Here is a 72089-nt window from a genome sequence, read left to right as displayed (position 1 = left end):
TGTTGTGGCTTGAACTTCGGGGACGAAGTTCTTTTTAAGGAGGGAAGACTATAATACTACGGTTTTATGAGTCTCTGGGTACTCTATCGAATGGGCCTTACTCTGTCGAGTAAGGGTGTGTTGCGTTTTAAAAATAGTTTCTGACCTGTTGGGTACTCGATCGAGTAACCTTGATACTCGATCGAGTAGGGGGCACTCGATCGAGTACCTCAGCTACTCGATCGAGTAGCCGGTTTACGGGGGGATGATTTGTCGGGTTTTGTTAATAATGCGATTTGGTATATAATTAATTTCGTCACTTACTTTAAACACTTCTATAAACCTAATCACTTTTAAAGAGAAAACAAACTACGTTCTTCGCATCAATCGCATTGTTAACAAATCCCGGAGCATGGAAGGTCGGATTTCACCTTTCTTTGTACTTTTGTAATCCTTGCGTCGAGGGTAAGATCTACATACTGTTTTTATAGTATTCCGTTAAAGTTAGTTAAACCCTAATATTGGGATTTGGGGGTTTTGTTGTGTTTCGTGATTGGTAGTGATTATATGTTTGTATGTTAGGAGGAGGATTCGTAGAAGAAGCCTTTTGATATCAGCTGTGAGATCGTCTGACTGTGTTGCTTTCCAGGTAGGGTTTCCCTACTCAGTATTAGTCCCATAATGTGTTGTTGGTGTTTTGTGGTTGTTGAATATTATTATACTCGTATTGTGATGATTGCTGGATTTGGTTGATTGATAGTAGTTGTGATTGTTTGTATCTGTCTGTGTTCTTCAAGGCGCGTCCCTGGCTAAGTGGAGTCACTTGCGGGAGTGGCTTCACGCCCATTATTCGCCTTCTGTGGAACCCGCCACAGAAGGGATGTGCACATTAAGGAATTTGGGTTTATCGCTCGACGGAGATGAGCGGGGATTTGGTGGGTACGGCTGCGGTCCCCCACTGGCGGCGTGGAGTGACCTGTTGCGATGGGCACTCTGGCAGGGCTACACACTTTAGTGTGTTGTCAGGATTGTGGAGTTGGGATTGGAGTTCGGAGTTTATCTGTACTGATTGAGTTGTTTGTTTACTATGTTGTTGGTTTATATAAATTGTGTGATTAGTACTGACCCCGTTTATTGTTTTAAAAACTATGGTGATCCATTCGGGGATGGTGAGCAATTATTGAGCAGGTATGAGTCGAGTTACATGGGATAGCTGGGATGTGCCACCGTCTGATGATAGAGTCTTCCGCTGTAGCATGATTAGTTTATCACACATTTCTTTTAGTTGTTGGTTTTGAGAACTTGTAACCGTATTTTGATATTTGGTTTTGGATTGTAACCTTTCACTAAAGTTATACTATTTAAATGTTGTTTCGTTATTGTCTTATGATTATCATTGCCTCGGGCAACCAAGATGGTAGCATCTTTATACCTGAGTGGTCCTAGTAAGGCACTTGGAGTATGGGGGTGTTACACTCACGGAAAGGGTGTCTGCTACCTTGACATTCCGGAACCTCCATGAGATGGCTTATGTGCAGGGCACCGGGACCGGAGCAGCTCAGCCCATGTGGTGGAGAGGCGTTGGGGATGACATTGGAGTCTTCCAATCTTTTGGCGTGGAGAGGTCCACTTGGGGAGAGCCTCAGTCATATCCCTACGGTTGCTTAGCCCCATGGCGTATGGGAGCAGATGCGGGTGTTGGTGGCGTCGCAGGTCAGGATGCTGCTGGAGCGGGCACGTCAGGTGGTGTTGGTGGTGACGAGGTGATGGATGATCAGGATGTGGAGTGATGATATTCCTTTTCTTTTTTTATATATATATATCGTTTCATGGATTTGTAGTTGATAGTACTTATTTGGTTGATACTTTATTAGACTTTGGTGTGTATGTTGGCCATAAGGCCGTATTTTGAGTACCTTTTTCGACTGTTTATGCAGGATTTTGGGTCGGGAGAGTGTCCCGACTTGTGTTTATATGATTGTTTGGTCTTGTAGTTGCGTTTTAGGGGATTTTCGACCTGTGGTTACTCGATCGAGTGCCACCCACTCGATCGAGTAACTGCAGGGGTGACATTGGGGAGTGTTCTGATCTTAGCTTACTCGATCGAGTAGCTGATGAACTCGATCGAGTAAGCCCAGCTCGATTGAGCGCCTTACCAACTCGATCGAGTAGCACTGTCACAGCTACTTTTCGTTTTAAAACTTCATTGAATCATCATATCTTTAAATGTTGTTATATCATTTTTTGTTGGGGGTGTTTTATATCATTGTTTAGCCTCAACGATGGTTATATTATGGCGTGTGGTCATGCAATGTATACAATTTTCAACGCTATGTATATAAATTAGAACGATAAATCAACTTGCTTCCGGTAATGTAATGTCCAATGATTGTAATTTTCGTTGCACTTGGTATGGTCAGATAAGGGGGTAATTGTTGCCATATCTGATAATTGTTGGGGGATGCTCGGTGGTGTTGTTCAATTTACTAATGGTTGCATATATATATATATATATATATATATATATATATATATATATATATATATATATATATATATATATATATATATATATATATATATATATATATATATATACATATATATATATATATATATATTTGAGATCCAGTGAGAACAACCAACATAATGAGAACCTTGAGAATTCTACCTTACGAAACTTTTTAAAACAAAATGATGACATATTTGGATTCGGCATAGAACTCTATGGCTAGATAACATATTTTTTTGGTAGAAAAAAGTATAAACTAGTGACGGAAATCGAGCATATATATATTTTATTAATTTTTCATGCATCTACTACCTATTTTCATGTATCTAACAATTTTCATGCACCTAGAACTCGTTTTTATGCACCTAAATCCTGTTATTTTACTACACCGAGTAATCATTTTCATGCATGTAATAATTTACATGCACCTAGTAATCATTTTCGTGCATCTATAGCTATTTTAGCATACCTAATTATATTTTTGTGCATTAAGTTTATATTTTGTTAATAAATCAATAAATTTTGTTTTCCTATACTAAAAATGTGTTTGAATAAACTAAACTAAGGTTAAATGATCCACCAAAACTTCCGGAACAAGATTTAATGACGATTTATTAAGGGTTCTCATGGTTCTCATTATGTTAATGGTTCTCATTATATATCCGGTGAGAACGATCATTCGGTGAGAACGGTGAGAACGCATATTACTTCCTTCGATTACACACATGCCCCATAATCAAATTTAAACCCCAAGCTCTAATGTAAAGTTCCCTGCTTCACACATCCACCTTCTTTCACATACTGTCACCTGAGCTAGCGGCCAGAGCTCCGACAAGCTACCACCCTCTGTGTGCTCGTTTGACAGCCGCCCCTACCGGAGCTCCAACAAGCCAATCTGCCGTATAACTTCAACAAATTTGTCTCGTCAGCGTGATGCTGCCAACGGCGACGGAGTGATTATGCTCCAAATATAAACAATCGAAGACTAACGATTAACGATGTCCATCGCCGTTGATACTGACCTCATTTTCTCCCTCGTTCACCTCCCTCACTTCACACTTTTCACCAATAAAGATCACCAATCAACGCTGAATAACCGACCTTCACACGAAAAGCCGACGGCGACAAGTACTTCACCATCCTGAAATTCGGAAATGACTCATCGATATTTTTTTTCATTCTCACTCTCTCACTGCCTTCTCCTTTTCCGAAAACCAGTTAGTTTCTAGTGTCCTCCAATGGTCTTAACATAGATACACAAAATCAGTCAATAGGTACATCAAAACTGATCTCAGGTGCATCAATAATTAACTCAGGTACCACAAATTGCGCCGACAACCAGAGAGACTGACGAATCATGTGGTTCTCCGGTAAGTCCAGATCTGCACTTAATTATCACACCAATTTTCTAACAACAAATGGAAAACACAATCTCTGACTGTAGGTTGTTGAAGGGTGGGCTGTCTCGAAGTAAGCTGTCTCGAAGTAAGCTGTCTCAACATCGGTATGAGAAAGAAGCCCTTATTACATTACCATAGTAGACCCCCAGACGAAGAAAGAAGTCAGTAGATTCTTCCGCGTCACCCGCGAATCGAGTGCGACCGGGCCAGTGATGGATTCGGAGGTTACTGTCTACGGCGAGTTCCTCGTCTCTCTCCCTTTTTCGTCTTCACTCCTACCAGGTGAGGAGAGTGGGGATAAGAATTGATGGGAGGACTTTTAGGGATTGAGTGTGAAGAATTAAAGGGCCCTCGATGCACTGGTGATGTTGCCATGGTGCGTGGAGTCACCGGTAATGTGGTGGGCTCGTCGGTAGTGAAGGTAGGGGTGGGACCACTAGCAATGAGGGGGGTGGTGGTGGTGAGCGGGTGAGGTATGAGAAAGGATGGGCGATAGAAGTGTGTTCAGTGATGTCGGATCTCTTGATTTAATTGAAGACCCTTAAATTATTTTTATTTTTATGGTCAATGGTCGTTCTCACCGGATCCTAACTCTCTCTCTCTCTCTCTCTCTCTCTCTCTCTCTCTCTCTCTATATATATATATATATATATATATATATATATATATATATATATATATATATATATATATATATATATATATAGGAATGAGATCATGTGAGGATACACTATCTTTTTGAGGATTGAGGATTTCATTACAATATCGAGGTTCTTCAATACAATATCACAAAGGTTATTCGATAAAATATCGGAAAAAAACACTGTGCAAAAAAAAAATTATAATTTTTTTAAAAAAAAAAAAAAAGATTTTTTTGGCAAAGGTCAAATTTTCCGTGAAATTGTATTGAAAAACCTGTGATATTGTATTCATTAATCCTCAATCCTCAAATATTTAGGAGTTCTCACCGGATCCCGACTATATATATATATATATATATATATATATATATATATATATATATATATATATATATATATATATATCATGTTGGTCATGTTTGCGTAACGTCAAGAAAGTGTCGTGGCTGTCATGAGTCGAACATGCATATTGGTTATTTTGTACAACTTTCAGTGATATCTATATAATTTTGTATACTATATCAAGCCGGCTTAGATAAGTAATGTACAATGAATATAATTTTATTGCATAATTGGTATGATTGTATAGCAAAGTAATTGGTGACATGACTGCTAGTTGGTAATGGGGTGTCTTGTGGTGTGATACACGCTTCCAGTGGTTTATATTTATGCGAATCAAATTGTGTAATGTCAAGAAGTGTATTGGGTCATTAGGAGTTAAGGTTTACTTTGTGGTTCGTAAATAATATCAATATGGTATAATATGTATCGGTTTGAGGGACAGGAAAGTTGTTTGATGGTGAACTTCGGAGACGAAGTTCCTTTTAAGAGGGGAAGAGTAATGTCGCAAAGGAGAAAATGACGTAATTATAACAATTTTAAAGTATTTTCATACTATTTTAAAGTATATGAATGATTGCTTGGATAGTTTTATTGTGGTTATTGTGCAATTGAGTAAGAGTTTATAATTGTTTAATAGAATAGCACGCCGTTATACTTCATTTTCAGTAATTATTCGTTTCAGTAATTATTCGTTAGGTTGTCATGAGAATTGGGTGTTATTAGCGGTAGTAGAGTTGCTATCAGTAGGGTCACGTTGTGTGGTTGAAATGATAGAGTGGAATGAGTAATGTATTGTTGTGAATCGATAATAGGATCGTTGTTTTGTGTGTTTTGTAATTGGTAATCGTTGGCATGTGGTGGATGGAAGTATAATCTGATTAGTTGTGTTGGCATACATTTAAGTAGTATCACGGAATGAGTACAAGTAATGGTCGAGTGGATTGTTCATGTTGTTTCAATGCGCAATGTGTGCTTGGTGTGTCAGTAGAAGTTGATGATTCGACGGGAGTCGTGTTATGTGCTATATACTAAGGTAGGTGATGATGATGATTATGTCCGACGAGCATCGTAGTGGCATGATGTTCTTAAAAGATAATGTTGACCTGTGTCGGGTAAGCGGTGGTGTTCACCTTGGTTCCCTTATCTTGTGTCGCGAGGGAAAATGAGTCGAACTTCGGGGACGAAGTTATTTTTAAGGGGGGAAGACTGTAATACCCGTCCTTTTAGGGACCCGTTAACCAGCCTTAGACACCTAGCTTGACTTTCGGAAACCTTACGAGTGATGACTAGTGAAGAAGTGAGCTTTGGCTTGTGTGTTACTCGATCTAGCTGAGGCTACTCGATCGAGTTGCTTGGGAGCTCGATCGAGTAGGGGTCACTCGATCAAGTAAGTCAGTTACTCGATTGAGTAACGGGTTTGCAGTGGGGAATTATAAATCGTGTTTCGTGAAACCTCAAATCATTTCCGCTTCTCTTCCCTAAACCTAGATGCCGTCACTCTCTTTTCCTTTCACCATAGTTCCTTCCTTGAGGTTATTGAGGATGCTTATGCCATGGGGATGGGTTGCTTGAGTCGGGTAGCGGTCTTGACGCCGGATTGCTATGCATAGGTATGGTATCGTCGTTATCATCGTCGTGTTTCAGCTAGGGTTGTAGTGATAGTGATAGATGGTTGTACTGTTTGTATAGGTGTATTGCTTGGTTGATTGGTGTCATGTGATCGGACGCGAAATCGCTGCGGTGCACTAAAGGTAGGTTCGCCTACTCAGTACTGTTGGTTTTCTAGAGTGTCTTTTGATGTGGTTTGGTTGATTGTGGTGATTAGCTGGTGTTGTGTTGTTTTGTTTATCGTTATTGTGGTACAGCTGGTTGTGGTTGTCTGTCTCTGGTTCTCGAGGTGCGTCCTCGGCTGAGTGGAGTCACTTGCGGGAGTGGCTTCACGCCCGTAGTTCACCATCCGTGGAACCCGCCACGGGAGGAGATGTACAGATTAGTGGACATGGGTTTATCGCTCAATTTGATGTGTGGGGCTTAGGTGGGAACGGTTGCGGTCCCCCACTGGTAGGGCTGGTCCAGTGGACAGTCGGTGACGGTGATTGGTTGGAGGAGTTGTGGTGTGTGTGTGTGGTGTTGTGCTTGCGTTGTGTCTATGGTTGTTGTCTGTTTCCTCAGTTGCTGACCTTGTGTGGTTTTGTCTGTTGTTTGTTTCTGTTGTGTCTGCCGTGATCCACTATGGTGAGAAGTCAGTCTTAGCAGGTTTTGTCTGGATGATAGCTGGGTGCTTGGAGGGACGAGTCTATCACGAGTCACGACATAAGTAGTTCACATAGTAGATAGTGATTTTGAGTTGTACCTTTTGTATATCATTAGTTTTGTTAACCACTTGTAATATAACTTAATTGTTCTATTATCGACATTTGATTATTACTGTCCTCGGACAACCGAGATGGTGACGCCCTTATATGCTGGGGAAGGTCTTGTTAAGGCTTCTGAGTATAAGGGAGTGTCATAGTAAAGAATCTTCAAGTGACAGTGCCATTTACTGAATTGGTAACTCAAGTGTCGGCTTATGCTATATTTTTAAGAGAGATTTTGTCAAAGAAGAGGTCTTTTGATGAAGTGGAGACTGTCGCATTCACTCATGAATGCTACGCCGCATTGCAAGTCAATTCTCCACCTAAGCTTAAGGATCCAGGGAGTTTTTCTATTCCTTGTACTATAGACCCTTTAACTATTGACAATGCTTTATGTATTTTAGGAGCGAGTGTTAGTGTCGTGCCGTATAAAATTTGCAATCAGTTAACCATGACTAAGCTTAAATGCACTAACATGACTATTCAACTGGCTGACAGGTCTATTAAGCATCCTATGGGTATCTTAGAGGATGTGCCAGTTAAGATAGGGAAATTTTTCATTCCAGTCGACTTTGTAATGATAGATATAGCTGAAGATTCTCGTGTTCCTATTATTCTAGGACGACCATTCTTGCATACAGTAGGAGCGGTTATAGATGTTAGACATGGGAGTGTTACATTCAATATTGGAGAAGATACTATCACTTTTGGTCTTGACAAAGCATCATGTCCTCCTGATTTAAAAGCTTCTTGTCATATGATTAATGTTGTTGATCCTACTTTTGATGATTGTCTTACTTTATGTTTTGACAGGAATCCACCTGACGCCCCTGTTGTTGCGTCATATCCATGGAGCAAGGAAGTTGATGAAATAGAGAGGTTGATTTATGGACATGATCCTCCTCCTGTGATGATTTATAGCTGTGATGAGAGTGTTGACATAGAAGCTGAGTTGGATGCTTTAGAAGCTGAGATTTTCAGAGAGGAGCCAGTCAAAGTTTTTAATGGAGCTCCAATGACGGATGAAGTGCCCTATCTTTTACCAAGTGAAGATGACATGAAGAACAATGAACATTGCTCTTATTTGATTTTAGACTTTGAGTTTGATGAGCAAGAACTTTATTCGTCATATATTTTATTCTCTTTGACTATTTATTGGTGCTACTTATGCTTGTGTGTAGCACATACATGCGCTACTTTTTTATTTACTATTACGAGCTTTAACTTATATTGATTATGATTTGTGTGCGCATTTATTTTAAATGCAGAATCCTCACTCGGCAGTTGATTCCTCGATCGAGTGTCATGGGGCTCGATCGAGTAACCTTGTTCGTTGGGTTTATTTCGTAGCCACACAATGATAGGAATTGTGCGGTTGATTATTTTCCCCTATTTTTGCAGCTGGTTTGGGGGAATTTCTACGCTCTTACCCGGTATTCTCTTCCCTTGTACCATCTTTTATTGTAATATCTTAAGTATTTTTCATTTCTCTTGTTAGTTGTGTCCTCTAGGTTGCTGAAAATTTGTGTGTGATTGCTATGTTGTAGGCGTCACAATGAGGACATTGTAACATTTAGGTTTGGGGGAAGAGTCTTTAATCATGTTGTGTGCTTTATTTATCGTTGTGTGCTTTTATATCTCAAAAATCCATAAAAAATAAAAAAATTCAAAATACAAAAACATGTTTTTCCTTTGTTTTAGGTCGAGTCCTGGTGAATTTAATAACAATGATGTTAAATTTGATTGTTTTTGCATTTGAATCCCATATAGTTGTCCATGTACATTGTTTTGACCCGTTATCCATGAGAACAAAGCTCATAATTCAAGTCTTAAACGTATTGACATGCCTTATATTGATTATATTTGACACAATTATGTTGGTAAACTTCTTAAATTCTGAGGTCTATAGAGCTTCCAAGGCCAGGAACATCAATAAACTGGTCTCATTTGCCAATTAGGCTTGAGTGTGGTTTCTCCTTGTGGAATATGTAATATCAAACTGCATAAGTGTGACATTGGTTTATTGATACTTTTATTGCTTTCATTTGACTAAGTACATGTGGGTAGGCGGTTCTTATCGTTCAAATAGCCATACATTACCTGGTTTTTTTAGCTCGTTTAAACCTTATAGCCAATCTTAAACTATATCTTATGAGCTACAATCTAGACTTTGCCAACCCTTATCGGGACAGTCGTAGTTGCTTGCTTATCATGTCTATTTTACTACTATGGTTGGGATTAGGACTAGTATTGTCAATTGTGGGTGTGTAGATACCCAGTATCTACACCTCCCAAAAACCACCCGATGATGATCGGACTATAACGTGTTTTTTATATGCGTGTGTGGATTGGCTATACATGAGACGGTTTAATGCACTACTCGAATATGAAAAATGATTTCAAAAGTTTTCTAACTTCATTTGCATTAAAATAACACTATTTAGAGTTAAAATCGTCTTCGGACCCAAAACCGACTCAAAAACCGATCGTAAACACAAGCCTTATACATTTTGTTTGGTACCGTCTCCGTGTATTCGACCGACCCATTCGACCAACTCAACATTAATCAACATGTTTTAATTAACATATTTTCAACTCATTTTCAAAACAAAATCCTTTTTTAAGGCACTCTTTTAAACTTCTTTGATCGTGAGTAGTCGCTACGAGAAAACCGTCTCTAAAGTCGTCTATTTCGCAAACATCAATACACGTAAGTTTGAGGGCGTAAACAACTCACTTATTTCATGTCTCTACTGTTTTTATGACTTTATAAGCACGAACGATGCACAACACGATTAAAATATAGGTTAGACGAGCCAAAACCGAGTTTTGGCCTGAGACAGAAGCCCCTTGTTATGCACAGAGGCTCGCACCTCACTGGGGTGTTCAGGTCAGACTCAACCGTGTTTGTCCTCGTCTTTCCTCTTTATTTCATTTCTTATTTGTTATCGGTTTTTACCGTTTCAAATGTTTCAAATCATTTTTATGACAAACTTTTTAACCATAAATCATAATCACCCTTGGTTCCATATACCATGACGGTTAAATCCGTGACTCGGTGATATTAGTTGGTTAATTATATTTTAAAGGAATTTATTTCCTTTCATTTACCAATTTAATTCATTTTTATGTTAAACATATTTTGACCATTACAAAAATCATCCTTGGTTCTTTATACCATGACGGTTTATTCCGTGACTCGATGATATTATTGGTTAATTACAAATTAATGTGTATTTTAACACCCTTTTATTTGATTTACCATTTTTCTCATTTGTTTACATTTGTGAATATATTAGTCATAATTCATAATCATTCTTGGTTCTTTATACCATGTCGGTTTAATCCGAGTACGATGACAAACTTGACTAATTACAAAGAATTGAACTTAACATAATTAGTTCAAATCAAACATTTCCTTTTACACATTTTACTATGTTTTTCAAACTTGCAAATCCGACAACGAATATTACTAACATAATAGTTATTATTTCGAGTCATGCAAACCATACTTGCAAATCATTAATCACAAAAAATGGTTTTAAATAACCTTTTAAACAACCAGGAGACGCTCCTTGGGTCGACTCATGGCTCGCGCCCCAAGAGACCGTCTGTTTCATATTTTAAAACCAGGGCAGAGCCCCTTCCCTTGCCAATAGGCTCGCTCCCCAATAGGGCTGCCTGGCACTACTGTGTTCCGTTTTTATCACTTGTCTAAGACGGTCCTGACTACGGCTAACCCGTATACATGACGGATCAGATTGACAAGTTTACGTGTTTTTACACTTTGTCATTCGACACCCTTTTTCAAACAATGGATCGTGTTAAGCATCATACTCCGAATTATGTAAATGGATGTTTAATTTCCGTCTCACATGCAAATCGATCTAAATCCAACTTTGACGCCAATTTCTTGGTACATGCATAAAAAACCGACTTTGGAAATATTCACATGTTAGGTTAAGACTTTTGGATGTGCATTCATGCATTTACACCGTTTTATCAACTCTTCCACTTAAACAACCACGATCGATCAGTAGAGGCCGCTACCGCAGGCGGGATTGGGTGTCTGATTAAAGGGCTTCCCAATACGTACCCTCGCCCTTTACTCAAAACCTTTGGATAGTGGATGGCCTTATCCAGAGCGTACGAGAGTCATTTTAGGCATAGAATGCTAAAAGGGGAACGAGTCCTTATCTTTAGTACCTATGTCAAGCACCGCTTTTGCCTTGATTGACCTAGGTGTAAAGTGGATTCGAACGGTTTCCAAGCATCCCACAAATGCTTGGTGGCGACTCCGAACATCTCTGCATCGTTTTGAGACCTTTACCGAGACGAAACCGACCGATCTAAAGCGATCCGGTCGAAAGCATTTTTACGCCACCGAGCGTGGCTTTCTAGACCGCTGCATGTCCACAGATTGGCTTGGCGTGTAGGTGGCTCGTGAGTCACGGTCCGGTAGGCGGCATTTCGCCCGCAGACCGGCCTGTGGCCCATGTCCACATTTTGGCGACTCCGTTGGGGAGAACTAGGACACTTCTGTCTTTGTGATCCTTAGAGGTGAAACTCGAACGAAGTCGTGGTTAAAGTGCATTATTTGATATTATGGTCATAAGTCGGGTTCCTTGTCCGGGCCCATAACCTAACCTTCATCGACCAATTGGCTCGTCCCGTCGGCGTGAGTTTTCTCATCCCCGCGTTTCGAATCGCGATTGAGTCAAGCATGTCGTTGACGTTACACATTTCTGTTTCGTCAAAGAGCTTTCATCACCTTCGAGCACGAGGCTAGAGCACCCTCCTTACACATTTTGTTTGGATTGGTATCCCTCTCGAAAATCGGGGTTTGATTGCTTGGTGTGTAACCCACCCTTTTAAGCCAAAACCCGTGTCAGCATTATGCATAATATAATGAAACTGCGAGTGCTTATGTGTTATGTGATCATAAGTCCTTCCATGTCATTTCAAACTTTCAAAAACCCCTTTAATGGCCATTTCAAACCTCGATCTTTCGTCGACCGTTACAAACCTTTTTATGTCGTCGTAATGACGATTTTCAAACCCGGTTCTTCACAACCGTTTCAAAAGCATCTTTTTTTGTCGCCGTAATGACGACTTCATACCTTAGTTTTTTTTCACAACCGTTTCAAATCACCTTCTTATGCCGTTATAATGGCTATTTCAAACCTCGGTCTTTCGCCGACCGTTGCCCACCTTTTATGCCGTCGTAATGACGATTTTTAAACCCGGTTTTCTATAGCCATTTCAACACGCCTTTCTAGGCCGTCGTAATGACGATTTTCAAATCCGGTTTTTATAACCATTTCAAATCACCTTTTTATGCCGTTATAATGGCCATTTCAAAACCCGGTTTTTATAACCATTTCAATTACACCTTTTTATGTCGTCGTAATGACGATTTTCAAACCTTGGTTTTCACAAACCATTTCAAAATACCCTTTTACGTCATCATAATGGCCATTTTAAATCTCGGTCTTCCACCGACCGTTGCACCCTTTTATGCCGTCGTAATGACGAATTCTACCCTTGAATTTTCAAAATTCGAAATCAGCTTTCAAACTAAAACGTTTTCCAAACCGTTGTAATGACGATTTCAACTCGTGCAACTTTTCAACTTTCAAATCTCGTTTTCGAAATCAAATTTGGCTTTTCTAAGCCGTCGTAATGACGATTTCAATTCTCACACTTTTCGATTTGCATACCGTCTTTCAAAGGTTAAAACGATTTTCTAACCCGTCGTAATGACGAATTCAGTCCTCCTAATTTCAAATTTCAAACTTCAAACCATTTGGAAACAAATTTAACCGTTTTCAAATTTTCAATCCAATTTCAATTCTTTGAAAACAAATTTAACCGTTTTTACATTTCAAATTCAAAATCAATTCTTTGAAAACAAATTTAACCGTTTTCAAATTTTCAATCCAATTTCAATTGTTTGAAAGCAAATCTAACCATTTTCAAATTTCAAATTCAAAATCAATTCTTTGAAAACAAATTTAACTGTTTTCAAATTTTCAAATCCAATTTTAAATCATTTGAAAACAAATTTAACCGTTTTCAAATTTCAATTCGAAATCAAATCTTTGAAAGCAAATCTAACCGTTTTCAAATTTCAATTCAAAATCAAATCTTTGAAAGCAAATCTAACCGTTTTCAAATTTCAAATTCAAAATCAATTCTTTGAAAACAAATTTAACCGTTTTCAAATTTTCAATCCAATTTTAATTCTTTGAAAACAAATTTAACCGTTTTCAAATTTCAATTCGAAATCAAATCTTTGAAAACAAATTTAACCGTTTCCGAATTTCAAATTCAAAATCAAATCATTCGAAAACAAATTTAACCATTCTCAAATTTTCAAATCCAATTCAAATCCTTTGAAAACAAATTTAACCGTTTTCATGGCCATTGTGATGACGATTCCAAATTCTTCAATTCTCGATTTTCAAATTCATGTTTCGGAATTCCAAAAACCGTCTTTGGAAACAACACATTGTTTTCAGAGCCGCCACAATCTCAACTTAAACCGTCTTTTGAAAACAAACCTAAGACAACCCTTTAAACTGACCAACCTTCTAAAGATCCCTACTCTTCGGAAGCCGTCCATAAAACGACAAATGAATCTTTTTGAAAATTTCTATTTTCGAAAATTTCAGTCCACCATTCTATTTCAGCCTCGAGTCGATTAGAGTCATGTCGATTTCAAGTCGCGTTGTCTAGATAACGTCTAGTCTCCGCCAAAGTTAGTACCTACTTTCTGGTCTAGGTCGTGTCGCCTAATTGTCGAGACATCTGCAATGGCGTTAGCAGAGTCAAAACCTCCCGGGTATTAAACCCGTCTTTCCCCTACATTATGGGTCAAAGGTCAAGTTTGTGTACATGTCTCGTCCAACGGCGGCACGCCAGCAACAAACATCCAAACTCAATTAGAAGTCGTCTGCATAGGCTTCACTATACCAAAGTCGACACTCGAGTCTAAATTCAAAGTCATACACCAAGAGTTCAAACACAAGAGGTCATTCACGATCATTAATGAACTCATAACCCAGTCACACTGTCGCGTCTTCACGACATAACGGCCTTTTTTACATATGTGTCACACTTGCCTTTGTTTCTGCAATTCCTTGCCAAGACAAGTTATAACGCCATTCGTTATGTCAATAGGAATCCCTTGGGTGCCATCAATCGTCAACCAGGAACTCAAGAAACCAATCAATCTGCATCCGCCATGACTTCCGCCGAAACCAACATGGTCCTTCGACTCCTAGCTACCATGGAAAACTTGAGCACTCGTCTCTCCCAGGTTGAGGACAAAATGATAACCGGAAATTTCCCCTCTTATGATATTGAGCAAAGGGTTAAGCTCCATGAAAGCCGACTACTTTCCAACAACAAAAATATCCCTCCGGAAAACCTTATTGGACACAGTCAGGAACTTTCCTTGGATTGCTCTCATCTCATCCCTCCCGGCGATGAGAAAATTCGTGCAATTGGACTACAAAGTGATATACCCACGCTCTCCGTCTCCATCAACAACATATTCTCAAAGCTGCAAGTGGCTATCGATTACTTGAACACTCAGGTAGCTAATTTGGAGAAAAGGTTTGGTAATGCCAAAAATGAACCTGGCCACCAGGGAGAAGACCAACACCCAATTCCCAAACAACCAAATGCTGAAAACGAGGAACCGTCTGATGGTTCCCAAACCCAAGAACCCACCAACAAAGAACATGAAATTGCCTCACCAAATACCCTTCAAAATATCAAACAACATCCCCAAAACTTCCCATTGACAACAACCAAATCCTACTTCCGCCTAGGATTGACAAAAACAAAACTCACAAAAACATCCCAAAAAACATCAATGTTGGAATCAGGGGAAAACATCAAAGGGTATTCACAGATCTGGGAATAACATATGGCACCGCTCTGAGGATACTTTCTTCAGAAGGATTACTACAACCTATTGGTCCCACTCCGGATCCAAAACCCGAAAACATAACCCAATTTTGGAATGGCTATGCATATTGTCGATATCACAGAGGCAAGGGGCATAAAATTGAAGCGTGCTACGAGCTCAAGCATGCCATACAAGATGGAATTGAGGATGGCAAGTTTTCCACCTTACTCTTAACCATCCGGACAAAAGAAACCGGCGGCCTTATAGGAAGTTCATCGATTTGGGTGATCGAAAAGATGAGTATTCTCCCAATCATTTGGTAAAAAGGAGAATGGTATATTCAACGCCATCCTATCAGCAAGGAGATGAGGCTTTAGTTAAACATGTCATTAACTGCCTTTAGCCAAATTATGCATCCCGTTTGAAGGGTTGTAACATCAAAAGGGTCGAGGACCTATCAACAGAAATTTCTCGCATCGATGAAATCATTAAAGGAGGTTCAACATCTGCGACCCCTCCCGAAAATCAAGCCTTTCGCATCACCGAAATAAAATTTGTGGAGCCTTCCCCAGAAAGAGCCACGCACCCGCAAAGACAATTTTCGGACTTAGGCATGCCTTATGCCATCGCTTTAAGAGTGCTTATCTCTGAAGGAATAATCCAACTGATTGGCCCCACTCCAGATCCTACACCCAAGAAGAGAGGCCGATTTTGGGACAGTTCCCAATATTGCCTATATCATAGGGGTAATGGGCACGACGTAGAGATGTGCTGGAAGCTCAAACATATCATCCAAAACATGCTCGATCGTGGCAAGTTGTCTTTATCAACCCTAAATCATTTAATGGAAATGAATGGCCCTCATGAGCGTCTTACTCCTTAAAAATAGGACAACCTTCTAGGATCTCATCCTTCGGGCGTCCCAAACAACGAGAGTGAAGTGCTCAAGTGGGTCAACGCTTAAGACCAGACATTCAAGCTGTTGGATGCTGTGAAGGAGACCTTTGAGGGGGAAAGTGATGATTAGAAGTCCGTATCTACGATTGAGTCTGAGTCCGAGTCCGAGTCTTAGGCTTTCTCATATATATCCTAGCGTTTGTCCTTTTTATTCGTATGTGACAACTGGGGGCTGTCCCCATGAGTCACATGTATTCATCGAGTCTGTGCTAACATCTTATTTATCTAAATAAAAGCACAATTTTCAACTATCATATATTCTCCCCTTTACCATTTCCCGTTGACAACTAGAATTGATTTGAGAATTGATTTAAAACAAACGATATGTTCCAATTCGATGTGAGTACACTCGAGTGATGTTCCGTACTGAGTAAGCAGAGGACTCGAAACTCCGTTTCCATTCTCTTTACCTATTCCATGTCTGGCAATAGAAACCTTTCATTAGCACCCGATCTAGAACGAGCTCTCAATCAAAGGTATCCTACGACAAACCTAGATAACAAACCAGAACATCTCCTTGTTCATGGTTAATGACGGAAGGCAAGCCCATTCCCCACAAAAACATCCCAAGACCAAGAATCAACTTCTCACCAACGGGTACATCCCTGTCTGCACCTCTACCTTCCTCGAACGAAGGACGGTTAAAAACCAATACCCAAAGCGAAAGGCCGAAATCAAAGGCCTAAGCCAAAAGCCATTCGGCCAATAGCCATTCATCCAAAGCCAAAGCGAAAGGCCAAAATCAAAGGCCCAAGCCAATAGTCATTCACCCGAAGCCAAAGCTCAAGGCCAAAATCAAAGGCCCAAGCCAATAGCCATTCACCCAAAGTCAAAGCAAAAGGCCAAAATCAAAGGCCCAAGCCAATAGCCATTCACCCAAAGTCAAAGCAAAAGGCCAAAGTCAAAGGCCCAAGCCAATATTCATTCACCCAAAGCCAAAGTTCAAGGCCAAAGCAAAAACCAAAGCCGAAATCAATTCGCTCAAAGCGAAAAAATCAAAGCCAAAGGCTACTCACCCAACCTCACGGCCAAAATCCAAGCCAAAATCAAAACAAAACAAGATTGAAACCCTTTTCCCAAAAAAGCCAAAATCCAAAGAAAGCATCCAACACACAAAATCCTGGACAAGTGAGTCCAAAATACCAAGTCCAGGACCAACAAGTCCAAAGCCCAGAACCAACGAGTCTAACACACCAAATCCCGGACCAACAAGTACAAAACACAAAAATACCGAAACCTAATGTCAAAGAGCTAAAACAAGAGCTCAAGACTCGTCAATTAACAACAAACCCAACACTGCTTTACCCCTAAGTCCTTCTAGAGACCGTTACAGAGAGACCTATCTAGGATCCTAGGTATTCCCCTCAAGATCATAACCAACATCGCTTCACCCTTAAGTCCTTCTAGAGACTATTATAAGGAGACTTATCTAGGCTTCTGAGGATTCCCCTCAAGCTCATAATATCACACCTTAACCTTTAAGGTCCAGACATAGGAATCTGATCCCACATTATTTACCAACCATTTCGTGCTCAGGCCACATCAAGCTGGAGACCCCATTCCGCACCACATTACAAGCCGTAACCCACCGGCCTAAACACCACAAAATACCAACTCCAGATTTTTATCTGTCAAACAAACCGTTTTTTACCAAGCTTCACATTCCAAAATACCGAAGCCATATTCACCTTGACTCAGATTCGGAGTCTTAAAAAAAACATTGCTTTCATAGGGTCCACTTTTTAGTGTGCTCACACAACAAAAAACATTTTCACAAGCTATGCCTCTTCGATTCATGATCAAGAGGTATTTCTCTCCAATCAACTTTCGAGTCACCAAACGGAATTCACCGTCGTGACCCTCAACTGCAGATTTTTATCTGTCAAACAAACCTATTGTTATCAAGCTCCACATTCCCTAATGTCGAAGCCAATTTCACCCTGACCCAGATACGGAGTCCTCGAATGCTTTGCTACCGAGAACGGGGTACACCCAATCTACCCTTAGGGTCCACTTTTTAGTATGCTCACATGATAAGGAACATTTTCACAAATTACACCTCTTTGATTCATGATCAAGGAGGAATTATCTCAAATCAATTTCTCGAGTCACCAAATGGAGTTTATCGTTGTGACCCTCACACTTTAAGGTCCTAACCAATCGCTTAGGCACACATTCAGTCGAGTCACCAAACGAAATTTACCGTCGTGACCCTCACAAATTAAGGTCCTAATAACTCGCTTAGGCACACACATTCAGAACTACGATTTGGTTTGATTTCACTCCACTTGAATACGTAGGCAGTCCTTCAAGGATACAACCATACACCTCAAAATCACTTCAAGGTCCTAAAATATCGCTTAGGCACACATTCAGAACTACGATCTAGTTTGATTTCACTCCACGTGAATACGTAGCCAGTCCTTCAAGGATACAACCATACACCTCAAAATCACTTTAAGGTCCTAACAACTCGCTTAGGCACACATTCAGAACTATGATCTGGTTTGATTTCACATCATGTGAATACGTAGGCAGTCCTTCAAGGACACAACCATACATCTCAAAATCAATTATCAACACGTATTCAGAACTACGATCTGGTTTGATTTCGCAAACACGCGAATACGTAGGCAGTCCTATTACAAGGGCGCAACCACACCCCCACAAACATTCAATTTTCACACCTTCAATTTGCAACCCATTGCACACACACGCAGAACTACGATCTGGTTTGATTTCGCAAACACGCGAATACGTAGGCAGTCCTATTATAAGGGCACAACCGCATACTCATTTCACAACATCTCCAATTTTTAATCCTCAGTAACCAGCTCAGAACTACGATCTGGTTTGATTTCGCAAACACGCGAATACGTAGGCAGTCCTATTACAAGGGCACAACCGCATATCCATTTCAATCTCAACCATCAACATCAATCCTCAAAAGTAGCCCACCCAGCTGCAAAATTTAATCTTATACCTCTTTACTGGGGACTTCTTTCTTAAGACGTCGCCCATTCCTGGTTTTATCAAATTCCCACCTTCTCATCAAATTCCCACCTTCTCACTCTAGGGCTTCTCTTTCAAGACGCCACCCGTCCTTTATCCTCGAACATCTTTTGAATCTCAACTACAGTCCAAAGTAAAACCGCCCATAGTCTAGTGCTCGGTTCGGACGATGACAAGGTCTTGGTTCCGCTCTCCGAATCATTATACCTCGAGAAGGGATCTCAAATAAACAAATGGTGGCAAGGATGTCTGGAGAAGATAATAAATTCATGTTCCCCAGCCGAGCGGACTTTCTACCTCAGGGATTTGATACACGTTATCACCCTTTCTTGGCTAAGGAGTTGCACACACATAAGCAAAGTCTGTCAGAGTCACCCCCGTTCTGTGTCGATGCTAAGTCTAAATCACGTTCACGACCGCCTGTCTGTCAGTCTGGCAGTATGCGTCCGTGTGAGTCAATGTCACAACGGTCACGTGTCTTTAATCCATCAAATTTCGAGTCTGCCACCAGCAAGACTCAACATCAAATCTCACAAATTTTCAAAGCTCCTATCTCCCCTCGTGTGAGATATTACATGCTAGTTGCTTATATGCTAATTGATCACATGCTTATATGCTTATGTGCTTATGTGCTTGCACCCTAAGTGATTGTCTATGTGACTGCGTATTTGTGTGGTCACTAACCATGCAGATATTCTTGAGAAGAAAAGTGCACTTCAGCTGAGTACTGGGTTCTTCCCAACAAACGCTGACCCGTCAAGTCCAAAGGCTTCAACCGCATCGATCACATGGCATACGCTACCTCCCAAAGAGAAGCAACTCATATCCCCGACGAGTTCTGAGAAGTTTCTAACTCCCCAGCGAGTGCCGATTTTCAAATGAAAGTCCCACAGATCTTTCAAAGATCCCCACAACATCATTTATGATCCTAACGCAGCGCTCTCCCTAAATGGTTTTCCAGAGAGCCTTGCTTACATGATTCATCCCCACGGAGCTCGTTTAGGGCACCCATCAAGTTGGAGTTCGTTGCTCCCTAGCCGAACCCATCAACGTTAACTTGGTTGGAAGTCATTACCGGACGATATCTAGAAATAAGCCCGATGTTCCAGCCTATTTACCGAAGTCGATTATTCGACCATTCATGGCTGGCGAGCCTAAACGCACCTTCAACATAGCTGGAGAGCCTTTGCACGCACACAAGAAGAAACTCAAGGACGTATCCTGAAGATGCCTCAGGTATGACTCCTTCCTATGGCTTGCGAGCCTCAAAACGCACCACCTTCAACACTGGTTGGTGAGCCTTTGCCCGCAATAATTCAAGGACATATTGATACCTGTCGAAGTGAGTACCAAAAATAATATTTATAATTTTCCAAACTACAACTAGCAAGCGGTAGTAAGGGTCGATCCGCAGGGAGGTAGGGAGATAATAATTGTTTCTAATTTTAGTCTAAGGGTAACAGTTGTTGGGGGTTGGATTGATTAAAAGCTAAACTAAATGCGAATAAAAATAAATAAGACAATAAAAATAAGCAATAACAAATAAATATGTGAACAAATAATGAAAAGGAGCTAGGATGATCGGGTCACTATAGCTACGATGGCACATAAGTCTAGGTAGGTCTCGAAATACGGTCGCGAAGGATGGGGAAAACAAGTCCTCTCGGTCCATGTTAAATAGTAGCTACCTCTCGGCCTATGCTACTAATCCCTAAGTCTCATTAATACTAACTCTCGTTCTTGATTAATGATTCCTAATGCAAACTAAATCACGTTATCTCTCGATCTTAGCAATTTAGTCGTTTTAATTCGTTAATTGTTGTCCATTCCTATCTCTCGATCTACGGGATGGTCAAGTTTAAGCATCTATCAAGTCTCCTCTCGGTCTCATTGAAAGATAAAGCACTTAACGAAACAAACAAAGCAAAACCAGACGCGAAGTCAGTCGATCGACCAGCTACCCCAGTCGATCGACCAACCGGCTCAGTCGACCGACTAGATAAGCCAGTCGATCGACCAAGCCCTAATGCGAGGTCACCTATTCTAATGCCATCTACGCCATAGATCCCCTACATCTTAGCAAGGTATTTAGCTACTCATGTCTATGATGATAATAACAATAAGACTAAGGCATAAAAATACTGAATTCATGATTGAGACAATTGAACAAACAAATAACATAAATTAGTAACACGGCTTTGGGAGTCCTAACTAGCAAATCTAACTATAGAGAAATTAAAGCAATAAACTGAAATTTGGAACAGAAGATACCGTATGAAATTGCAGCGAATAAAGATCCCAAAAACCGAATGCGAAACTAACTTGTATGGAAGGAAATAATTATAAACTAAGAACCCTAGAATTTGATGATGAAAACTGATAAAAACCGAATGAAAACTGAATGTATAAAAACTGGATGCCTAATGCTCAATGTCAGGTTACGTTATATAGAAATATAACGTAACATTATTCCTAAACCTAACACATCTTGGGCTTCGGGTTTCTCGTTCTATAAGTTTAATTCACGCATCAGCTCGTAAGTTGGTCGATCGACCACTTAGGCCAGTCGATCGACCAAAGGTGCTGTACAGAATTGCATTCTGACGATTCCTGCAGCGCGCACCGATCTTAAAACAGCTGCCATTTCTTCGTTACTTGGTCAAATCAGGCGTTCTACGCGGCGTTGGAAAGCTAAGAGGATAAACTTTCACCTCCAATTGGAATAACTCGATTATCTGCTAAAGAACTCGAGATATAGCCATCTGAACGAGGCTGCAATATCGAGAAGTGCTTCTTTGCTTGTTAAACTCGTACGCACCCTTGCTTTTGCTATCTTTAGGCCTTGAAACGCGCACCAAGCTCATTCCTCGAGTCAATACTCCATGTCAAATGCAACGCTAAGTACTTAGGGACGGATTCGGCTTATTTTCCGCTGAAATCTTCATATTCCTACAAAATCACAAGAAAAGGAAGAAATACACGAAACAAGGGAAATAGTAGCATAAACTACTCAATTGAGCTCCGAAATGCGTGTAAAATAGGGTGTAAAACATCATATAAATGACACGCATCACATATCCCGAAGATGCCTCAGGTATGACTCATTCCTATGGCTAGCGAGCCTTACAACGCGCAGCAGCTGGCGAGCCTTTGTCCGCAGATAAAATACAGATCGAGGACGTATCCCGAAGATGCCTCGGGTATGACTCCTCCACACAGCTGGCAAGCCTTTGTCCGCAAACAAGACATCACTCAAGGACATATCCCGAAGATGCCTCAGGTATGACTCCTTTTTTATGGCTGGCGAGCCTTTATACGTAGTCTAATGGACTTTAAACAACCCGAACCGGAAGTCGACAGACTCTAAACTATTCCTGACGGCAGGTCCTTGACTCAAATCCCCGAGTCGCCTCGACGTCGCCCTTCCCGACGGCAGGTCCTTGGCTCAAACCCTTTTGAGTCGCCTCGACGTCGCAAAGGTCTTCAGGTTGTAATCTTCGATTGACCTGGAGATCATACTTTGACTTTCGCCCTGTCCAAGCCTCAGTCAAAGTGGGGGCTCTGTAGATACCTAGTATCTGCACCTCCCAAAAACCACCCGATGATGATCGGACTATAACGTGTTTTTGATATGTGTGCATGGATTGGTTATATATGAGACGGTTTAATGCACTACTGGAATATGAAAAATGATTTCAAAAGTTTTCTAACTTCATTTGCATTAAAATAACACTATTTAGAGTTAAAATCGTCTTCGGACCCAAAACCGACTCAGAAACCCGCAACTCGAGTCAACCCGAGTCAACCCAAATCTCGAATGTCAAAAATAATGCCATGAATGTATTTATCATGTCATTTTCATTAAAATGACCCTATTTAAAGTCAAAACTGACACCGGGCCAAAAACCGATTCGAAATTCAAATCCCGACTCACACGGGTCAAACCCGAGTCAAGCACACAAAATACCTACCCCAAATATCACCTAAGAGGAAGCTTACACGGCTAAGCAACCATCCATGACCAAAAATCACAACCAACAAAATATTGGTTAGAACAAAAGCAAAATCCAAATTTGCGAAAGGGACAATACAGCCACTTGTATCTCAAGGTAGCTCGCGCCTCTTTAGGGTGTCTGCTTAGCCTCTAAGCAAACTCAACCGACCTACCACCTCACATTTCTCTATAAATACCAACCTTCAAACCCCATAATTCTTACGCGAGTGTCCGCCCCCTCACCTCTCTCTTAAACTTCTAGAATCGACTTCCTAAGTCACAAAATCGACACGTGTTTACGACCTACCGATCATAAACACAAGCCTTACACATTTTGTTTGGTACCGTCGCCGTGTATTCGACCGACCCATTCGACCAACTCAACATTAATCAACATGTTTTAATTAACATATTTTCAACTCATTTTCAAAACAAAATCCTGTTTTAAGGCACTCTTTTAAACTTCTTTGATCGTGAGTAGTCGCTACGAAAAAACCGTATCTAAAATCGTCTATTTCGCAAACATAAATACACGTAAGTTTGAGGGTGTAAACAACTCACTTAATTCATGTCTCTACTATTTTTATGACTTTATAAGCACGAACGATGCACAACACGTTTCAAATATAGGTTAGACGAGCCAAAACCGAGTTTTGGCCTGAGACAGAAGCCCTGTGCATAATGAGACAGAAGCCCTTTGCTATGCACAGAGGCTCGCGCCTCAATGGGGTGTCCAGGTCAGACTCAACCGTGTTTGTCCTCGTCTTTCCTCTTTATTTCATTTCCTATTTGTAATCGGTTTTTACCGTTTCAAATGTTTCAAATCATTTTTATGACAAACTTTTTAACCATAAATCATAATCACCCTTGGTTCCATATACCATGACGGTTAAATCCATGACTCGGTGATATTAATTGGTTAATTATATTTTAAAGGAATTTATTTCCTTTCATTTACCATTTTAATTCATTTTTATGTTAAACATATTTTGACCATTACAAAAATCATCCTTGGTTCTTTATACCATGACGGTTTATACCGTGACTCGATGATATTATTGGTTAATTACAAATTAATGGGTATTTTAACACCCTTTTATTTGATTTACCATTTTTCTCATTTGTTTACATTTGTAAATATATTAGTCATAATTCATAATCATTCTTTGTTCTTTATACCATATCGGTTTAATCCGAGTACGATGACAAATTTGACTAATTACAAAGAATTGAACTTAATTTAATTAGTTCAAATCAAATATTTTTCTTTTACACATTTTACTATGTTTTTCAAACTTGCAAATCCGACAACGAATACTACTAACATAATAGTAATTATTCCGAGTCATGCAAACCATACTTGCAAATCATTAATCACAAAAAACGGTTTTAAACAACCAGGAGACGCTCCTTGGGTCGACTCATGGCTCGCGCCCCAAGAGACCGTTTGTTTTCATATTTTAAAACCAGGGCAGAGCCCATTCCCTCTCCAATAGGCTCGCGCCCCAATGGGGCTGCCTGGCACTATTTTGTTCCATTTTTATCACTTGTCTAAGACGGTCCCGACTACGGTTAACCCGTATACATAACGGATCAGATTGACAAGTTTACATGTTTTTACACTTTGTCATTCGACACCCTTTTTCAAACAATGGATCTTGTTAGGCATCATAATCCGAATTTGGTAAATGGATGTTTAATTTCCGTCTCACATGCAAATCGATCTAAATCCAACTTTGACACCAATTTCTTGGTACATGCATAAACAACCGACTTAGGAAATATTCACATGTTAGGTTAAGACTTTTGGATGTGCATTCATGCATTTACACCGTTTTATCAACTCTTGCACTTAAACAACCACGATCGATCAGTAAAGGCCACTACCGCGGGCGGGATTGGGTGTCTGATTAAAGAGCTTCCCAATACGTACCCTCACCCCTTACTCAGAACCTTTGGATAGTGGATGGCCTTATCCAGGGCGTACGAGAGTCATTTTAGGCATAAAATGCTAAAAGGGCGACGAGTCCTTGTCTTTAGTACCTATGTCAAGCACCGCTTTTTGCCTTGATTCACCTAGGTATAAAGTGATTCGAACGGGTTCCAAGCATCCCAAAAATGCTTGGTGGCGACTCCGAACATCTCTGAATCGTTTCGAGACCTTTACCGAGACGAAATCGACCGATCTAAAGCGATCCGGTCGAAAGCATTTTTACGCCACCGAGCGTGGCTTTCTAGACCGCTGCATGTCCACATATTGGCTTGGCGTGCAGGTGGCCCGTGACTACGGACTGGCAGGCGGCATCGTGCCCGCAGCATGTGGCCCATGTCCACAGGGTGTAGTAGAATTATTTAGCAATTCTGTTGTATTCTTGTATTGGAAAAAGAAAAAAATATGAAGCAAAAGAAAAAAAAAGAAAAAAAAAAGAAAGGAAAAATCGAAAAAAAAAAAAGAATTGAAAGAAGAAAAGAAAAGAAAATAGATTGCTTCATTTTGTTTTGTCAAGGATCGGAAGGATGGTAGTTAGAGTCTAATGCATATTTGGAGAGTAGTTTGTTAGCTTTCATGTGTTGCAAAGTTGAGATCATTTCTCTAAGTTGGGTTCATTTGTTATTTTAAGATTTGGTTTTGGTTTTGGTTAGCGCTGCAACTATCGTCTTAGCTCCACATATCCATAATGTGCTCTTGCACAAACCAATTATATCCCTTTAACCCATTTGCCACCGTTATTGTCCTTGATACATGTACTTTTGTCTACATTTTGTGATTGCATATTAGTTGGGGAAATCTTTATCACATTAGATTGCATGCATGTTTCATAAGTCGAGTGAGTGTTTCTACTTCTTTCTATCTTTACATATAACTCACCCTTACATACTTATGAGTGCATGAGTGAAATCCACGAGAATCTGACTGATTTGTCTTGCAAGATCGAAAGGTATTTGACATTTGTCTATAGTATGGTGACTTGACACTTGAGCTACATTTTCTATTTCCCGGACCTTTGAATTTGTTTTATTGGTACACTTTGGCCATTGCTTTGTTACAGATATGGATAGCTTGGGATTTGAATGTGCATCAACATTAGCTCTGAGTTATTTATTCGCCATTTGTATGATTGCCTTTTGTATTGTGTGTTGCTTTGCTTGAGGACAAGCAAAGAGATGGTTTGGGGGAGTTTTATGAGTCATAATTATATACATATTTATGCCTCCCCTTAATTGCTTTTGATACGGTTTTCGTGCTAATTTATATTAATTACATGCCTTTATGTTAGAACGTTGATACTTCCGCTATTTGATGTTTAATGCAGGAATAATGCATTTGAAGAGCAAAGGAATGAGGACATCGCGGAGTAGGCATGGAGGAATACACGGAGCATGGCACGGGAATCTAGAATAATAAAGGAAGAGAAATAAAGAAGACAACACGAAGAAAGTGGACATTAAGCAGGTGCCTCGATCGAGTACCATGAGGATTAATCGAGGAACTATGGTGCTCGATCGAGTGTTATTGAGGATTGATTGAGGAACCAGTTTAATCAATTAGAATATACAAAGTCGAGAGTTGGGTTCCTAAAAGTTGGTGCCTCGATCGAGTGCACATAGGCTCGATCGAGGAACCTATATTTTCCAGTATTTTCCGCAAATTTCCTTAAGTTGGTTATGATTTACTATAAATACCTAAACTCGTATCCTAGGTTATTTACGCTTTAATTTCCGTAGGTTTAGTATAACTTCTCTAAAAACTCTTAGAATACTTTAGATTATTGGTTTACATTAATTTAGCATTCAGATCTTTAATCTTTCCTCATTAATCACTAAGGTACTAATCGTTCTTCATAATTTATTGTTCAAGTTGTATGCTTTTAATTCATTATTGTTATTCCATGTCTTCAATTATGTTTACATTCATCTTTATTGTTGTTAATCAATTCATGTGAGTAGCTAATTTATCATCTAGAGTGAAAGGGGATCTAGGTGGTTAGAAAAGGGATTATTATGAATTGAATGTAAATTGCTTTCTATTGTTGTTCAATTATTGTTCTACTTCTAATTAGTTGATTACTTATCAGATTTAATTAATTAGCCTCGCATAAACTAGGATTTTCACCGATCGGGTTAAGACTAGTATAGGCTACGATAATTGAATTAGACAGACTTAATAATAGCGATCGCATGTTAAGTTAGATCTAAAAAGACATATTAGAATCGACCGATCATATGACTTTCAACAATATAAATTGCTCAATCAATGAATTAAATCCTACCCTTTGATGACTGTCTAGTGAACCCGAATCCCTAAGCTCTTTAATATTAATTTTTACAACCTTTACTTTATTTGCTCTTAGTTGTTAGAAAATATTCAAAAACCCCATAAAATTTGGTTTCTTTAAGACAAACTTAGATATAAACAAACTAGATAAATTAACTAGCCTCCCTGTGGATTCGACCCTGACTTACCGCTAGCTATCTTGTTAGTAGTAGTTTAGGATTTATTTTGACTAAGGCAAACGACTAAAAATAACCTTATCACTCATCCATTTACACATTTTTTTTTTTTTGGTAAAATATAAGAATTCTATTAATAATAATGAGCTATTACACACTAATTTATCAACAAAACAACAATTTAGAAGAGTGCACATTGCACCTCTACACAACAATTCTGAAACATACTACTCAACTACTTATGGAATTCCAAATCAACTTCTTTCTAGACTTGTTCTTACTCCCAATACGAGCCTGGACCTCATGTTTAATACGAGCTCCAATAACCTCTGGTCGCCATACCACCTGCTGGAACCTGCAGTGATTACGTGCCCACCAGATATGATATACCAGTGCCATCACTACCAAGGAGGTGAAGGTCCCCCTATTCTTGTCTTGAGCCTGCCACTAGCTCAAAACTTGCATCTCAGGTATTTCCAACTTACTCCATTCTTGTACCTGCTTCAGACATTTCCTACTGTAAGAGCAAAGGAAGAACAAATGGTCATGGCTTTCATCCTCCTCACCACACAAAACACAACCTGTTTCACTGCTCTGAAACAACCTATGAATCCTATCCATTGTTAGAAGACGATGCTGAACAAACAACCAACTGATAAATTGGTGCTTAGGGATACCATCAGTAATCCAAATATGTCTATACCAGGTGAAATTACTTGCTTCATTACCAAGCCATTTATATCCACTAGAAATCGAGTAAGAAGCATCTTTTTCTAACCAGTCATGCTGTATATAACCAGGAAGAAGGATATCCTTAACTCTGCAAATTCTTTTCCAAGCCCAACTGCTGCTTTGGGATGGTTTATAATCAGACATTAAAAACATATTTATGCCCATTTACACATTAAAAACATGAACTTTGAATTAGCTCAGGAAAATACATATAAGCTCGAATTCTTGTACCTTGGTTGTACAATGTTTATGGTACAACTGGATGTATAATATATGCTCATATTTATAAGATTATAGAAGGGGAAGTATTTCATAATAAGGGAATCGTATTATTGAATTGTGATTGATCATAATACATAGAGGATATATATATTAAATCACAATACTCTAAACCCTAGACGGTAGCCGCGTCATATCTCGTAACATAACCCTAATGGGCCTCCTAATATCCTAATACTCTCCCGCAATCGTAAATGCAGTACGTAGTACGAACTTTACGATTGGAGGAATACAAGAAAAAATCATTCTTCGTCAACTTCTCCATCTTCATTTCCGCGAGGTTGGCAAGATATATAAACGAGTATAAACTCGTCAGAAAATTTCTTCGAACAAGAACATTAAGTTCATATTTGTAATTATTTATTCAGTTTGTATAACTCTTATACTCTATTGTGAAATTTCTTTATGTATTAAAATTTAGATTTATTCTATGTATTTATGTTCATATAGGAAGTTTGTTTAGGTTTTAACTTCAAATGCCATTGAATATTTGTTTTATGTATACTTGGACTCTATTTCTTTATTATTATTATTATTATTATTATTATTATATTTACGTATGTGAGATATTTTATGCTTAATATGGAGTGGTTTATATATAGGATTATTTCATGGGAATAATCAATCCTATGGGTACCCTGCAAATAACACTACGTCCTATTAGTAATTCCAATTAGATCCATCCTATCAGCCGTTCTTCCCATAGCAAACTCACTTAAAATTATGACCGATTATACTAGCTTACATTCTCTTCGATTGATTTCCTTCATATTTGTACATCTCCTCTATCTTTCTTCAACATTTCCTTCATATTGCCTTCTAATTAAGTCAATATTTCTTTTGTAGAACAATAATTACTCTAATTATCACCTTAGTCTATTGATGATTTGATTCCATTTAATTGATTCCAGTGTCATATGTTCGCCTTTTCTCGTCAATTTCCCAGTTGATTTCCAGGTTTCTGACCACCAACCAACGCTCTCCAACACCATTTCTGGCCAATTTCCTTCTTCAACCGCCGACATTTTCGTCCTCCTTTTTTCCCCTCGTTTCAATCATCTCGCCACCACCACCATCCCATACGTTCATCATCGTCACTTATCAGACCAAACATCATCACTTATTACCCTCATCATCGTCCAAAATCGCAAACCAAACAAATGCCACCATCAGAGGTTGCATTCATTAAAATCCTCCAATAAACACACAATATCATCAGTGTACGCAACGCCACCATTATCGCAGTCCTCTTTCTCAGATATATCTTTAACTCTCTCCCTCACCATCAACAATCCCCCAACGGAAACTTCATTATTAATGAAGCCCCTGATAAACAAAGGACTGATTTCATAAAAATTAAAATCGAGTAGAGAAATGGCTGGTGATAGATTTGGAGATTAAGATAAAATAGGGGATGAAGCGGGAATGTGGATAAAGGTAAACACCAGAAAATGAAATGGTGGATACTCGGTGTTTTTAATTTAAAAATAACAAGGGTGACATGTTGTTCGGTTGCCGTCTCCTGGATTGTTATGGGAATAATGGTGGATAGGATGAATTTAATTGGAATTACTCATAGGATGGAGTGTTATTTGCAGGGCACCCATATGATGGATTATTCCCATGAAATAATCCTTATATATATTGGAGACTCTAAGTCGTTCTTAAAAATTGGACTCTCTGTATTTGCTCAAAAAAACCTATATTAATATAGATAAATAAATATATAGATTATTATTGTATAATGTGTGTCGTGGTTTGTCTTTAGGTTTTTCCTTTTTATTTTCTTTTTTTAAAGATTTTAAAATTCATATGGGATTCGGATATCCGGTTTTAAAATTTCTCATTCCACATCCGATCCAGTTTAATCGGTAAAACCAGATTGGATATCGAATTTAAATGGTATCCAGATATTTGGATTTTATCATTCGGATCGGATTCGGATAAAAAAATTGTATCGCATTTTTTTGCTCAACCCTACTCCCAAGTCTTAAGACTCTACCACATATGCTTTCCACTAACTTTTTATTATTTCTTTATTATTCAGATTCGCCTCAAACTTTATATACACTATCCATCAGACTCACCTCGGACTCTACTTTTCCACTTCACTTTTTTTTTTAACAAAAAAAATGACACATCGGATCCCCTCATTGGATAATTTACCTTCAAATTGGGTCAAGACTCACCCAAAGTCTTAAATTGAGTCTTGGATTTCAAAGACTCAATTTAAGACTTTGTCATGACTAGGGTAGATTGTAGTCTTGAGTGAGTTTTGTTTCAAGACTTACCAAACAAGACTCACCAAAGTCTTGTCTCAAGACTATTACTCACCTGGGTCGTAAGACTCTGCCACATCAACTTTTCACTAACTTTTATTATTTTTATAATGTTTAGACTCACCTCAAACTTTATATATTATCAATCAGACTCACCTCATACTCTACTTTTTACTCTACTTATTTTTTGTAGCTTATAATAAAAAAATGAAAAATAAAAAAGGTACAGATGTCAATTATTAATTGGAAGAAATACATAGTAAATTGTGCCAAGACTCTACAAGAGTCTGAGTCTTGAATTTGTCAAAACTTTAGAAGATTATTGGTAGTCTTGAGTGAATGTTGTCTCAAGATTACGAATAATCTTACCCTTAACCTTAACTTTACAAAGTCTTAAACATAGAATTGGAATTGCTAATATGGTGCCATCTGTCCATGTCTCAGATTCAGATCAGATTCAAAGAAAGAGAAATGGATGCTAGCTTCTGCAAGTTGGCAAGGTGCTCAACCAGTATATATAAGTTCAAAGGTTTGTTAGTAGTACATCCTAATATTTTTTTATAAGGTAATAAAACTAGATTGATCCTCTAAGGTAGGACCAACTTATCTCATCCTTTCGAATAGAGGTAAGTTAAAGCCACCGGCTTTCAAACCATCTCGAAAGAGTTGGACATGAATGTCCAATAAAAGCCATAAAGTTCGCAACTTTGTTGGTTTCACGAAAGAAATGTTTAATTATCACTTCATCAAAGTAATGAAGATCTAATTTTACATCCTTGATAATACTAGAAATTTCCCAAGGAATTTGAATTGCCAAGTACTACTGATTGAGTTGATAACACATAAATTATCACCTTCCACAATTAACTTTGAGATTCCTAAGTATTTGGCAGCTAAAATGCTTTCTTTTAAAGTGAGAGCTTCCGCAACGAGAATACGATTAGATCCACACTGTTTTGCTCCTAACAAAATGACATTACCATTATGATTTCTTATAGAATATCCTAGAGCAAGTTTATTACCATCTATTTTCGATCCGTCATAATTTAGCTTTAGAAACCCATTTCTAGGTTTCTCCCACCAAATTTCTTCATTACTAATAGTATTTCTAACTGACACGTCTTTATCAGGATTGTTAAGATCCCTATTTCTAGTCTCATTCCAAATCTTAATGCTATTATTACATAAAGTACATCCTAATGTTGATCATTCTTTTATACTATTTTCTGCTGGTAAACAGTACACACTTTATTCTTCATTACAGGCCAACTATTTTCTGCTAGTAGTGCATCAAGGATGAATATCTAAATTTGAACAAGAAAAAAGAAAATTTCTCCTACCTGACGGCTGACTCTAGAGTGACATTCGGGTAGCGATACTAGTTAGTGAATCTATTTTTTTGTATCTCTTACATTGAATCTATTTTTTTGTTACTTAATTTTCAAAAAACAGTCAAACATCCGGTCCCTAACAATTCTAGGTTTTAATCAAACATTTAGCTTTCAAAATATTATTAACGTACTTTATTATAATTTGCAATTCACACAACTGGTTTTTTTTGGAGATTCTTGTAATTTGGAGTAACTTTAATTTTTGTTTTTATCGCAATCATAAAGTCATCATCTTTTCATGCAAAAGATGTGGATTTGACTGAAATCGGTGGTTATATGGTATGGGGGTTTCAGAGAAGTGGGGTGGAGTAATCAGGAGGTGTGTGTTGTTGTTGTTGTTGTTATTGTTGTCGTGACAAGGGATGGGGGATGAGGGAAGGACTAGGAAGTGTGTTGAAATAAGAGGGGTTTATTTGTTAGGTGTGAATAATTTGAATTTGGGTGTACCTAGAATCTCGAGTGTTACCATTTAAGAGTTAACCCACACAACACACAGCACACGCAACACTTTCACTCGAAATAGATCTGAGTAACACACAGCACACACCTTGACCAATACAACTGGACATCAAATTAAAAACGAAAAATTCACATAGTACCCTCGAACATTGTCATTTTGTATGTGGTACCCAACTTTTTAAGTTTGTGCATATGATATCCTTGAAATGTGATTTTCAAGCAAAACGTGCCCTTTTTATCATTTTTAGAATTTTCAATTGAGCATAAATCATAAACCAGAAATCGAAAATGACTAATTTTTATTTCAAATTGATTATCTATTCGAGATCTATAGATCGATAAAATGAAAATGGTCATTCGGAAATTTAAGATTGAAAATATGGTTGATTTGAGATTTTTCGTTAAAAAAAAGCCCTATAAAATGTTAGTCGACAACTTTTTTCTTCTCAAATTGTAGATTATAACGAAATAATCATTTAGAAAAAAATTGGCCGATTCTAAATTCAGGTTTATGAGTTATGCACAATTTGAGTTTTTTTATATCGACAAAAAAGGCATATTGTGCATGAAAATCAAAAATAGAGGGTATTATGTGCATAAACTTAAAATATTGGATACTATGTGAAAAGTGGTAAAGTTTAGGGGTAGCACCTGAATTTTCCGAATTAAAAATTCGCAAAATAACCACACAGATCTAGCATATTGGGTATGCTAACTATTAATCACCTAGATCTATAAAATGGTAATCACCCTACCATGAAACTATAGTAAATAATTGAGTAATAACTAGTTCTATTACCCATGAAATTCACGGGGTTAACTATGTTTTGACGTTTGTGGTGTCATGTAAGCCCAAATTTGCGATCGCACTGGGCCTTAAGAGAAAATGGTCTTGTAATAAAAATGGTTTTTATTAATCAATACTTATAATGTCATAATATATCGTCAAAGTATAATCTAGTTATCTTATGTATATGACTACAATTTACTAAACTTTTACCACGAATTATTAGTATTTGGCATGAATATTGTTATGTTTATTAATGTTTTGCCACGATTATTGTTATTATTATTATTGTTGTTGTCTTTTATTTTTTCCCTATTGTTTATTATACTGCCTCTATTCGGATCATTTGTATATTGAAATATAAATTTATTCAACCAAAAAAAGGTTTTTTAAAATAGAAATTTCTATATTTTTATTTGCGAACTATATTTCAAGGTAAATTAAACGGGTAGCCGTGTTTTGGAAAGAATATGGTGCAAACATGGTCTTATCACGATAGCCAAGAGGTTAATGACACTCTACACTATTAACAAACAGTTGACCTATGCAATGCCGAGTTTTCGTCTAAGAATTGGCTATCACATGAAGATGACAAAGTGCAAAAGGTACAAGGTTACCGAAGGTCTTGAATTTGATAAGCTGGAGACCGAAGGTCTTGAATTTGATAAGCTGGAGACCGAGTGTTTCGAATTTGAGAAGCTGGAGACCGAGTGTTTCGAATTTGAGAAGCTAGAGACCGAGTGTTTCCAATTTGAGAAGCTGGAGACCGAGTGTTTCGAATTTGAGAAGCTGGAGACCGAGTGTTTCGAATTTGAGAAGCTGGAGACCGAGTCTACTCCCTATAGAATATAAAATTTTCAAGAATGAGTTTTCATACAATAATCATAGGTTGTGTTTTTTGATACTTTTCCTTAAATGTTTGTGCATTTTGCTAAAACGATTTATAATATGGAACGGAGGGAGTATTTCGTAAAATTAGCGTAAAGTTGAAAAGTAGTTGAGACCAGAAAATGTAATTCAACATTGTAATAAATATAATATAAAATTTGAATCATCAAATAGTGACCCGACTCGATAACACGCCGTGAACCTGACGCAAGATCAGCGGGTTTAGGTTGAGATGCTTTAATCCATTTAAGTAAATGGGTTTATACTAACACGACATAAAACTTAAATGAGTCAATTAGGGTTAAAGTCATACAAGAGGTTTTTCAATAACATTTTCACTTGCCCTCTATCCAGGGATTTGGTTGTCATCCAATCTTGTAAATTTTCTTACTAGTCGCTCTCTTTGGCCGACCTACTTATAGAGGGGACGACCTACAATTAGGTTATGCTCTTTAGGTGCAATTCGTGTGGAAATTCTTTTAACCGTTTTTTTATTAAAATTCTAATAAACTTAATGAAGCGAGACAATAGGCACTAGTTTTAATATGACGGCGCCTACTCATCCAAAACCGATCTCCCATTGTATTCATGTCGGGTTCATTTTATTTGACACTCCTACATTCATTTTGGTTCATTGGTTTAGGTTCCAAAATCGTCGCTTTGATACCACTTTGTAGCACCCCCTTCTTACCTAGCCAAGGTAATGGGAGGATGCTACCATCTTGGTTTTCTGAGGCGGTGAAATCGAAGTTGCAGGTAAGAAACAACTTAAATAAATAATAAGTTTAGTGATTTACAAATGAATGATGAATTTAAACTAGACACGATACAACTTGTCTACCATTTAAGTTATCTATCTATGTCACTCGACTCCAAGTCCGATGCTCGTCCCATCTCCCGCGTGACATCACAACAAGCTGTACTTAACCTGCTCCCCAAATGATCGAAAATATGATATGGATCGACACAGGCCACCCCAGAAATAGGTGACAATTACACAGACACTTAACACCTCAGTTTCAATAAATAAACCTAAGATGCAACATGATAGATAAATATCCAACATGCCAATTATATGAATGATACACGATTATGCACTCACCACGCCGGTACCGGGACACGCCTAGACGTACTCATAACCACCGGTGCTAGGGACACGCCCACAACACCACTCCTCATAAAAAGGTATCGGACACGCTTAGATGTACCGGGTCCGGAAACCAACTGGATCCCGTGCCATACGTCGTGGCTCAACCACATGAGTCCCTCCGTACTCAAGTTATTAATATGCACATCCCTCTTGGAGTGGGAAGCTCCAAGAGGCGGTTCGAGTGTAAGATGGTCTCTCAACCGCCTTACTTCTTCTCAACAACAACAACCATATCCTCAACATATACAACCACAACCAAAATGATATAATATGCTACACAACACATGAAAATAAGACTAATTATGGAATACACTCTTCAACATGCCATGGACCTCTATTACTCAATTATTCTGACTCCTTGAGTCCTCATAACCAATATCATGTTATAATGCATTTCCCACAACATAAGAGACTTTCCAAGTAAACATTACCATGTGATGCAATACCACACATATTATGCAAATGATGTAAATGACACACAAATATACACACACATTATTAAAATCAAGTAGGATAAACCTACCTTTTAGCATATCTTCATAAGCTACTTGAATTCGACCCGATTCCGTCTAATTAAACCGTCTCATCCTATATAAATCACGCAATACTATCACAAATACATCCTATACTATTATACACTACAAAAACCCTTATTATCACCCATTAATTACCCATCATACATACCCTAATACTAATTAATTACCCAAAATAAAACCTCCAAAAGTTTGGGTTTAACTAATTAGAGAAGGGTAGATCTTAACTTACAAAGTAACAGGAAGGAAGGGGGAAGATGAACAATCCACCAAATCAAGCTTGAATCCCATGAGAGTGTGTTTGTGAGGGTTTTAGAGAGAAGGGAGAGAGTTTAGAGTAAGAAGGAACGAGGAAAAAATGATTTGGATAAGGTAAGGTGTAATCCCGAAATTGGTGTGGACCAAGCCACCGACGCCGCGCGCACCCGCGCGTTGGTTATATTTCAAGGCGGCGACACTTCTCCCACAGAACTTTGGCTGGACAAAGCACGTCATGTGTGGTTACCGATTTATAAGTCATTGAAACCAGTGAAAGGTTTGACCAAGCCTGCATTTGTGGAGTCGCCACCAACTTTTATGGAAAATTGGAATCGTTCAAATACTTCATGTCATGTCAGGACACAAAGTAGCAGTGACATTGATAGTGTCAAATTATGACGAGTCAATAGGTTAATGTTATCACAATAAACATACTTGATACCGTGTTTTAGTTGGACTTGTTGTAATATACCGGTTTGCACTTTTGGTTGTAATTTTAGAGTCGTAGCTTATAACTTACCAAGGTGAAGGAGGAGACGCAAAGGTAAGCCAATGGAATAAGTGCAAAGTCAAGAAAAGTAAGCTAATGGAAGATTTGATGCTTTGGCATAGACAAACAAGAGCCAAAATGAAGAATTGAAAACTCGGTTTCACAAGGGTCAAATTCAAATAGATATATCTCGATTTCTAGACATCTTATAAATGCAAGGCCAAGTTGAGATGAAAGCTTGTGATCTTATCTTTCCAACGGTATATCACACGCCTTATTTGTCCAAGAAACGAGTGAGATATGGCTCTCGTAAAAATGCGCTGCAAGGCTGAAATGCGCAGGCTGCGCTCCTAACGCGCAGGCTGCACTTTGTCTCGTGATTCACTAATTTGAAGACTCAATTTTGCCTTAACCTAATGCCAAGAGCCAAGGGTATAAATACCCACATTATGAGATCTTAGAGGGGGACTCCTACTCTGATCAAAACATGCTTGTTTTTAATCTTAAGCTTGTAATAATTAAGACAAGAACTCTCTCTAATTTTATGTTAATCTTTCTTCAATTTGTGGGTTGTAACAAGATTATGGAAGGCTAAATCCTTCATTGCTTGGTGTAATTCATCCAAAGTCTCCAACTTTGGTATTGTAAGACTCTTTTAATCTCTTCTTATTTATCTATTGATCTTTCCTTATGCCTAATTCTTATGTTGAGTAGATGAATGGTAGAATTGATCACTCTTGCATCTTGTTTACCCAACTATTGCAAATTCTAGAGAAATGGTTTAATCTATCTAGGATTATTTGGAGCAAGCTTGTTGTATGTTGATTTGGTTTAAAGGATTCATGCAATAAGTAGGAAATTCCATGTCTTTTCTCATTTGTATGGTTTAATCTTGTGAGAATTGATCCTAGCTTCTTATCTTGGCACAACTCTTAATGCTCATGTTTGATTTGCACTCATGGTTTAATGAATTGTTGATTAAACTTGAAGGACATACATGGATGGTTTAATTTGTGTATGTTAACATCTTGATTTAAAAGTATTGGGTGGATAATAAGAGGAGAACTATAAAAGGGTCAAACTTTACTATTGTTGGTTAGTAAGGAAGGATTGTACCAAGTCCTCTTAAATATTGAATCATCTTGCTCACCAAGTGTTTGTTATATTGCTTGTTAGAAAAAGATTGCAACTTTACTTTGTATTCATGTTACCAATCAACTCAAAACCTCCCCTTTGTCTATATTCATCTATTGTTTGTCATTGTTAATAACCATTGTTTGTTTATAAACTTGTCATTAGAGTCTAAATTAGTAGTAGAGTCTAAACTAAGTATTCAATAGTTTACAATTCAAATCTTTAGTTTAATAGTCCTTCTCTTGGGTTCGACCCTTACTTCTCTTTACTACTATTCTTAGTGCATAGTGTAGAGTCGAGTTTGGCATATAAATTGTTAATTTGGTAGGTTAATTCTAGCATTTAATGACCTAGTCTTTTCCTCTAGTCAGACATGAACACTAAGAAATTCGTTACCCTTGGCATTTTGTGTCTAGAATGACTCTCGCGATGCCAATGAACACGGATGCTCACAGATATCTGAGTAAGGGGTGAGGATACGTATTAGGAAGCTCTTTATTTGAACACCTAATCCCGCCCACCTCGATAGCGGCCTCTACTAATGATCAGGGAAGTTATTTATATTTGATATGTTGTCAATTGTATGCATGTTATGCAAAAAACACGTTTTAAACCTTGCATGTGAATATATACTATGTCGGTTGACAAACAATTTAGCACTCAATTGGGTCAAAGTTGGAATTAGATTCGGTACATACGAAAGGCCAGAGAAATAAATCATACAAGATGAATTATATGAAATAAATAAATTACAAGGAAATAATAAATAATTTACAATGCATATTTGTATTTACGTCATAAATACACTCAAAAGAAAAGATTTGAAAAGAAAAAAAAAAAGAAAAAAAAAGAAAAAAGATGTCGAATTATAGGGTGATAATAATGATAATAGTCGATTAAAGGCCTAAAAAAAGCCTACGTCAAAGCGAGACGAGTTCAGAGGCAAAAACCAACCCAGAACAGGCGCATCAGTTCATACGTCCGTTCTTGAGCTGGGTTCTGACTATGAAAGTCAGACCCGTAGGTTAGTTATTATTCGTTGGTTAAATTACATTGATTATTGATATATGACACGAATTGAAGTGATTTAACATGTTATATGTGCTAAAGATTGTCATAAGTATGATTAAAGCGAATTAAAACGAATTATACAATGGTTAAAGAATTACGATGGGCTTTTTGGTCCACGTTTTCCCTCTTTGAAGGGGAGTATTCTTCGAATTCCGACAAATCTCTGGACATTCGAGAGGGAAGATACCTTGTGTGGTCCGATCTTTCTCGGTAGCCAGGGTCATAGTCAGAAGCCTCTTCTTAATTACAGCTGTTGGTGCGCAAGATCGCATCTCTTCAATCGAAGCTTCCGGCTTTCTTCCTTTTCGCGAGTTTTCGCGGCGTAAAAGCCAGTGCATGAAAGCTAATGCATGCAAGTAGGGTCTCGTCCCTATCCACGTTTGAAGAAGCACTCAAAATCAGGACAGTCTTAATTCGGTCGGGTTCTCGATACTGTTCTAGAAACCAGTCTTTAGTTGCAAATTCTTTACCAGCACCCTTATACTTCAGGACGTCTTTCGAGCCCAAAGGTCTGCTATTGCGGACGGGTAGGCTGAGTCGCCCCATGATGGGCCTCTCTGAAGGTCGCTTCGATGTCGAACAGAATGGATAAAAGATAGATTGGGTAAAATATGCATTATTGAGTTGCCCGTACTTAGTCCGCGAGGTACTTTTTTCCCTCGAAACAGCATTGAGGAAGGCTCTTTCTAGACCCTGAGGCCCTGAAGAGCAAGTAGGTCGTTTTCGGCGTAATAAAGCCAATCTCTTCCCTTTCTAGCGGATGATTAGCATCGAGAATCGTTCTTCGATGGCACCAGCTTTCACTTCCTCTCACACGCTAACTACGTGTTTCAACCAAATTCCCGTCTTTCAATTCAATCGTATCACGTGACGCCAGCACGTAGCTGTGCTGTCAGACTGAGTCTTTGATCGCCGGCGCCTTTCGAAGTACTTTCTAGTGTGCGCTTTAGTTTTCAATAAGGACTTTAGGCTTAATAAGAAAGCGTAGCGAGAGATGTTGGGCAGTCAGCCTTGGAAAGGGTGTAACGTTTGCTAAGCCGTGGTTGGAAACCAAACAACAAACTACTAAACGAAATTCCTATGATGAAATCCCAACTATGAAGTACATCAGCAGATGTTACAATAATACGTATATGAGTTTTGGCTGGCCTAAATTGTTCAATAAATAAAATAGAGGAATGTCTTGAGTCAGTCCTGACCGGTTTTGAATACCACTTCGTGGAGGTAATCAGAAACCACCAGGTGGGAATAAAAAGCCTACCGTTGATTGGGTACTCGATAGTGGGGCGTCGCGCTGGAAGCGAAAGAAGGTTCTTCCTTATGGAGCGAGTGTACGAAGCGAGCCAGCTGTTACATTTGCTGGGCTTATATCCCATGCGTTGAGACCTTGGCGGGGACATTTGCCAGCACGTAGCTGTGCTGTCAGACTGAGTCTTTGATCGCCGGCGCCTTTCGAAGTACTTTCTAGTGTGCGCTCCCTCTCTCTTTCTTCGACTTTGTCTTCCTCGTCGACTGCCTCCGCTTCCTCTCCCGAATGGTCGAGTCTGTTTCACTTATTCTCCTTACTTCCCCCGGCCTTCTGCTGGCCTGGCACTTTTCTTTCATTCCGCCAAAAAGACCGCCGAAAAACAAGGGGACTAAGGGTTGCTTTCTTCTGGGGAGGCTATCCTTGAAAAAGAATAAGCCAAAAAAGGGCCGCTAAGAATCTATGCCCTGAGTATGGTTCTAAAGGATCTGTTGACTTTTCAAAAGTAACTCTGGAAACCATATCTTCAATGAAAGCGGTTCAACTAGCGGAAACTCTTGGAACAGCTAGAGTAAGAAGCCCCCAAGTGAGCTCGAAGCCTTTCGGTGTTGGATTAGTTTCATTTCTTATTGATCGGGATCTGATCGAAATTAAGGATCCCCCCAAAAACCGACCCTATAGCGCTAGCGCTTCGCGTTCTTTCTATCCCATTCCATTCCGGGATAGGCGGCTAATCAACCAAGTACGGTTCGACATTAACGGTTGTCGTTTTTTTGGTTCCGGGAATTGGTGTAGCATAAAAGGTTGGTGGGAAAAAGAAGCATTCCCTGTTCCAGAAGAGCCCGGCCGAGAAGTCGAATACGAACAAGCGCATCCGGTTCTCGAGCCAAGGGAGGAGCGCACTCGTTCCAGCACTCATTTCGGCAAAAAGAGTCTTTTCGAAAAAAGAAAAGCAGGAAGCGTACTTCACTGCCTTTGAATTCCTTCTGAGCCAGATTGATATCGAACCAAGATTCTTCTTATATTTATATAATTGATATAATGTAGCAGGGAAAGAGCTTGCGTTAAACATGTACGTTGCGTGAGAAAAGCATGTCGTGTGGACAAAATACTGACTCATTACCGACGTAGATCCTCAGAGGACTAGCACGGGATGGCGGAAAACGCTCAAATGGACCGACAACAGAGGGCTCCTCTTCAAGCTGACTACAGGAGAGGGTAAAATGTTCAAGGAAGACGACGATTCCGATAGTGAGTCTGAGTTTGAGTCCGAGTCTGATTTGAGTCCTAGGATCGAGTCTAAGGAGTCAGGTGTTGAAAATACCCCCTCCCCAGTCTTTCCTTTCCATGTACTTACGTTCTGGAAGAGCTCGACCAACGAGTGAAGCGTAGCGAAAAGAGTGCGTTGACGGGAGAGGGGCGAAGCTAGTCGAACGTTAGTGAGAGGGCCTTCAGTTGCTTGCTATCGATGTTAGTTTCCTATCGAGAAATCAAAGGCTTACGATGTCGGATTTACGATGATCGAAACTTTGGATGAAACTAAAGGAGGTGAAGGATGAAATTAACACTGGAAAACAAAATAAAAACATGTACACAGACGAATTCAAATGACTCGATATGGAGGAATCGAATCCTTTAAATCCGGGTTTGAATAAATGACGAAAACTCGCAAATATTGGCTAAAGGGATTAATGTCGAAAAGATTTTATAAAAAGAATTAAGAAAATGGAAGAGATGAAAGTTCTAAGGAAATAAGAAAAAAAACAAGAAAAAACCTTCGAACGAAGCAACGAAGAAACACGAGGAAGAAGAATAAGAGCAACAACGGCTAAGCAGCCTCTGGAATAGGCGCAACAAGTGTTGCGACTGTTCCAGAAAGTGCAACAACTGTTGCATTTCTTCTCGACGGTGTCTCTCAGCTGTTTCGTCAAAAAGGGGTTTTAAAAGACAATTTTGAAAGCGTTTTTGAGCGTATTTGTGATATAAATCCGTATATAAATTAGATACAGAAAATAAATACAAAATTAAATGGGATTTACACCCTCAGACTTACATGTTTGACGAAGCGAAATTAACTAAGATGTCGATTAGTGATTGCTCGACTCGATGTAGGATTGAAAATGCCTTCTTTAGAAGGATTTAGAACGATTGATTAAGTTGATTAAGTGGAGTTGGTCAAGTGGGTCGGTCTAAGCAACGTGATTGATAATCAGAATGATCTGAGCTTACGTGGTCGAGTAGATCAAGCATGTAGGCGTCGAAAAGTAAGAGTGTGGTCTTAGAATGCAAAGGAAGAAGAGAAGGGCGACACTCGCATGAAAAATATGTGAGGCGGAATTTAGGAAAAAGTCGGATTAGGAAAAAAACCCGGAAAGATTCTGGAAAAGGCAGCCCATGAAGAGGCGCAGCAGGAACTGCGACCTTCCAAGAGGCGTAGCTCCTACTACGTCATCTCCTGAGGCCTTTCCTCCTCAGCAAGAAAGATTTCTGCGGTTTAATTTAGAAATTAGGGAAGCTGTATGCTTCCTTATTCCGTAAAGAAGATATAAAAAATAAAAAATAAATATTTAGGAATAAAACCATAGAATATTATAGAACATTCTGATTCGGCTTAAGACGGTTTTAGAAAAGGGAAACGGTTTTTGACCCAAATTCCAAATGTACTCTAATTACTGTTAAAACGACCGCATCGGTGTGTAGATGACGACCATGAGGTTGACTCGGCTTTTTGAGTTATCACTTATCGACCAACTTACAAAATGTCATAAATCGCTCCGCGCGGCCCATTCATCACTGGGTGGTTGGCGAAAGATGTAGAAACGAGGTATTTACAGAGCTCGACTTTCCGATGTGAGACAACTTAATCTCATAAGCACATATAATGTGAGTCCTCTCATAAGTTTTTTGGAAACTAAAAGTGATGCAATCATTAAACCCAAAAATTTGCGAGATACGGTCTTTCACTAGGTCGGGTCCCTAAAAATATCACCTACTATAAATAAAGCAGCCATAAACTCATAACCCCCCACAACATTTTCTTCAACGTCCACACTCTCAACAAGTCTCCATCTTTTCTCCCTTCCTTCAGATTAATTCACACTTTTCTCGCAAGAGGGTCAGAATTCTTCTAAACACTTTTCAGTTCATAGTTTTTCGAACAATATGACTTAATTTTTTTTTTTTGGGTGCTTAATTTTGATAATTTTTAACTGGGTTTTAATTCTACCCTTTACTTAACTACTCATTAATCGTCGACCCAGTTAATTGATTATCAATTTTGGATTTTATTTTTTGGGTTTTATTTGATGAACTAAAAGTTTGGTTACTAATTGCATGTTAACAAAATTAATTTGTATTTTTTATTTAGAATGGTGCAGTATTTGAGGTTTTGATTATTGGGTAATTGGTAAATTCGAACTTGTATGAACACAGTTACAGAGTAGATTTACAATGTGATGATTGTGACCCATGATTATTTTTTTGGGTGAGAGGTGAAAATCTGAATGTGAGTTTAATTTTTGACAAATACTTGTGTAAAGTGGCCGTATACAAGTATATTGTAAAGCGGATTTTTGGGGACTACTGTGGTCTGTGTGGAGTATTTTTTAACATCTACGGGTCATGTTCATCGGTAGCTATTTGTTTAACATTGGGCCATGTTTAATGTAGCTTGTATCCGTTTTACACAATGCTAATGTAAAACCGTCTTACAGAAGACTAAACAATTTAAGCCTACGAACAACAATTCTATAATTGTGTTATTTATTCATGCCATTCATTTTTTTTTTTTCCTTCAATCCTGTTTTTGTGCAAAATTTGGTGGTTAATTGTTGAATATTTGTATAGGACATCTTTAATGTGTTTCTTATTGGATAAGCAACAAGTACAAGTATGTGACAAAGCCAATAAAGAATTTGTAGGGGGGACTAAAATAATCATTTTCTAGGGTTGTGTCAATTGTAAATTAGTTTACATTTGATGCTGGTTGTCTTGATACTCGATGTTTGGACATGGGATTATCCGAATTAGCAATTGATATGACATTTGGACACTTAAACTTGCAGCCGGGACACCTGAAAATGACAACTTCTGAATGTGGGATTCATACTGTGGAGTGGACATGATAATTTATGTGGCTTATTAAGCTCATGCAACGGGAGGGTAGCGTATTCGTTATTTAGAATTTATAGATGATTAGACGATTATTGGCCTTTCCTCGTAACTAAGATAGTGAAATTTCCTTTATGCATTTAGGCTGATAAGTCGTGAGGTTGATGATCGTTTAGTTCCTACTGATTTTCATACTATTTAAAGTCAAAATTCAGACTACATAGTCGTAATCGTTGAGTTGTTATTGCTGTTGCTGTTGTCGTAGTTGTTGTTGTTGTCAATCTTTTAATATAGCTACAATTGTTCCTACAGTGTCTCTGTCGTTTTAAATGGCATCAGAGGACTATTCTGGTTTGGACCAAAACCTTTGGAACCAAATATATGAAGACAACAACTCGGCTATCTCATTTCAAAATGGATACCTCTCTAATCCTGGAGGCTCCTATAACCAAGGCCCTTCATTAAGCTTCTCTAATTCCGCTGTTCAAATCCCGTACCAAAATGCACAATATGTACCTCCGAGTATAAACATTAATGTACAAAGAAATAACCAAACAAACTCGGAAACAAGTTATGATGAAAGCTCTTTGATTACCGGCCTGGATTCCTCTGTCTATGGTGGCTCGTACTCTCATGGACTAGGGGTTAATCACGTGGAGTCACTTGGGTCAATTTCAGGGCCTCAGAGTATAGACCAGTTATCTCCTCAAGGGCCTCACCAGTTCTCATTGCCTGCTCATCAGGCGTCTGTTTCTCCGGTAATGATGTTGAAGAATCTGAGATTAGATCCTATACAGGAGGCGCAGGTGGCACTCTGGCATGCCAAGCAGTTGAAATGTTATAGTGATCTCATCTTAGCTTCTAGAATGTTACAAGAGAAACAAATACCACATCAACTGGAACTCGTTCCCAACTCTAGGCCACAAGAAGCTTCCAACGTTGTGATGAATGCTGGACTTGCAATTCGAAAGATACAGGCTTATGTGCATTATCGAAGGCAGAGGCCATCTGTGAGTAGTTGAAATTCATATGCGAACATTCAAATAGATACTGAAAGATGATAATTTTGCTTTTCTTGTCATTCTGAAGTGTTTTTTCTTCCTTAAAGAACCATAAATAATGAGTATCACTGCTCAATGACTTTCCAAACACTTTGCTGATTTCTGCTCCTCGTCTTTTGATTGCAGGATAATAACATATTATACTGGAGGTCATTTGTCATGAACTTCTTCTCTCCATATGTTCAGAAAAAAACTTGTTTTTCAAAGTATGCTCTTGGTGGCAGCAGCCATTCTCATGGCATTTTCTCGCAGATGGTCAGTATCATACTCTGATTACCCTTTATCCGGAAATAGCATTTGTCTATAAGACAAACCATGTACTACTCTCTTTGTGACATTAACTAGCTATTCTGTTGAGTGCTCCTCTACTGTGGGTCAATAGGAAAAACTACATTCTTTAGATTAGCACATCTCAGAGATACTTCGTATTTATTCAACTTAGATTTACTCTAGTTTATGCCTATTATCGAGTGAGCAATGTTGCCCCCCATTTACCTTTAATTTTGATGGAGAAAAAGTGGGGGTATCTTTGTCCATTTTTAGTTTCATCAAAGCTTATACGAGTCGGTCTCAGAAGGATATATGAGACAATCTCATACGAGGCTGACTACTGTCGAAGCAACCTGGTGTTTTTCTTTTCATGGTTTCTTCAGTCGTGTGTCTAGCCTTATTTCTGCCAATAAAAAGGTCATGGTATCTGTCCTTTCAGGATACTTGGAAGTGTGAAATTTGTGAATCTGCTTCAGGAAAAGGATTCGGTATGCATTTCTAAATACAGACTTCTATTTCAGGACTTCAGGACTTCAGGAGTACTCGCTAAAATTGAACTATGTAATTTTTTTTCTGTTAAATCCTCTGTCATCGTGATTAATACGAGCTGATTTTATGTGTAACCTTTTTCTTATAACAGTGGAAACATATGATGCTCTCCCAAGGTTGAACCAGTTGTACTTCAGTAGTGGTGATGTAGTCGATGAACTTTTGTATCTCGAAGTTTTGAAAGAAAAGACGCTTCCTGATGGATCTCTAATGTTGCGTTTTGGGAAAGCAGTTCAAACAAGTATCTATGCACATTGTCGGGTTGTCCATGAAGGACAACTTCAAGTTATTTTCACTCCTCAACTAAAGGTTAGTGGTTACTCTTGCATTACTGCTCTGTCACACTTGTACTTTTATTTGCAATTAATCTTTTGAAAGACGGTCTAAGGTTGATATAAGTTGAGAGTTAAGACCAACCTATGTTAGTATAAACCCTACCCACATAGCCATTATACACTAACTCAAAAGAATAATATTATCCTGAGGTCACATCATATTGAGAATTTGTGAACTATTTCAAAAGACTGGCATTTGTTACATTTGTTTATCGAATAACCTTTGTTTTGTGGCAGATAATAGCTTGGGATTTCTGTGTACAACATCATGAGGTGTTTCTCCCGCGCAAATTAATTGTTGCTCAGGTGCTAAATTTGTTTTGCTTGTTTATTCTGAACTCTGAAGTATTGTCTGTTCTGGATACTTTTACTGCACTACACTATTAGATACAGTCACAATAACTACTAATTAGTTTAAACTAAACTCTTGTAGGTCAATTAAGATTTGTATCTGATTTACTCATTTTACGTGTTCCTAATTCTTTCATAAAACTTTGGTCTACATTCGAGGATGTATAAAGAACTCAAGAAGCAGCATTTGTATTTCGTATTTTCATGGAAATGTTGTTACCATTGAATTCCTTATACATTTTGTTACCGTCTTTCCATAGATAACTGTCCATAACCTTTCTTCTTATTAATTCTTCATAAAGTGCCGTTGTCAACTATCTTTTCTGGCAAGTGATTGAAACGTGATATTCTTGATTTTAAGTTCGAAATCCTTTAGTATTGTAAGTATTATAACTGCCCTTGTGACTCCCTTTCTACCCTAAAAAAATCTTCTATGGAGCAGGACTACCCTTCAGTTCAATACCCATTATTGCCTTGTTACTGTATGTAACTGCTAGTTTACTGGCTTGCAGGCCAATGACTGTACGGAGAGTGCTAAAAGATCTAAAGCAGCAGGTCGTAGTTTGGTTCAAGAGCATGATTCATTATCAAATGACAATGGGTAATTGAACTTTTCCTAAATTCCTTACCGCCTAGTAGGCCCCCGTCCTCCTTTTTCATTGGACACAGATGTGTGCTTGATTCCGTTAGTCTCAACTGCGACGCGTACAAAATTTGTTAAGGGAAACAATCAACAAGGGCAGAATTAAATGTATTAATAAGTAATTATGGGTAAAACGAATGGTCTTACAGTTAGTACTGTGTGAGACTGTCTCTATTGAAGATTTGTGTGCTTGAGTCTTAGTTGCAAATATTTGAATTGAATTCTTGTCTTCAATTCTTCCTTTTGTATATTTTTGTTAAATCTAGTAAGGAGAGTGACCGCGTTGCTTTTTAAACTCATCTTCAAAAGCATTTCCCGGTGTATGTCAAACTGGTTCTTAATGAATCTTTCATATTTTTTTGTGCTCTCAATCCCAAATGATCTCTATTTCTCGTTGTCATGAGCAGTTGTAAACATATATCAATATATCAATTTATGCCAGCGTTTAATGTTGTCGTCTCCGTACATCCCTGTACATCCTACTCCCTAACCCTGACTTTGGGCCGAACTTTTAGGTTATTTGGGGTTATATTTGCTGTTGTATGTATGTGAGTACCGAGTATGTGACATGTTCTCATTGATGTTTATATTCAGGCTGGCAGCTGCTGCGCGTAAACTAGCAACAACGGTGGAGCAATCACATGTCAGTGACTTGGGACTTTCCAAACATTTTGTCCGCAGCTTGCAGGTCTGCGTGAACGTTTTCTAGAAACGATATATTCATACAAGTATAGAAGTAATAGAACCACCTTTAATTACAATGTGCTATATTTTGCAACTCAAAAATCTTACAATAATTTTATTGCGGCTTTCCAGGTATCTGAGCTTTTCAATAGCATGAAAGACTTGATGACATGTAGCCTGAACAACAATACTAGTCCAATAGGTAACTACATTACATGCTTTGATAATTTATCGACACTTGCTTTTCATCTCTGTCGGCTCACCATTTTTCGGCTGGAGTGTATTGAAATAAAGCGAAACAACTCACTGAACAATCTATTACTCATATTAAGTAAAATAGTAGAGTATTGATGCATTTCACGACGCAATTTTGTTAACGGGTCATTTCAAATTAAAGTTCAGGACTAAGGCTATATGCATTTAAACTCCTTTACCCCAACACAAAGAAGACTCGTTGAGATACAGGTCACTGGAAACAATTTATCCGTGTTTTTCACACGAGTGAGGCTACTCGTAGAGACGCTGGGGCGATGTTGGTTTATCTGTATTTTTCCAGCACATTATCGTTTTGATTGTCTTAGGACACTGCTCTTGAATATAAGAACTCTTTGTTTCTACTTTTTAGAGACGTTGAAACAATATGGTCGGGGATCTACTAATCCAAAGCTCGAAATAAGACATGTGGAATTGAGATCAGCAATGCAACCGAATTCAAGCCGTCTTCCTGAACGTAGATATTACCTCGCACGTGATGCTCATCTTACTACTGATTATATTAGCAACGAGACGGGAATGCACAATTCTCCAAGCCTGATTCCAACCTTGTATCAGAGCCCTATTTCGCCAGTAAAGAGATCTTCAGGCGCTGAGCAATTCATGATAAATGATCTACTGGCGCATATCCAAAGAGATGTTGCCAAAAAACCACGAAGTGAGAGTATGAGTCAAAGAACACAAAAGAAGAGGAAAGTTGGTAATGATCAGGTGAGCAATGGACCAACGACAGGTCGCGTGCAATGGACCAGGCAACTCATGAACCCCTCTAATGGTAAGCGTGGTAACAATAAAGGCTTAAACTCGTCGTGTAGCAGCAACTCTTCTAGAATGTTCCCTGAATGCAACTTTTTGAAGAGAGACCCAGACGGTGATGAGGACTACACTTCACCAGCTCAAACCCAAGTCGATCATCCTTGGTGAATCGACCCCTAGTATATTTTTTTATATATAGACATGGTTGTATAGTGAAACTTAACAGTTGGTGTATAGAGTATATGTTATGAGCCTTAACAGGAAAAACACCAGCATTAGACTCCCTTGGCGGGTTAGTCGCTTTTTGGAACTAATACTATTTAATCTAGACTATACCATGAATCTTGTATGGGACGGTATTCCATGTGAGATTAGCTAAATCCTATATAGAGCTTGGACCTTTGGGTAGATTTCGATGACTGACTATATATATTCGTTTCTTCAAATGTTTTAGTAATTGCCTATTTAGTATTTACTCTGTGTTGAGCGATGCCACTTAGGCTTTTCGATTAGGGCCTTGTGCCCGTGTTCCGACACGACATTGTAAAGAGAAAGGATTGGGTTATTGAAGCAAATCATATGATTTAAGACAATGACAATTTTTAAATGTTGCGTCTCAAATCTCTTCATTCCACATTAGAAAGAACTGAAGATTTCATACTTGTTTTGAAAACTATCCCCGTATTTTGTATCTTCAATTTAAGCTGAGATCCTCTCCATTTCCTTCATCGATTTCCCCTCTCCAATGGCTGCTGAGATTTTATTTTAGAAAAACCAGTGTCCAGATTCGACACGACGGTTCAGAATTGGAGAATGCAGATTTAATTTTTGTCAAATAAGGTCTCGTCCATTAATAGGTAAATGAGAGAGATATGGAGAGACTTTAGACCCTTCCACATTAGTAAGACCCAGACACGAGTATATAGGTGTTGAGCAATTGAATACTTCCAAGTTCCAAGTACCAAAAGTCGAAGAAGACGATTAGGAAATTATCAAATTACACCAATTCTTGTGTAAAACATTCTACATGTAACAACACTCATTTAACTTAAACGCCCTTGTGCAAAAATATGTCTTTACTGAAGAGTTCTACAATAAAATACTGTAAAACCGTCAAACACGATAATCATCAGTTTAATGGCCTACGATTTCCCTCATTAAAACTCGAGGAAACACATAATACATGCATAGTAACTCGGCCATTTCTTTTTTCCCCACAGACTACAGAGCCTAAAGGCCAAAAACAATGCCACTCTGCGCCTTTTCTCGATTCCTCTACCTATACTATACTACCTGTCTACATTAACTACCTAATATTGAAAGTACTTGAGCCCTTTAAAAACGCTTTAGCCTTTCTTTGAGTGAACGAGGGTATATCACTACAGAGTCCACACACAACCCACCTTTGGTGTGCGTGCAATCGATCTGGGTCATCGAGAACTTTACCCGGCTAGCCACTTCAGAATTCTCAACCACAAAGTCCCCAACGTGATAGTGAAGCCACGTCCCGGGTCCTTCTAGGAAGGACTGGGAGATGGTGCGCGGGCCTCCTGCGGCTGAAAGCTTAAACTGGACTGGCTTGACGTCCCATCCATGGACCTGCTCTGTGTCGCAGACTCTACGGCCAAACTTCTTGTGGGTCTTTCCGAGTTGAAGTCTGAAGAATACACTATATATTCCCTCGGGGAATGGGAACTTGACCTCACCTTCAACTTCAAACCACCAGATTTGGTGTAGATAGGCCACTGTAGGGAACCTGTGTCCATACCCAGAGAAGGGGTAATTTAGTCAATCTCTAAACTTATAGCTAATATACATACAAGTAGTAATGATCTACAGCAACTACAATGTACGAAGTATTTAACGATCCAGTTTTCTTAAGTTGCTTAAGCGTAATCTTTCACAGAACCAGACATTCTAGCACGCAAGTTTGTGTTACATTTGACACATGAAATGGCACACCAGATTCCAGAAGTTAGGTTTGCAGATTAGTTTTTTGGTGTAGGGGAAATGGCAATCGGGAGGGGTATCAGGTTCAAATGAAAATTGGTAGGGCTAATATCGGGGTCACACCGTCACAGGTCATCGTTGGTTAGGACCCCTTCATGTAAGGTAGTGATAAATCGGTTTGTATTGGTTATTGGATTTGCCTCAGGTCAAGTCAGTCCTAATTCACCAATTTTTGAGTTCTATCATGTGGGGTTTCGTGCGCTTTGGGTCGGATTTCTCGTGTTAGCTTTGGCAGCTCCGACATTTAGATGTATCCAAAGGTGCAAAAAACAACCTAATCTTAATCCTACAGAAAACCGATGGAACAAACCTCTAAAGAGGGAGTGGACATCAAGAGCTGCATCCACGTGTTATGCACGTTGCAATATCATCTATACAGCCCAACAACAGATATAAATACACAAAAATAATCACCAAGGCGAAGAAAGCATGTAACATCACTAAACAACTTAAAAATCAGCCCAAGTTATGCATAAGAATAGATGAACAAGACTGCGCAAATGCCTTTTACAAAATCTAAATGAATTAGGGTCCTAGTCATGTACATAGAACAGGACTGCATTTCATGGACATAGTAAGTTGTTAATGGGGCAAACATTTAACCCTAGACGCCTCATATCTTAGATAATACTCCAATAGGCCTTCCGAAATGCAGTTAAAAGTATTAGCAATATTTGGGTTCCTCTCATTCCATCAATATATCTTCAAGATCATGTCGGAAAGGGTCGACATCATTAGAACAAAATTGAAAATTCATCACTCTCACCCTGACCACCACAATAAACATAACCAAGAGAAAATTCCAGACAAGGTAGTATGACTTAATCTAATAGCGTCCGAACTTCAGCATCTACTCTAGAAAACTAGAATCTTCCCAAGGATAGATGACAAACCACAGAAAATTAATTCATTATCTCATATGTAATCCAAGCACTAGACAACAGGACCTCAGTCAAGCAGAAAAAATCATGGTTAAAACATTGACAAACTACAAACTACTAACAATCACGGTGAAAAATAAGTTAACAGCAAAGAAGGCCAAGATGTACTAACAGTACACTCGACACACCATCCATTTACAAGTTAATCTAACTAGTAACAACTACTAGTCTACTACATCCGTCCCAATCATTTGTTTGCCTGTGAGGGATATTCTAATGGAAGGTAAACAAATGACGGAGATGGGATCAATCAAAGGTAAGAATTAAACATCTCACCTAGATTCATCAGTGGGTAAATGACTCCAATATCTCCGATCATCAATCCCGTTTATTGACAAACCCTTGGCAGATATCGCCATACACATCCCTCCTGTACTCGTATCCATCCATACTTTCTGCAAATTCATCATACAAAAAATGCAATCAATCACATACCATCCAAATCAAAAAAAAAAAAAAAATTGTAAATAATTGACAAAAATAGCAAAAGAACCAACCTTTGTGCCATTATCAAGAGAATTAAACTGACTCAAGCTAGCATAGATATCTTTCTTGCACAAAAAAACCGGAAACTCGCCGTCATCATTGTCATCATCATCATCATTAGAATTCTCACCATTAAGATCATTAACAAAGATCTTCCTAACAATTTGGTAATAATTAGAGGGCAATTTAGATTCCCAAACAAAATCAGCAGAAGAAGCACCATGAAAAGCCTTATTCAATCTAGCAAATTTACAAATTTCTTGAGGTTCCAAATTCATCAAAACCATAGCTACACAACCTTCAGGCAAATCACCTAACCCTAATGTCTTCTCCATTTCTTCAGGTTTTACTTCCTTCCCAAATGTTAAACCCATCAACAAAATCAAAATTCAACTTTCTGGGTCGATTTTCCTCACAGATTTACCTTCTGGGTACCAATCAATTTCCAATCTTCCTCAACTTTTCACTTATGGGTCAAATTCCTACCAAAATTAGGGTTTTTGAGAAGAGAAAGGTAAAAAAGAGGGAAGAACACCAAAATCAATATCTTAACTTTCTGGGTCGATTTTTCTTGCAGATTTACCTTCTGGGTACCAATCAATTTCCAATTTTCTTCAACTTTTCCCTTCTGGGTCAAATTCCTACCAAAATTAGGGTTTTTAAAAGGGGATAGCAAAAAAAGAAGGAAGAACACCAAAATTAACTTTATTTTAAAGGGTAAGAAACAAAAATTGATGTTAATGAATAATTAGATAGTGGGTCTGAAATTTAAGGGGTTTAAAGAGAGAAGAAGACAAGAAAATAGTGGCACCGCAGAGCTTGCTGTTGACAGACGCGTATGATGTTGATAATTGATAAACAGCAGAAAAAGATAGTAATTTCGTTAAAATAATTTGATTGATTAGTTAATAAATTTGGGATTTATGAGTGTTTTTGCGATGGATAAATAAGAGGATGAAATTGGGGGGGAATTGAGGGAGTAAAAGACGGTAAAAATCGAGTTTTTAATCTGTCATGGATGATGGAATGATAGGGTTTTATCCTTTGCGTGGTTGGATAGGTGAATAAAGACAATGAAATGCCGAGTCGATATCGATTTTATGGACAAACTGTAAATTTTGGATTTTGTTCTTTTTGTGTGCTGTGATTCTGTTCACATCAGGAATTTTTCCGTTCCTTTTTCTTTCATCTCCTTCCTAGAAATTAAAAATCCTATTCTAGATCTCTAGGTTTTCTGTTTTCGTCTCATCCATATTTGCAACACAAAATCTCATTTGTGACGGCACGTATCTGTCACTTTGGAGTGACGGATACCATTTTCCCACACAAATGACCCAAATAGAGGAGAGAGGGAAGCACATGGGGGTGACCCCACCTTGTCCCCCCCTATTCGTTTTGTGAGTGACATTATTCGTCACTTGCTCCGACCCGTCTGTTGTTGCAAATACGCAATAAGTTTGAACTTCTTTATATTTGCGTGTTTTTTTTGTTGCTACATGTGAATTAAATTTAATCTTTTGTCTATGAAAATGGAAAGATGATTAAATCAATCCCCTAATTCATTGTACAATATTCGGAAGCAAGAGTAATATGTACGGATTAATTACAAGTTAATCGAACAATCGAATTTCTAATAAGTTAATCACATCTTCCCAGTCCGCAATAAATTTGATACTTGTCGGGGATGTCTTAGTTTGTTATTAAGATAGAAGTACAATGTACTTAGGTCGTAGATTTGAAACACTTGTACCTAGGTGACTCTTGAAAAAATAGTTATGAGAATTTATTACTCCGGAGTCCTCCACAATCTCGCTATTCACACTCGTATAAAGGTATAGTGTTCCAAACCTACACCTAATCTCTATATACTAAAAGAATAAGAAAAGCTCCAATTTTTCCCGCCTAAAACACATTCCTTATTTAGATAATTCCCTATATACTTTCTTATTTTGATATAATCCCCTATATACTTTCCTATTTGAGGTGCATAAAATTTGTCTCTAAGTTTTTTGCAATAAAAATTGGGTGATGCTCATTCATGTACGGATTTTACTCTTTCATGGACGTTAATGACCATAATACCCCTTTTATTTCACTGTAATTTCATTTTAATACCCTTATTTTATCTCTCTCCCTCTTCTTCATTTACTCTTTTCTCACTCTAACCATCACCACCCATCAACCACTATTCACCACCCTCACCGCCGCCTTCCTTACGCCACCGGCCGGTCTTGACGACGACCTCCTGAGTACGAGTCCTGAAATAAATAAAAAAAATATAGTAAAAATTACTAAAATAATAAAAAAAAGGAAAATCGAAAATCGAAAAACCAAAAAGTGAAATGCAGAGAAGCGGCAACATGTTCATGTACCACGACTACTACTACCATTAACACCCAATACCAGCAACATTTATGGCGGGCCACACCCCCTCAATCCGACTTCGAATGTCACCTCCCTTTACCACAACTCCGGCGACGGTTTAAATAAACCCTAATTTAATTAGTGTAAATCAATCCTTAATTTGATACAATATAATTAATTTAATTAAAAATTACAATTATTACTTCATCGATATGAGAATTGACATCCATAATTGTGAAATTTGACGGATTTAATTAATTTTGTAGATTTGATTAATTTTGTGGGGAGAGAATTAGAGGGACTTAAAAAATTAGGCAAAGGGCATACTATGGAAACATAATGAAAAAAAGTACATGAATGAGTAAAACCCGTCCATGAATGAGCAACTACGTAAAAATTTCGTTAACTTTGTAAGATAAGTCGTATTATAAAAATTAATAAATTTACAATTTACAATCTATAAATAGTATATTAAAAAATAAAACTCTATAAATACCGTGCATGTATTGCACGGGTTCTATACTAGTGTGTAACTAACAATAAATTAATACTAACAATACAAAGATATTTTTAGATGACCTAAAATAAAAATATTTTAGAGGGGTTTATCTAATGATTGCTACTTCGGAGTTTAATAGAAGTTCAACCAATTTAACAAGAAAAGATATCCTGCTTCATTCGCAACTAATAATACTTAATTTTGCTTTATTTCATCATAAATCAAATCAAAGTAGTAATTCTTTAGTTGTATGCTTGCGTAGTAAAAACAAAAACGAAAAAAACAATAAAACGCATCTAGTAAGTTGGATGAATTGTAGTGGATTATAATACACCATTAAACTGAAGAAATTTGACCCAAAAGAACCATAGAGGTCGTGCGGCTTTCTGGGCAAAGTCTGATGTTCAAGCAGAGGCAACGGCACTTAAATTTGCTTGTATTGATGCCATTGATCGTGGTTTTCGGCATATTGACGCAACCTCGGACTGCTTAAACTTGGTTCTTCAGCTTAATGGATGTGGAGATATCAACCACGATGCTGCACCACTTACGTTTTATTACTTCTCTAGTATCATCTTATCATTGTTTTTCTCTTAGTTAATGTCCCCGGAGCCTTAATAGGATTGCCCATGCTATAGCTAACTCTATAGTTTAGGCACTTTTTACTTTTCTGACCAAAAAAAAAAAAAAAATGTTCCATGAAAGATAGGTCAAAACTTGAATCTCCTTCTGCCTCCTTTTTCATATCATAGTGCACCAGTTTAACATTGACCATCGACTTCTTTAACTTGGTTTGTGGTGGCGAAGGACCGATTATTCTCTTGTAGTCACTCCCCCGGTCCCTTTTATTTGTTTACCTATTTGTAAGGAATATTTTAATCAAAGGTAAACAAATGGTTGGAACATGAGACGGTGGGAATATAATGTAAGATCAACCCATTTGACTATAGACTCACGTCTCACTCATTTACACACTACGACATTAGCTCGATGAGTACTACCCATTAGATCAGACCGTTTGACAACATTCCCCCAAGACTGTAAATCATATGAGAATTTGTGATCCACGAAATAGAGCAGGTACATGTTTAATACTAGTAGTAAAGAGGAAACAGGTGATTACTAATTACACAGGTAGCATCAATTTCCGCCTTCAGGATGTGTCCTGATTCGGATTTAGCACAGTTTCATCATATGTAGCAATGATGAGTAAGAAACAATCACCCACCATTTTAAAAACCAAAGAAAATCTATATATTCAGAAATAAACACAAGGAGCTTAATGCCACAACCAATCCTCCATGAACCCATCATCACAATCATGTCTTCCACCTCCAATGTTTCCTTTCAAAATGTGGTCGCAAACTCGAAATTGGAGACCCTTAGTCAGATGACCCAATGTAGGAATTTCCATATGCAAGTAAATATAAAACTTGGTAGTAATTACTGAAAGACGTGTTAGATCAACTCCAGAAACAAAGCTTCTTGTTTACTCGTCAGCCCAAGCTCACTTAAAGATAGGTTGCTCTCCCCATCACTGAATGCTTGACGAGGGTACGGCCTTACCTGTCAATTCATATTATAGATAGTTTAAGTTTGGTGGTCAGAATACATGACAAAGACACTTTCCGGGCTCTTTAATCTTAAACCCGTTTAAGAACAGTTGAATGTAACCTACTTGTGCAGACTTGCAACTGAAAGCATGAAGATAAAATACACACGAATATACTCGGAACTCAGAAGTAATAATTACCAATCTATAAGTGCCAGGCTTCAGCATCCTCCCAACATCAATAAAATTAAACAGCGCCTGCACGACCCACAATCAGTTAGCTCGAACAAACATAGATAATTTATTATATTAAAAAAAGCAACGGATGATCAAATTTCACCATAAAAAATGCATATAGACAAGATGTACCTGCAATTTATCAGACTTACGAAACCGGCGGCCGTGTCGACTGCCATCAGGCATTCTAACCAGAAGGGTTATGGCATTCTCATCATTCAAAGCTGGCTCCTCCGGGAGAGAAGCTTGTTTTGCAGCAAGCTGCCTCTCAAGCTCCTAGAAAATAATAGAATTATGAAAAATGATAGTATTCGTCACGAGATTAACTCTGCGAAACCGCTAAGAATCTCCAGGAATCGTTTCAGCATCATCATTGGCGATATATCATGAAGTAGACGTTAAAGGTAAGAGAAGTAGACTACATGCAGGCATGGGTGAGATAAGTACAAAAGTAAAATTGAGGATAAACGGGAGACGAGCTGCACTACTGAACAGGTTTGTGAAAGCCGCAGAAAAAAAACAAGTAAGCTCAATAAGATGAATGACATGTAAAAATGGTCCAAAAAAGCAGTCCGTAATTGAACACGAAAGAAACAAAGACCAGCCTACTCATTAGCAAAAATCTTGCAACAAAGTCTTAAGACTCTTAAACATGTAAGTATAATGCAAAGAGGAAAATTTAATCTTATGTTTAGATAAAGAAAGAGGGAAGAAGAGAAGGTACGGGAAGGGGAGAGTTTTCCGTCAAATCTTTCCCATACATCTTTCCTATACAGGGATTATTAGCTTGTAGGAGAAAAAATAGTCCCCCTCGCTCCCAACTTACCAACTGCACAAATTTCTTTTATCCCAAATTTCCAAGTATTAGTCAGTCCAAATCAGCACTGGCTAGCTAAAGGCCACTGAGGCAGATAAGGGGAAACTTGTATAACCCTTGTGCTGATCTATACTCCCTCCCCTCAAATCCATTGTACCCCATAAATGTACAATTTCTCTACAAAAATGAGGGGGCTGAGTCGCTTGGATTTGAATGGATGTAGTAGTAAACAACACTATTTTCTCACTCCATATCTCCTTACCTTACATTTCATGAGCAAAGATCTTACATGAATTCAATAGCTTATGTCAAGACAGGAGCTAGGAAACAACTTAAGTGCAAGCATAACAGCAGCTAGCAGGTTGTGGTTGTGGTTGTGGTTTTGGAAAAATAGAGACAATATTTCCTAGAATTCACTCATAAAGCAAAGTGGACGTAAAGGTTTGCCATCGGAAATGAGACGCTTTGGAAGAATGTCCTCAGCATCAAATATGGAGTTCATAAGATAGGTTGATGGAGTAAGGAGGCTAATAGTTCGCATGGGGTTGGCATCTAGAAGTACGATCCTTTGGGATCATTCTCCGTTAAGAATCTCTGCAATCTTTTGGAAAATTTCACAAATCACAAATTCTTGACCACGGAGATCTGGAAGTGTAAAGCTCTTACTATAGCTTTTTTTTCTTCGGCACTAACCAAAAGTTAAAATATAAATTTAAAAAAAAAAAATATAAAAGACATGCTCAAAAGGAGAAGTTTTAGCTTTGTAGCTAGTCATTCTCTTTGTGCTGAGCATGAAAAGATTATTGATCAGCTTCATCTCTCTTGCTCATGGATCGTGTCTTTATGGAATTTATCCTTGGTCTCACTTTGTAGTAAGTTGGGCCCACTTTAATCTTCCTAGTCTCTACTAGGAAGAGAGGGATGGAAAAAGGTCGATGTTTGGAGGATGGTTCCTCCGGCTATTTGGTGGTGCACTTGGATTGAATGAAACCATCGTATTCTTGATGATGTGGCCTCCTCATTTCAAGAGTTCAAATTTCATTTTTTTGAAGCTATTATATATTTGGAGCCATATGCTTCATCCAAATTGAAACTTATCTCTTCTTATTTTTGCAGATAAGATTACCCACGATAACTTGAGAGCATAATTTTCCCTCTCTCATTTTGTATATGGGCGTCACATTTAAGGTGTCCTTTGGATTTGAATATCACTTTTAGAGTGTCTTTTTGTATATGGACATCGCCCTCACGGGTGTCTTTTGGTAGATGGGCATCACCTCTATGATGTCTTTTTTGTATTTTTTGTACTGGGCATTGTTTGGATAGGGGAATTTGGAGGGAGAAAAGTGAAGAGTAGTAAAGTGGGGGTTGAGGAATTTGGAGGAGAGGGAAATTTTGATTCCTCTCCCTTTCCCTCCTAAAAGAGAAATTATTTCCCCTCCTACCAAAAAAAGATTTGGAGAGAAAACTCCCTCCTTCCAATCCTCTCCCCTTTCCCTCCATTTTTGTATCCAAACAAAGGGTTAGTGTCCATTAATTAATACTCCTCCATTTTTTTATTTTCTTCCCATTTGCTTTATTGCGGTCTCCAAGACGGAACTTTGACCGTATTTTTCGACATCTATATGTTACTTTTTTTTTGTCGAAACTTTTCCTGTGAAAGATGTCTTGATAATAAGAGTAAATGTTTTTGTTTTATAATTTAATATTTTTTATTTTCAATCTTATTTACGGTCAAAATTAAAAAACTTTTGACCTCCAAAAGGCAAATGGGAAGAAAATAAGAAAATGGAGGGAGTATTATATCTTCTAAATAAATAGTCAAGTCCATACTCATGCCCTCGCATTCTCACTTGTAGACACGTGAGAGTAACATAGGTTGAGAGCTCATGACACGTACTTAGTTGAAACAGCAACCCTTTATAGAAGTAACACAATAGATACTGGGAAACTTTCCATGGCTCACAAGAAAATAAAATATAAAAATTGGCAGTTATCCGACATTTAAACAGGCACGAAAATATAACATGTAAGCCAAGCTAGCATTTCAACACACTCAAAAGCTTGAAAGCTCACCTGTTCCTCCTGCAATTTCCTTTGAGATTCCTCATCCTTTCTCCTCTGTTCTTCAAGAGCTGCTTCCCTAGCCGCATTTTCTTCTGCTATGGCTATCAGTTCCTTTTCCCTATCGGCTTGTAATGAAGCAAGGTACTCATCATCCTGCGAAAAGGAAATTGAGAGGGTTATTTTTGGTTTGTTAGAGAGCCTAATATCACACGAGCACAAAAACAATTATACTCATTTGATGCAGATAATAATTAATAAATACCTGCTGTTCACGTATTGCCCGCTGAGCAACAACACTTGGTGAGGGAGGACGAGGTGCACTCCAAGCTGTTTCAACCCCAGGACGCAACTGATGGGAAGTATATGGTAAAGGGTATCCATTTTCAGGAATCCCGCCAAACATAGCAGCCTCTAGCATAACCGCTTCATCATGCTCCTCAGAAGAGATACCTCCCCACTAAAAAATAGATGTTATTATTTCAAGTCAACTATTGCTAATATAATAATAGTAATGCAAGACGGCTTCAGGATCTTTGGTTCTTACAAAGACATGACATGAATGCATCCCCATCTTAATTTTTATCATTTTTTAGGATAACTTTATTCTGTCGATGCAATTCTCAAAACAATTTTTTATTTAATTGTCAATCGGAAACTACCGCCTTTTGTTTATAATATAGGGGTGAGGCTATGTACATCCAATCTCCTCTATTGCGCCATCCGAAGGATCGTGACTCGTGAGGCAATGGATTTATTTTGTTGTGTTTAGCATCATTTGATTTACCGGTAATAAAGCTGGCGCATAAATGGAGTACCTCAGCTGTAGCAAAAGCACTTCCATTGAGTGGAGTCTGACTGTCAGTAGTGGGGACTGGATGACTTGGCTCAGTGTTAACTTCTGTTTCTTCAATATTTCTCTCAGCCTCCACAAAGCCGGAAGACCTTTGCCCTGACCTGTGCCTAACTAGGGGTTGCTCATCCAACTCATCAACTTCATCTTGGATGGAAGAACTCCCTGCTTCTTGCCTTGAAATTTTAAAAGATAAAAAGGGCAATATGATCAAAATGTATTTCCCACACATTTTGTGCTTCTCCTCTCACTCAAAAAGCAGATGGAAGATTCATTACGTAAATGTTAGAATGGGCTAGGGTAGTAATGGCAAAACATGTCAAATCATCTAACCTAATAACACACACGGCCCGTGAAAAAAGATTTCACACATTTTTTACAAGTAGCAAGAGCCGTCAAGGAAAAAAGAAGGAATAGGATGCATCAAACAAATAGACAACCGATGGACCAAAAAAAAAAACAAATAGACAACCAACTGTAGAGATGAATGAAACTCTTGCAGCAACAATCTATAACAGTCCACAAGTAGACAGCACAGAGGACTATGGGTAAACCATGTAGTATTAACTAAGGACATCAAAAGGTACATGGAAACCAACTGCTCATCATTGAAGTATGTAAATACTGATTGATAAACCGGTTTAAATTTGAAATGGGCATGAGCAATCTACATTACAAACTAAGTCATCAATGACTAACAGCACTGACCGACTAATCCACATACCTTTGATTCGAGTCAACTACATTAGACAGCTCTCCCACGTTGATAGGCCTGTCCACATTTGATCCAGAAACTCCACCCTCGAGAACCGGCTCTCTTTGCGTTTTTTCCTGTTCTGCGGTCTGCAATGAGATTTTATATGATAGATTAAAATCAGAAACAGCTAACAAATGCACAAGAAACTGAAGATAATGAATCACTAACCCTTAACGATAATGAAACAGCATGAGCAATATCAGTATCGTCATGCTGAGATGCTCTCTGTTGAGGTTCAACATAATCCAACCCCTACAATGAAAATGACGAATTAAACAAGATAATATTGGCTTTTAGAAACTTAGTCAGCATAGATGCCTAAGAGTTATGGATCATTCAATGCAATTTTCAACGCAATTTTCACCATGGATCACTGGAAGAAGCCGTTATGTGTCGTGAGCACGATGATAAAAGTTGTGTATGCCTGATTACCTTACCCTTTCCATCTGCGAATGAGCTTCTGGTATTAGGAAAATGTTGTTTTAGATCAAGGTTGGCAGATTCGTAAGACATCCAATACGAATTCGCAATTTTCTCACAGTAGCTTATTCGATGAGCTGAATTCTGAAATATTATATTAAATGCAATATGGGAATTCATCATATTAATTTGCCTGATTTTTATAAAAAATTTAAAAAATAATAGTAGTAATTTGTCTTTTAAAAAATCATAGTTGTCCCACCCCCAGTAAACAAAAAGATAGTATGTTCAATAAGTGGATACATGGTCAAATGGTTCCACATGTACCGCGAATACAAACGAATAAGAAACCTTTTAAGAATTCCCAATTCCCCAATACACAGCCACTAAATTCCCCTTAAAACTCATCTTTTCTAATAAGTCACCCTGTTCATATTCCCACGAAGACTTCAGCCAATCCCGATTTATGGCGTACTGATTCGCAAACGAATAGCGTATCGCGACCTCATCGAACGAATCTGGTAAACTTGTTTCGATGACTAATCATTGATTTATGTAAGGGATTTAGGGGGAAAGAGAAAGGAGGGGAGCAAATTAGGCTATTTGGTTAGCAAATTGGAATGCAAGATACTGGGGGAGAGAGAAACGGAGAGATCCATTTTTCCTCCTCCAAGACTAGAAGCCAAATTAGAATTCCTCAAACGTAGGAAATATTTGGAAGGAAAATGACATTCCCCATCCCTTACCCCTCCAAACAAAGCGTATGATTACTAAGAGGTGCAAACTGCAAAGTGAGAGCAGAGAAAAAGAGACTAACTTCATTATTGTTCTGGAGTTCAGCATCTCTCTTGGAAGCTTCAATGGCTGCTCTAATCATTTCCTCCTCAATATCATTTCCATAATCTGCGGAAGCATCAAACTGAGGCGCACTTGGTCTGGTAATACCTTGATAGTTCCGTGTAATATCTTCATCGTCCTCCTCATCAACAATGACGGGTCCGTGCATTTCTGATCCTTCCACATCAATAACATCAGTCACATCTTCGATTCTTGGACCATGACCAGGCTGAGTAGCTGAATTATCAGGACCATCCCTGACTTCAATGGGAATTTGCCTGACTTCTCTGGGCTGAGAAACAAATGGAGCACGACCTCGTTCGATGAGCTCAGAAGGGCGATTGAAGATGTCGGGGGCATCAAATAGACCCCTCTGGAAGGTTGGATCAAGAAGAGAGAATGGATTCATCCCTCTTGTAGCTGAAAAAAGAGATGAAGGGCCACGATGCACCAATGATGTGGGGTCATCTATATCCATGAGATCATCTAATGGAGCAGTAGCAGTAACTGGAGCTTCCTGCATGCTAAACATTTACATAAATAAATAAATTCATATTATAATCAAACAACAACAGCAAGGATCTTTGGTGCAAGAAGCGACTAAATCCAAAACGACAACAGGAGTGATTTAAGATAATTAAAACCGATGGAGGAGACGATCTAGCAATTAAAGGCAATGGCGGAGAAAAAAAAAAGTTAAAAAGAAAGGACGTACACATTTCTATCTCCCTCGCTAAAATGTGCATTGACAGCTTCATTAAGATTTCCAGCATACTCCTGCGCATTAGAATGATTTAGGAACACATAAATAAGGTACAGAGTGCAGAAGTACACGGGAATACAGCTATAAGTGAGCCTTAACAATTTCTGAGATCTAAATAGATATTGGACACTGCACAGTTAACGTATTCAGAGCGAACTTTCCTGCAGGAGATAGATAGCAATCCAGTGGAAGACTCACCAAAGGAAAATATCATTCATTACAGTTTCACACAAAGAAACTCACATTTGCCCTTTTTGAATGAGTTAGGTGGCAAAAAAATCAGGTGAGATGTGAGTTTCCAGGTATCCTGATTACACTTGCAAAGACTGAGAAATGACTAATAAACGTGCTACCATGCTTAGTACTGAAAGAGTAACAAATGACCATACACATAATTCCACAAGTCCGTGGTCTATCTAGAAACAATCTCTTTGACATAGATGTCATTCTATGTACCCCACTTATACACTACCATAAGTTACCCTATAGAACATCCTGTTTTTGCTAATGCCATGCGACTCTCAAAGCTTTAACCATTCATACTCGACAAATTGCCTTCAATTAACTCCACTATGCGACTCTCACAGTCATGTATAACAATCCCTAACTCACTAATTAGTTTCTACGCACAAGCGACAACATAGTATAAAACACCATTTCCTCGAACAAGACAGAGATCCTGAAGAACTCAATTGAGCCATATCAAAGCAATCCAGCCGATAACTATATGACGATCATTGTTGCCTATAACACTATAAAAAGACTCTATGAGTACAAACATTGCCCGAAAAGGCGCTAAAATAACGTTTGGCTTGAATCTTAATCAACAAGAACTAGTAGAACATCTAACACCAGATAAATAATCAATCTACAACCAAATTAGAATCATCCACACACTATTCTAACTTCAGATTTAAAACAAAAATTCCCAAATCAATTGACTCCAATTAACATCACATGAACACAATTCGGTACATACCCATTTCAGAAATAACTAATCCCAGATAATATATAACATGAACGCAATATTACCGTAATATTGCTAATTCTACAATATTTAATCGATTGTCCAACAAAAACCTCATTAATTACAGCAGAAAACCCTAATCAAAACAACTTTAATTGTATAAAAATAACATCAAATTAAACAACTCTAATTAAAGATAAAATAGAACTTTAAAAAACAAAAATAAAAAAAAGGTTAATTATATAAGTAATATACCTCAAGTTTTTGGAGTGCGACGGTCTCAGGTGCACCGGTGATGCTCATAAAAGTATCAATAGTATCACGATTAAAAGACGCCATTGCAGAAGAAACTATAGGGATTATAATTCAAGTATTGAAGAAGAAAATATAGGAAGAGTATACAAGGGTTCAACTTTAAGAAGGTTTGTTGGTTTGTTGATTGAAATTGAAACGAATTGTGATATTCCTTACTTTTTTGTGTGTGACGGATCCATTTAGCGGTGCATGAGTTGGTAGGATCCGGAACAAAGTCTTTTGTAAAACCGTTTATAAAATAGTTTAGAGTCGAGAATTAAAAGAGTGAGGAACTCGAATGTAATTGTGTTTTGGAAAATAGTTTTCATAGTTACTTTATTTAGTGTGTTTTAGTTATTTGTTCATCTTTTTTATTTTTAGAATGTATTTAATGAGGAGAATGATCATCATTTGCATTCAGTTTAATTTATAATGTATGTAAATATTGATGGGGATAAAATGAGGTATGTATAATATTGCTAGTATAGTACATACTCCCTCATTTCAATGAAATGTTATACAGAGAGGGAATTGCTTTTAATATTATCAAAACACAAAGATAAACGGGAGAATAAAACATATCTATAAATATTATTAAAAGGCTCGACATTAAACGTCACGTAGACAAATGTGACATGGCAACAATTAATTGTGATGTGGCAAAATATAGTCCACATGGAAATACCAGCATAGTAGTACACATGAAAAAAAAAAATTACTGATTCCACATTTAAAAGTTACTCTCATAATTAATGGTAAAAAACTAAATTTAGATAATTTTAATTTCATAGGATAATTTTTAAATCACTCTCATGCAAAGTGGATTTAATAATAATAATAATCTATAAATATAATTAAAAAGTAAGTCAAACTATCAACCATCAACTATATGTCTTATTTTAATTTCATAAGATAATTTATAAACCACTCTCATGCAAACCTTTTACATTACATTTCTCCTTGCTCCATATTTATGTATGTAAAATCAATAACTCTATAATCTAAATACAAAATCTATATATCTAACTTAAAGGCATGCTAAATTACCTATCATAATCTACATGTCATATCTATTTAATAATATAAAAAAGATACCTTGAGCATATGTATAAGACATGCGACAGCGTAGAATCACTAAGAAACTTTCATTTGATAATATGTGACTAATTAATAATATTCATTCATAGAATTAAGATAGAATACTTATTATCACGTTTATAACCCCTTATTCATCTCTAACTCTTCATTTTCTCTTTAGCTCTTCCTTTTCCTTTTTGATGATTCATTTTCCCTCCTAAAATTTAACTCCTTATTTGATGCTAAGTTAATATAAATAAAGTCTTTAAAATAAGCACTTTTATTTTTTACCCTCTTTTTCTAACCTTTTGGCATACTAGTTGTTGTACGGCGCGCGTTGCGCGCCGTACCCTAAATTATTGTTGCTCGTTTATTAGGATTGGTATCGTTCCATGGGGCTCGGAATTTCCGTAGGCTTTTCGCTATTGTTTCCGATCGTTGTCTATTCGTAATGGTAAATCACATCACAGTACAATATTTTAGAAGCACATAACAGAGATTACCATACCTTGATACAGACTCTTAGCACAGTCGGACATACTACGCCTTTATGCGGTTACACACAACCACATTTTTGTACATATTCGACGTTGACGCTTAGCAGAGGACCCTAACGATTTCATTCCATTTCTCACATGTATTCCATTATATCTGGTCAGACTTCAAAATGATTTCACAAACATTAACCTTTAATTGAATAAACCAAATTAAAGATGACGAAGACAACTACAACACATCAAACTGAAGATCACATAAACAAAACCACACAAGCGCCAGCAAACAACATAATCGGCCTGGAAATGAATTAAACTGCGTGTATCAACAACTTCAAGGATTCAATTACCTTCGAAGTGAATCCTATCTTGCATGAATACATGAAGCATCTTATAACTTTCCAAGTGAACAATCTCTGTAATATTACCCCTGAAAACAACTAATCACTGATTGACCTTCTAACTTCCCAAGTGATCAAGCTCTACACTTGCATGTTAATCAACTAATTGGATCCAGACTAACTAAACCAATTAATCAATTTACTAACTTCCCAAGCGATCAATTACTATAATTATCGGCATTTGTTTACTTTAATTCCGTTATGGTATTGTCCCATAGCTCTGAGATCAGAAGAGATATTTAACCCAGATGCTTGTTTAGATAGATAGCTATGCATGGCATAGAAGCGGGTTTGTTGTGTGCAACGATGTTTAAGGCAAGAAAGCCAATAATAATACAACAACTAATAACCGAAAATACATCTAAAGGTCGACTTGCACCCGGACTTGGCAGCTGGAAGTGGTCTTTATACCTGGCAAAAGGTGCACCATACGCAAAAACATCCCAAAATTTTGCCGACCTTTTCTGTCCTGCAGCACCTTAGTCTAGAGATAGCTGCTTAAGCACACACTTAAGCACTCGGCTACGAGAGAGAGATGTGGCTGGGCCTACCTGAATGTATAAGTCATTGTGACGAATTTTGGTCTCGATTATGTTGAGATACTCTGCCTTTTCCTGTTTCAAATGCATATAGGCTATGTTAGTTTTGTAGGGTACGCTTTTATCCGAGTGTGAGGTCGTAGAAGGTGGTATAGCTAATAAGCAACTATTGGCAGATCCAAAGATTTTTAATTTTAGACCATGTTAAACCACATCACTTTCGATAGCCTAAACTGTTAATGTAAATTGTATTGCTTTGAACTTTTTCTTGGTGAATACCTCTATAGGCAGCGAGTACAAAGCACTGGCCTTGGTTTCTAGTAGCTTCTCGGCATCCTCAGTGAATGCAGTGAAAGCATATGATCCAGTTGCATCAATTGCCTCAAATGTGACTTTCATTCTAATATTGCACATCTTGTGTTAGCTGCTGCATATAAGTTTGATATGTGTGTAAAGCATAGTGCAAAGCTGCAATCCGTTATTTTGTTACCTTGGGGAGGATACTGCACCCTCTCGCCCACATGCCTGGCAAGTGTATGTAGCATCAACGTCCTTATCACTGCGTGTGCCACAGTTGTTACAGCCAAGGTAGAAGCGCACATCTTTCTTGTCAAATTTCGGGATCTTGACATGCAACCAATGCCTTTCTTCTTGCAAGGTGGTCACCACCTGTAAATTGAGTGCCATATAAAAAAAAATTATTGATAGCCATAAATACAGCTGAAATTTTGTTGCTGGCAAACTCCATAAACAGCTACTGACTCAAGCTATTATTTGTTTCAAATTAGGTATTTACCTTTTTCTCGATCTCGAAGTGTTTTTATTGTAATTGTCCTGCGCTGAGTTTCTGGTAGGCGGACCTCCAATACCTGTTGAGCCTTAGCTGCAACTATGCCTTCGTTTGCCTTTTTCCTGTTTGCAAAGTCGCCGACACAAATTATGTAGCGCTCCCGGGCCTAAACCTTTCTTAAAAGCTAAATAGGATACCATTACTTACCAAGCACGGATTGCATCAGCTTTTTCCCCAGTTGGGTCAAACTTGAAAAATGTTGCGTTAGTTGTGGCCAGTGAGAAGCCTATTAAAAATGGCAAACAGAATTATTATTGCATTCCTTATGATTTTTTTAATGGTAAATGTTAGAAGCCATAATGCTCAGCACCTTTGTGATAACAAGTCCTCAGGGATGTAAACCCAACAACCGGAAAAGATTCAGCCATGCTCTGCACAGTTGCACCCTCTTTTACCGCTAGATCTCGCCTGATCGTGGACTCATCATTGGGTCATGTGTTGTGCTATAGTGATTGTTGAAAGTGGACAGGGGACATATATTCAGTACAAGTGTTGTGTGAAAAGGTTGTATACGAAGGCTACCAACAAAAACTTTGCCTTACCTGTGATCGGCGATCACAATTTCACGGACTTCCAATTCTTGACCTCCTTTTTATGGTCCTCAGCGGTTCCACATAGATCACAATCCCTAGAACGTCTGCAATTAAACGCAAAATATTTTTTAATCGTAAAATTAGGGATATTTAGCAATGCATAATTCATTAAAAATTCTTCTTAAAAGGTGAGACAAGAAAGACAGTGCAAGCGTGTATTACCATAGCGATCATCAATTGTCATAGTCCGGGGGATGGAAGCCAGCACTATGTAATCTGGACCAGTAGCAGGTTGTGAACCTGGCACAGGCTGAATAATTGTGCTATTGTTGAAGCTAAGCTGATACGGATGGTCTTCAGGATTTGTTCGGTATTTTTCAGGAACATGCTTCAGTTTAGCATTGGAAATTTCATACTCCATTTTGTCTTGTATAACATCCTCATATGCCTCTATTTCTTCATTATATAGGGTTGTTTTGATTCTACCGCCATGCAGTTATTTCACCATAATAAATGTAGAGTCAAACGCATTGTCATTATATCGTGGCTGTCTGAATATATGTTTACATATGCTGACTTTGTTTGTGGTATCTTTGAGGTACCAGCTTCTACTTGTCTACTTGTTTGGCTACACCTCGCGGCTATTCTAAAATTTCACAAATTAAATGGACATATATTTTTACTTGGGATTGTTGATGACTTATGTAGATAGGTGACTATCGGACTTAAAGTGTGGCGAGAATGAGGGTAGCTGAAGTGAGTATAAGCTTTTATAAATGGAATTTGTTAAGATTGGTTAGGTGGTTTTGCAGAAGTTGATGTCGGAAAGATGGCTACAATAGCTGAGCTTAAGCTGGCAGTGGAGAGGAGATTTCATCATTTGCCTATGAAAGGAACTGACGATATATCATGGTCTGACATTAACCTACGATTTTGTCTGTGAAAGGAAACTAATGGTGATTTATATAAAATATATCTTTGATCTAACCATATCAATCTTTTTCCGATGAAGGCGACATGTATGGGGACATTTTTGTTTATCTTATCGTGGCCAGAAGCTATTAAATGACTCTGATTTTATCAAAGATTACGACATCAAAGATGGGGATCAGGTACTTATCTTTGCATATTTGTTTCAATCTCTTGCCTTTTGAGTATGAGGTTTCGTCAAAGTTTATGTTTTGATCTACATAATTTATGATCATGCCACTGTATGTGATGTACAATCCTGTAATAGGAAATGATACTTCTGAAAATCTATGAACCATGGTGTGTTTCTTTGCCAAGGAGTGTATTTAAGTAGATTTTGCCATGACTTAGAGAGTATCTTACTTTGGTTGAGGATCATTGTTGGAATCTATCCGATGTCCAATTACAGTTTTACCACCTCAGCGGCTAAGCATTTACTAAGATACAGCTATTTTCTCTTGGTCATAGGATCATAGTTATGCACCTTACTTTTTTGACAGGGAATTTCAAATAAACTTCAAATTTTCTTTTAAGAACACTTTCATTTCTTATGCTGGTTTTTTGAGAATTGCTAAATATTGTGTAATAATTTTGAGGTAAGCAAGCCTATCTTAACTTCATGGCTTTCATAGTATCAATTCACATATTCCTAATCTAGCTTACCTAAAACATTGAACACATAAACTTGGAAATATTTCACACTTACCTCTTCATCTTCAAAGGTGATCCTCTGAAATGTTAAGTCTTTGTTGTTTGGCGAAGTCTGGCTGTTATTCTTGACTATGACCTTGAGCTTAATAGAGTACGGCCCCGTCTTATCGGTGAGGTCTTTCACAAGTTTTTTTTAGGCTTCATGTTAAGCTGACAAAGGAAGCCATGTAACAAACATGCCAACTTGTAAGCTAAACTCCAATGCCTAAAACGCTTAATAGCAAAATAACTATGTTGAAAGCACAATGGTTACCAGGCAACTAATACGAAGTACATAATTAAGCCAACCACAAGCAAGCCATTTTCATCCAGTCATAAAAATTAGGTAGCAAGGTTAAGGAATGAAGGAAATGAATACTGCGAGCTATCCTAGTCAATAATTACAAAGAAATTCACTCACTACTGCAACAAAGAAAAAAACTGCATAAACATGAGTAACCTGTAAATTTGTTTCAAACAATGAGTAACTTGCAAATTTGTTTTAAAAAAAACCTGCACACCGCAAGTTATTCTAAGGCTCTGTGTTTTTTCACCTCAAACTCTATGTAATGTAACCAATTACAGCTTCCCGAAACATGTGCAAATTTAACATAGTTCTAAACTCTCTCACTTATATGGAGTTCTACCTTAATCCATGGATAAATTAGGCACATACTCATATGTTTATCTCTTAAATGCAGTTTCCATTGGAACAGTTCACACCAATAAACGTACTCTAAAACACACATTTTGAGGGTTGTGGAGAAAAATTTGATTGCACAGTAAAACACTAAATGGCAAAATCTAATTGTGTAATATATGTAAAGAAAATAATGAGGGATACTTGAAAAAAATTAAGCAATCACATGGATTGAAGTGGACAATGAATTTAAGCAAAACTATGATACACAGAAGAAAAAGAAGAAGAAGAAGAGATTAAAAAGTATGAAGTGGACATACCTTCTATTTTTTCTGGAATTGAGGATTAAGTTCACTACTACAGATACAGGCTATAACAACGGGTAAAAACCGTTGTAAAAACAAAAAGCGGACGTTGTTAAAGCGGCCATTGTAGAAGGTATTTACAACGGTTTGGTTATTTAATGAAACCGTTGTCGAAAGTATTCACCACGGTTAAAAGTCGTTGTTGTTGGGTGTTCTCCGTTGTGGAAAGTGTTTCAAAAATTTGGAGGGAATAATATAACAACGGTTGTCATATGTATAACCGTTGTTGTAACTTTCCCTCCAAAATTGTGAAGTCTTTTGACAACGGGTTTATGCTACATACCCGTTGTTGAAATTGTTAGTAACAACGGTTCTTAGTTTAAAACACGTTGTTGTAACTTTACCTCCAAAATTGTGAAGACTTTTAACAACGGTTCTTC

The 72089-nt window shown here is 38.1% G+C and overlaps 3 protein-coding genes across 3 annotated transcripts; 1 reads left to right on the top strand and 2 right to left on the bottom strand.

Annotated features, from left to right (window-relative positions):
• The first annotated feature begins 43281 nt into the window (after positions 1-43281).
• On the top strand, positions 43282-49741 carry LOC141638554 (uncharacterized). The gene is made up of 10 exons (XM_074447964.1): positions 43282-43373; positions 44681-45378; positions 45556-45684; positions 46139-46187; positions 46340-46557; positions 46821-46889; positions 47447-47535; positions 48172-48265; positions 48394-48463; positions 48887-49741. Exons 2-10 carry the CDS (start codon positions 44698-44700, stop codon positions 49456-49458), a joined length of 1971 nt encoding a protein of 656 aa, XP_074304065.1. The 5' UTR covers positions 43282-43373; positions 44681-44697; the 3' UTR covers positions 49459-49741.
• A 517-nt stretch (positions 49742-50258) lies between these two features.
• LOC141638546 (F-box protein PP2-A12-like) lies at positions 50259-53760 on the bottom strand. Its single transcript, XM_074447957.1, has 3 exons — positions 52739-53760; positions 52518-52636; positions 50259-51046 (listed from the first exon to the last, which is right to left on the bottom strand). The coding sequence occupies exons 1-3, from the start codon at positions 53099-53101 to the stop codon at positions 50626-50628; spliced, it is 903 nt and encodes a 300-aa protein (XP_074304058.1). The 5' UTR covers positions 53102-53760; the 3' UTR covers positions 50259-50625.
• A 2931-nt stretch (positions 53761-56691) lies between these two features.
• LOC141638545 (plant UBX domain-containing protein 8-like) lies at positions 56692-65733 on the bottom strand. Its single transcript, XM_074447956.1, has 11 exons — positions 65113-65733; positions 63843-63904; positions 63108-63651; positions 62039-62122; positions 61838-61956; positions 61079-61289; positions 60526-60720; positions 60273-60416; positions 57512-57655; positions 57344-57400; positions 56692-57156 (listed from the first exon to the last, which is right to left on the bottom strand). The coding sequence occupies exons 1-11, from the start codon at positions 65194-65196 to the stop codon at positions 57049-57051; spliced, it is 1752 nt and encodes a 583-aa protein (XP_074304057.1). The 5' UTR covers positions 65197-65733; the 3' UTR covers positions 56692-57048.
• Positions 65734-72089: the final 6356 nt, after the last annotated feature.

This window comes from Silene latifolia, unplaced genomic scaffold (assembly GCF_048544455.1).
Source record: "Silene latifolia isolate original U9 population unplaced genomic scaffold, ASM4854445v1 scaffold_20.1, whole genome shotgun sequence".
NCBI lineage: Eukaryota > Viridiplantae > Streptophyta > Magnoliopsida > Caryophyllales > Caryophyllaceae > Silene > Silene latifolia.
The sequence above is the reverse complement of the archived record's forward strand: the minus strand, read 5'-3'. Positions and strand labels throughout refer to the sequence as shown.

Coding starts and splice junctions, on each gene's coding strand:
- LOC141638546 (XM_074447957.1), bottom strand. CDS start 53,101: ATGGGTTTAACATTTGGGAAGGAAGTAAAACCTGAAGAAATGGAGAAG. Junction 52,637..52,738: donor CTCTTGATAATGGCACAAAG/GTTGGTTCTTTT, acceptor ATGAATTTGCAG/AAAGTATGGATGGATACGAG. Junction 51,047..52,517: donor TTACCCACTGATGAATCTAG/GTGAGATGTTTA, acceptor GTATGGACACAG/GTTCCCTACAGTGGCCTATC.
- LOC141638545 (XM_074447956.1), bottom strand. CDS start 65,196: ATGGCGTCTTTTAATCGTGATACTATTGATACTTTTATGAGCATCACC. Junction 62,123..63,107: donor AACTCCAGAACAATAATGAA/GTTAGTCTCTTT, acceptor TTTTCATTGTAG/GGGTTGGATTATGTTGAACC. Junction 57,656..60,272: donor GGAAATTGCAGGAGGAACAG/GTGAGCTTTCAA, acceptor ATTATTTTCTAG/GAGCTTGAGAGGCAGCTTGC.
- LOC141638554 (XM_074447964.1), top strand. CDS start 44,698: ATGGCATCAGAGGACTATTCTGGTTTGGACCAAAACCTTTGGAACCAA. Junction 48,266..48,393: donor ATTTTGTCCGCAGCTTGCAG/GTCTGCGTGAAC, acceptor GCGGCTTTCCAG/GTATCTGAGCTTTTCAATAG. Junction 48,464..48,886: donor CAACAATACTAGTCCAATAG/GTAACTACATTA, acceptor TCTACTTTTTAG/AGACGTTGAAACAATATGGT.